This window comes from Mytilus galloprovincialis, chromosome 2 (assembly GCF_965363235.1).
Source record: "Mytilus galloprovincialis chromosome 2, xbMytGall1.hap1.1, whole genome shotgun sequence".
NCBI classification, from domain to species: Eukaryota; Metazoa; Mollusca; class Bivalvia; order Mytilida; family Mytilidae; genus Mytilus; species Mytilus galloprovincialis.
Window position 1 is genome coordinate 101,535,548 of NC_134839.1, and position 72,089 is coordinate 101,607,636.

General features: G+C 31.9%; 2 protein-coding genes across 3 annotated transcripts; both read right to left on the bottom strand.

The window, feature by feature from the left end:
* Positions 1-820: 820 nt before the first annotated feature.
* On the bottom strand, positions 821-8,047 carry LOC143062586 (sushi domain-containing protein 2-like). The gene is made up of 5 exons (XM_076234249.1): positions 8,041-8,047; positions 2,985-3,160; positions 2,209-2,372; positions 1,730-2,008; positions 821-1,106 (listed from the first exon to the last, which is right to left on the bottom strand). Exons 1-5 carry the CDS (start codon positions 8,045-8,047, stop codon positions 821-823), a joined length of 912 nt encoding a protein of 303 aa, XP_076090364.1.
* Positions 8,048-24,937: 16,890 nt separating this feature from the next.
* Positions 24,938-48,641, bottom strand: LOC143065154 (sushi domain-containing protein 2-like). 2 transcript variants are annotated; one of them, XM_076238544.1, is made up of 18 exons: positions 48,442-48,641; positions 43,208-43,326; positions 42,572-42,916; positions 41,560-41,670; positions 40,077-40,200; positions 39,346-39,603; positions 38,894-39,069; positions 37,876-38,039; positions 37,395-37,673; positions 35,613-35,884; positions 35,203-35,358; positions 34,773-34,952; positions 33,038-33,180; positions 31,556-31,667; positions 30,392-30,613; positions 29,713-29,901; positions 28,835-28,955; positions 24,938-27,556 (listed from the first exon to the last, which is right to left on the bottom strand). In XM_076238544.1, exons 1-18 carry the CDS (start codon positions 48,545-48,547, stop codon positions 27,499-27,501), a joined length of 3,135 nt encoding a protein of 1,044 aa, XP_076094659.1. In that variant the 5' UTR covers positions 48,548-48,641; the 3' UTR covers positions 24,938-27,498. The 2 variants fall into 2 exon arrangements, with proteins under 2 accessions (XP_076094659.1, XP_076094660.1); XM_076238545.1 differs by lacking the exon at positions 41,560-41,670.
* Positions 48,642-72,089: the final 23,448 nt, after the last annotated feature.

Genomic DNA, 72,089 nt, shown 5'->3' on the forward strand with positions numbered 1-72,089 from the left:
GTGACAAGAGCTTATCACTTAAAATGTTTTCGAAATTGAAGAGGTTAACATAGTTATATGTTTGACCAAATACCAAAAACATTCCATTGAAAAAAACACCAAAAAATCGATTTGAAATTCTTAAGTTTTGCATTGACTTTGTAAGTTTCAAAACTTCTATTTATATAGTTGATATTGCATCATTATTTGCACTTTGTCAAATGGGGTCATCTGATATATCAAATTGAAATTCTTAATATACTCAACTTAAAAATGAAAATTTTAAACCCCCTTTTCATCCCAAGGGGACGGGTTGGGTCATTTAGTGCAAACATTCAAATTTCTCAGATGGTAAGGTTGTCCATATCAAATGAAAGAACATAAAGCGTACATTTCAAAATTCAAATTGACGTCTCCCAAAAATTGGGATGGATGGGGTCATTGAGTGCAAAAAATAAATTTTCTTTTAAGATAGGGTTGTTGTATATCAAATGAAAGGTCATGATGTGTACATTTGAATTATCCAATTCCCCACCTCCAAAATTTAGTTGGATAGGGTAATTAAGTGCAAAAGCAAACTTTCTAGAACATGGCGTTTTCGCATATCAAATGAAAGCTCATCTACTACTACATTACGAAAACATCACTTTTACAGGAAAGACCTTTCAATTGTTACTAGTCTATGATTTTATTTTCTTATATATTAAAATGTTACTAAAACTTCCTAATTAAACCAGTCAATTGGAACCATTATGATTTGTTGTTGATAAAGATAAGACTTATATCAAAATACGATATTCAGAACAAAAAACAAAAGATGAGAATATATCAATATCACAGTTTAAAGGATAGTACCTAGAGTTGGTGGGATATACTTATTGCAATCTACTGTTGGTCTTAGTTCCGTATACAAATTACAGTATTCAGGACTGGACCATAGACAGCAATGGTAGTACGGAGAAACGTCTTGCAACATATGTGACACAGAGGGAACAGTTTTCGGTCGTTGGTATGGAAACAACCCTGCAGGATTAGAACGATCAGATGAACTGCCTTGATAAGAGTCTCCATTGAACATCAAATTACCATCTTCATCATAACAACACTGGTTACCTGCACCATCAACTCTAAGAATATGAAATTTAAAAAAAAATCATTAAACATGTGATCATTAACAAAAAACTTAAATAAGCTACATTTAAATACATACGAAAGAAAAGTCATTCATTATTCAAATTAATAGGTATACACATTCATTTAATTCAGTCAAAATTAAATGCCGTATATAAGTCAGAAATTTTTAACTCAATGGTTGTCGTTGTTTGCTATCTGTCGTATTTGTTTTTCGTAAATTGTCTGACCAAAAATCAGACCATTGTCTTTCTTATTTGAATTGTGTCAAATTGCGTCATGACATGCCTGTGTACACCTTACATTATATAAGGTTATGTTTTTATTCTATGTTTGATGTCGTTTTGTTCTGTGTTGGATATCGTATCGTGACCTATAGTTATAAATCTTGTAATAAAATTACAAAGCGTATGATAGCATATGAATTAGAAAGACATAATCGTACCACAAGGGATAGGGTCTACTGTCTTATTAAGTGGCTAATAATAAGATAACTTCAATCATATAATATTTCTCAATAAACCTGTGTTTAAAGTAATATAGCATTTATATTTTATCGTAAATACTGTTAGCACGCTTTTACAATCTTTTATTTGTGTGAGCAACTTTCAACACTTACGTTGGTTCTGTAGTTCTAACACAGTGCACAGCTCCTTTGTGATAAGGACAGCTACTGCCGCTATCAATATCACACCCGTCGTCAGCTTTCCAGCGCCCTATATCGCCAAAAGCTTGTGTGAGAGTGCAAGGACATGCCAATAATCCTTTAACCCATGCAACATTTATCTTTTCATTGTTGTACCATTGTTTGCATTTCATGTCTGGCCAATCTTTTTCAAACTGACTAACCATTGCCACATTGACGTAATATCCAAGCATTACGTCAGCTATCTGATACCTGAAGATAACATGGTATTATTGGGTTTGGAGGGATTTCCTCATTATCGTAATCAAATTTGAAGTCAATTTAGAGTTTCCACTTAAATGATATTATTGCTAATACAGCAATGAACTATTTATACCTATAAATGGTCGCTAGTGTTTGCCCTTTTATTTTCTCTTAAATGATATTTTAATAAAGCTATGAACTATTTATACCTATAAGTGTTCGTTTGTGTTTGGTCCTTCAGTTCAACTTTGACAAAGCCGATTTCATAGTCCGTACAAAACGTACTAACACATAACTTTTTGTCAGTATCAAAAGTTAGTGTATTGTCTGTTGCTTGTTTTTCACCTATTTCTAATAATGTTACTTGCTGTATCTGCAATAAAAAAAATAAAACAAGTACAATATGAACCTGAACAGTTGTTGCCGTCAGTTGTTGCATGTCTTTTTTTGTAAGAATAAAAATAGGGTCTTTTACTTTTATGTATAATTTTTTCACCTTTTAATGACAGGGTTTATATATCGTACCCTATAACGAACCAGTTCTAAAACAGGACAGTGTAGGCTTGCGAATTATCTTTGTTGCTGTCTATCATATCTATTTTCAGATTTTTGTAGAAACATACATTAGGTCGTAGATTTTCTTGTTTGAATTGTTTAATAACTTTTTCAAGGCCGGACTTTAAAAACAATATTGAATGGGTTTAAATGTCTGTTGAAATCAATACATTGCTTACATATGCATAACTTGGTTTCTAAATTATAGTTACCTCATTGGCAACCGTAGCGCATCTCCAAATTGTGTACTATACGATACTAGTTTAAGTCACACTATGACATAAATAGTCGTTTACACCCACACATCTTAGTAGTCTCTAGTGGATATGAGACTCATTGTCAATCATACAACATCCCCTCTTGATGTTTTCAGTTCGAACATAAATTCAAATCAAATGCATATATAGTTATAATTTATAAAATCGTGTACCTCGGTGTCAGTTTCCATATATCCAATCAGTTCAACCTTGACCTTTGCGTTTATGTCATACGTTAACTTGGTACTATCCCATGTGACTGTTAGCTTTTTCGTATCTGTTTCATTCCATCCAGAATGTTTCCCAAGATATGGAAGACCCAGTCTTTTATTCGCAGTATCCTCAAGTGCTGTGCAATATATGAATTTTCTTTTATTAAATACATAACATTGAAGTACTGATGAGGGCCGGAGTACTTATGTATTCTGAAATGTTGATAGGAAAATATTTCGATTAGAAGAACTTCACTCTACAAAACTAAAGCAAAGAACTTAAATATCTTATTAACAGGAATTATCATTGAATGGTGATAGTTATTTAATATCATTTTACAATATGAAACATTGATGTTTATGAAATAAAAACAAAATTAGCAGTTGAAAAAAAAAAACAAAACAAATCAACTTAAAGTATGATTAATCTTACCTACAAATATTTTCGTGGAATACATGTACGAATTAAAACCTAAAGCAAGTTCTATCGTGGTCCATCCTTTTAACGTTAAAAAAGGAACCGAGCATCTAACTCTCTCTGCATCAACTTTGAATCCATACGTCACAAAATGGTCATTTTTGCCAAATCTGCATTTGATTACTTGGATTTTAGGCGGTATACATGGTCCAAAGATTTCAACCATCTGACCACCAAACATGCTAACTATTTCGGGATGTATGCTGATTGTTCCTAATAATATATGTACCAGCTAACAATATGATGATATATTTTTCATTAATATATATGTATCATATCTATCTATTTATTGATATTTCATAATATATAATAAATGTGCAAGAGGTATACATTTAACTTCATATAACGCATGGCAAATTCGTAAAACAACAAGAAAGTCGAGTTGAAGATGTGTTTATGCACAACGTTCTAAACACTTTTTAATGTATTGAATTTTAATTGTCAAATTGAGCATTTAGTTCAGTAAGTTAGTATCGTTAAATCTATTAGGCTTCAGATTACTGGAATAGAACGGTCAACAGAGGTGGTATATATGTTTGAAACAGTATATTATTTTAAGAAAAGACGGATATAAATAGTTAAGGATGTTTGCTCCTCCATTTTTTTATGTTTTGCCAGATTTTCTGAATCCTCTGGTTTCATCCAAGTATTGTCATTAAAAAAATTTGCTTACTAACCCCTACTTTTTTTTCATAATTCTATTGCATAAAGTTTAAAAAGCCATATTTCAAAATTTTATAAAATTCTTGTTATTTTTTCATAGTATTTGAAACAAATGTTAAATATATGAAAAATCTGGAGAGAATTATTTCCCGCCAAATTTTCAATGGCTTATATCTCAAAAACGATCACACGGACCCTCCATTTTTGTCTACTTTTTTAGTTTCTTTATTTATACTATTAATTCTTAATAGTCTTTTGAAAAGCTTGTTATTTTTTAACAGAGTAGCGAACATCATTAACAGCTATAACATGTTTATTTTTTATACATTTGAAAAAAGATTACCTTTATTGAACTTTGTGAAGTAAGTCTCCAATATATGATTCCCCTACATGATCTTTTGAATGTAGCAAAATTATTACCTTTACCCTCGTCTGTGCAGCCGCCTTGAACGATGTCTCTTTTGTCTACCTTATAAAAAAATCTTTCAGACAAGTTTATTTTTGTGGGCGTAAACCCTCTCCCATCGCCTTCATTGAAACCAGTCTACAATGAACCAAATAGAATCATATTCAAAACAGTGTGGCTGTGGCCATTGATTGACGACCTAAATTATCCCATTGACTGGGACAGATTATGTAAACGTTTGTCTGTAACGACCACTGCTCACTATGTACTTGTTAAAGACACTTAAACTGTGGGGTCACCAAAGGTTCTCAACACCTAAATGAAGTTATTCGAATAATTAATCAGGAATAACACGATGTTATGATTTATATCAATAATATAAATCAAAACATAAAGGTTATTCCTGATAATTTTTCGAATTATTTTATTATTGAAGCGTTAAGAACCTTTGGTTACCCCACAGTTTAAATTCTATAATAAGTAAGTAGTGAGCAGTGGTCGTTACAGACAAACGTTCACCTAATCTGTCCCAATCAATGGGATAATTAAGGTCGTCAATCAATGGCCACAACTACACTGTTTTGAATATGATTCTATATAACAGTCTCAAAAGAACCTACATAAGCTTTATGCACAACATAACCTTAAAATATATCTCACATGTCAAACGACTAACACTCCTTTGAAGAATTGTTTTCTCAACATTAACGAAAGCTGTAAAATCAGATTTAGGTTAGAGATTCGCTCATATACTTTGAACGTTAAAGAACCCTTACAACAACCATTGATTGTGTCTTTAGATTTGCTTAAATTGACTTGTTAAAAAAAGATTTCCATTTTTATCCTAATGAAAATAATACTTTATAGATTTCGTGCTTCCTGAGAGCCTTTTTTTTTAATTTACACAGACAAAGATCCGAAATCCAAGGATAGTTAAGACCTTAACACAAACTATATAACCAGAAGTAACTCGCATGCCATTTTTTTCAGTTAAACTTTTTAATCCTTACTTTTAATCTCGATTGACTTGTGTTACAGAATTTACCGATTTTTTTCGTCCTGAATATATATGAACTATTTGACATTTGACGTAAAACAAAAACAAAACAAAAACAATAAATCTGTTGTAATTAAAGACTTTGAAACACATATAACACACAAACAGTTCATTGCGACATTTAACCAGCAGCACGAAGAAAGTTACAAAATGTACTCTTTAATAAAGGCAGCAGTAGTAACGTCAAACGACAAAAATCGATTGCGAAAAACAAATCCAGGTTACAAACCAAAAACTGAGGGAAAAACATCATCTATAAGTGTAAACAAAGGTACAACAGGAACACCAAAGTGCAACAAAAACAAACACCAACATATAAAAACGATATATTTGATAACAACTGCCATATTCCCTCCTTGGTACAGGATATTTTAAGAAAAATGATGTATTGGATATGGTTTAACGGCATGTCAAACCTACCGCGTTAGGACAATGATAAAAATATCCTAAAACACCACGTGACAGAAACACAGCAGCACTAACACACGCAAGAACATTCATAACAGAGACGCGCTCAAACAAATAATATAATAGTCGACACAACATACAAACCACAGAACAAAAACAAACAAAGTCCATCAATGACAACAGGATGCCATAAACAGTGACGCACTTACGAAACTAACATGCAAACATTTCTAATAAATATATGTTTTTAGTTTGGTGTCTTTAAAAATATCAGATAGTGCAGATGTTTGGCCAAATCATATGGAACCATTGGTAACATTTCTCACGATAATATTTCATGAAACTGTTATAAATAATATATAAAGACAAAAAAATTACAGATCTAACTTTGCTGGGTTGATTTTTAGACGAGTTGTATATACATAATGTACACAGCCATATATCACCATCCCTACTGGTGATCCGATGGATAAATCTGTTGTAGAGTTGTCACTGGATCAGACGTACTTATAAATATAATTATTTTTTGTGACTGTATCTTACATTTATTTGTAGGATCCTTTACTATAGACAATTTAGCTGATCTGTAAGAATAACATCTTCATGCCTTATATATCATGTACTGTAGCACGACGTTAGATTAAAACTGACGTGGAAATGTAACACCCGGCCACCGAAAGCTTAATTTTTTATAAGTCCAGGTGGTCGTGTGGTCTAGCGGGACGGCTACAGTGCAGGCGATTTGGTGTAACGATATCGCAGTAACATGGGTTCAAATCCCGTCAAGGGAAAAACAAAAAAAATGCGAAAGCAAATTTACAGATCTAACATTGTTTGGTAGATGTTTACACGAGTTATATATATATATATATATATATATATATGACATACTGTGGACTCGTTTATTTTCGTTGATACTAATTTTTGTGGTTTGAGGAAAACTTTCGTGGATATCTAATTTCGTGGTTTTGGCATTCATTCATTCCTTAAGAAATTTATAATTTTTGTTGAACATTTAAATTCGTGATTCTACTGTATCCACGAAATCCACGAAAAATGATATTCAACGAATATTAATGAATCCACAGTATGTGTTCCCCATTTCCACTCTCAATTTTATCTAAACATACCTGAAAAAAATTTGAAGATAAAGGACTCTCATCTACACTAACATTCGGGTAGTTAAACATAGCAAAACTTGTTTTTCCGTCTGTCAGTAATAGAAGTTGAAAGGTAAATGTCTGAAACATTAATACATTATAAGTTAATACAAAAAGCACAAGTTCAACCATTAAGTATAAATACCCAGTATTTCATGCGATATAATACCCTTGCTGATCTGGAGTTTCCGTTTGGCTGCATGGGGTATATAAATAAGACTGGCCGAAATGTGATCACGTAATTCAATCTATTGACACTCTCGTTATCTTATAAAACCCTTGCTACAATACTCTAGCTGTTTTTGAAGTGACAGTCCGAATTTCCCGACCTCCCTACTTAGTCGACATTCCTTCCATTTAGTACCTATGGAATTAATTGTTAATTTGTATTTTATTTGAATTTGTATGAAATATTTGAAACGGGCCATTGAACAAACAACAACCAATTAAGCAATTAATTATTAAGGTATTTGGTGAAACACAATAACCTGTCAAAGTCTAGAAGAAATAGTTTCTGTATATACCATAGGTACCAATAGACTGGATGTCATTCCCCTACCTATTTTGGGTAAATTTAATTATTGTATAAGTTCATTTTTACAGTGTGATCGGAATAGAATACTTTGAAATAACTGGTGCATCTTCATTCCCATTTTCATTCCCATTTTTTATTAGGATTCGTGTTGCTTAGTCTTGATGTTTCTATGTTGTGTTTAATTCACTATTGTTTGTCTGTTTGTCTTTATCTTTTTTAGACATGGCGTTATCAGTTTATTTATAATTTACGAGTTAGAATGTCCCTCTGGTATTTTTTCGCCCTCCTTTTGTTAACAGTTTTGACATACCATGCATCCTTACGTTTATTAAAATAAATAATAATATTATCTAGTGAACATAGCTTCTTCAAATAAATATAAACAAAGATACTTTACCATGGCCTGTGTCAATGAGACTCTTATTCATGCAATGAGGGAGAATTCTCATAGGATTTTAATATATCAACATTTCGTAAAGAATGTTATGATTGCAAGTCTAATCAGGAATGCTCCAATCCAAACATTTGAAAGCTAAATGAATAAGGCATAAACATGAGAAGAGCTATATAACCATCAGAAGTATCTCAACTACTCAATTCAATGACAATTCCCCGCCCTAATCTTTATTGACCTGCGAATCTACTAAATGAATTTATTGTTAATTGGTCATCGTCTTCAATATGTATGGAATAGTTGATATTGGACGTACAGCAACAACCAAAAAATGTTCTGATAATTAAAGTAAAAAGTAAAATAAACATTAGAACGCATGGCACACATGCAAAACACTTTTTATAAATTACAAAATACTATTAAAAAGTAAAATAACAAAAACATGTCATAAACAAATGGAAAACAACTGTTATATTTCTGACTAGGTACAGACATTTTCTTATGTAAATGGTGGATTAAAACTGGTTATATTTAAGTTCGTTAAATCTTAAGCAACGATTTTTTTTAATGTAAAAGTCAAATTATTTAAGATAAAAATCAAACGTATTTCCCAATTCTACTTAGTTTTAGCAGATATGACCTCAAAAATGTTTAACACTTAACATAGCGACAACAAGCTTTATATAGATCATTATGTCTTAAAATTGGTCCAGTGTGGCAGGTCATAAGATTGATCTCCGGCCTGGTAAGCCGCAAAAATTTAAAAATGTGTTTTACTGTTTCCTCAGTAAGTCTTAAGAGTAAATGCAAATATTTGGTATTTTGAGTTCAAAATACATGTTATGGTCGAATGGTATATCTTTCCTTCTAATTTTTGAACATTACATTATCAAATAGAACTTGTAACAAAAGATATTATCTGAAAAACAAGGAACGAATACACTAAATAAAATGAGTACTATATATATCAAGTACGTTAAAAAAGTATAACAAAGATCGATCACATTTCTGTTCACAAATATTTTTTTTGTCAAAGCACATTGAAGCATTGGTGGTCAATAAAGTTGATAAACACAAATAGTGACGAGTGTGGGAGTCAATCATGACACCATTTCTCTTATATTCATATTTCCAAAAAGGACTAATGCATGTCTTTCATTTTCAGGCATTACATTGAAAGTATCCAAAGAATTCGTGAACAAAAAAAGACTTGGCATAAAAAGTCTGTAAAATGAATGTCAAAGTATGATATTTGTTTTAATTGTTCTTCTGATATGACAAGAAAAACTTAATATGCAAATATAGTCTAAATTGAAATTATTTCAAATATGATTTATATATAATATATATCTGTAACATACTGTATAAAGTTAATTATGTTTATACCTGACAGTCAGACCAGTAACCAGAGTAAATGGCGTCTCTGTAAACGTTTTCCCATGTAACCATTAACGTCCATTTCGCTGTAAATTGTTTCATGCCAAACGAATGATTTTTGTACGAGGTTGTTGTATACCGTCGCCTCATCCATTGAAATTTGAGAAGCTGATTGACCTGTTCCACTCCTGTAAAGTATTTTTCCTGTGCCTGAACATCTTGGATGGGCAACACCCGGAGTATCATATCCATTATAATGGTAAGGGGCTATAAACGCTGGATCTTTCCTGTTTAAACTGGAGAAATAATATTTTGCACTGAAGGCAACATTTGGATGAAATCCAATCATACCATCTTTCAAAATCTGTCAAGACAAAACCTCAGATCAATAGTAATACACAAATATTTACAATACGATTGTTAGACTACAAATATTTAAATCGGGAAGGTGTGATTTTATTTCAAAACCATGTACACTGTTCAAATCATTACAGAGGAAATATATGTACCATGAATATGTACCATAACTATTAATGCTCAGAAAAATATTGTTTTAATGAGATCGAAGCTTTTAACAGGTTTTTGAAGAACAAAGAGTTTAAGTAAAAAAGAGAATATATTATTTTTCAAAGTACTCACATATAATTTGTCATACAATGTATCCATGAAAGGAAACGTCAGACTGGAAGGTAGTTTCACCTCAAATGATTTCTGTCGGATTTCGTCCCCGGTCAGTGGAAATAAATTTGCATATGAACCTGTAACGGGAGATGTGTAACATTGTTTTATTTAAAATATGTTGTCAAGAGTTAAAGATTGACAAACACATGTACAAAATGAGTTGATTTACTCGGTTTCCGTTCAATTTTAATTCATCTTATCTATGGAAGATCAGCGAAAACTGTGGTGATAAATCCGTCTTGTCATATATTTGATTGCACCATTAAAACAGTAACTTTCTCATGAGAACGTTATTTTGCTCGTTCTTCTCATGTCATACAAGCGCTTGATAAGATTGATGTAGTTAAGTGTATAAATTCTGAAAACCGCTCAGTTCGGTTAAGTTACTAAAGCTTCTTTACTGGTTATTTAATTGAACACAAAGAGACAACTATCCATTAAGACCATAGGTAAAAGACGAACATTTTTGTAGGTCACCATTGATAATGACCAAGAATCCATGCTTTATAGAGATATACAATGGCAACAGTACTATACCTCTGTTCAATAATCATCAATCGATTAATTAAAAACAAATCCGGGTCACAAACCAAATCCGAGGGAATTGCATCAATTATAAGACAAAAACAACATAACACTAAACTTCTACAAAAACAAATGCAAACATTGAATAGAAACGTACTATTTGATAATAATTGCTATATTATTTACTTTATAAATATGCGAAAGGAACATTTGAAACATATGGTAGGTTACAGCTGGTTCTATTGGTAGCCACATCTTTCGCTTATATAGCAATGTTAAACGATTTCCGCTAATATGACAACATTATGCGACAAGAATGGAGAAAAAATACACGAAAGAACACTTAGGACAATACAAAATGTCCGGGGTTAATGCATTTATGTTTTACATATTACTTGACATGTATTATTACGAACGATTGAATATTTATTTTCTATCAAAACCACACATTGTAACATGAATGATTTTTGTCGTTGATCGATACATCACAGGGTCGAAATCTCTGCGGATGGACTATCAGTCCCCTAGGATATCATCAGCTCAGTAGTAAGTATTTGACATGATTTATAACAATCCTTTCTAAAAGTCTCCGTTTTTAAACTTTGAAATCATAAAGAAACTAAAGTTTCAAGTCCTTCACGCACAGTTTCCTTCGACGGATTAAGCTATTTTATTTGGGTTAATGTTGGTCATATAGCTCTCAATTGTTTTGTTTTTCACTTAGAGCGTTCTTGATATGAAGGTAAATTAAAAAAGCACTTAGGATGCATGAAATTTACATAACGTGTTGTTTTCATTATTTAAGACCGTAAGCTTAGTTATTGAAGTGTATTGACTGAATGAGAAGTAATCAGTTTCACTATCCAGTCCCGCCGTAGAAAATTGTCAAACAAAAAGCAAATTATATGAAGGGCTAGGGCCAGTGGTGTAAGGCCCATCACAGAAGTTGTTAATTCACTGTTTAACCAAAACTTTTTAACCGTAAATAATGAGAAAATAGGACGGAATATTTCCGCAAATTTCCCCATTTTTAAGAGTCAAGTTATAGTGTGGAAATGGCGTGTTCAGCATTTTTGTTTAAAAAAATTAAGGGATAGTGACGCCACTAAAATCCGAACTCGACCTGTGTTTGGTATTAATAATTTGTGTAATGTTTATATTTTTTACTTGGCATATTTCTGTATGTTTGATTGTTTTTTTTTGCAATAAAATATAGGTAATTTAAAGGCTGTTTATTGTTGACCAGCGTTCGTCTAAACTATATAAAATTGTCTCAATACGACACAAAGACAAAAAGAAAATGCGGCGAAAAGCCAAGCTAGTCCACAAAACGATACATTGAAACCTAAAAACTTCGGAGCATGAACTCAATCAATAAAAAAAGGACATTAAAATTATTTTGTTATGTTTTAGTATGGATATCTGGTTGCTTTACGACATTACATCTGTTTGTATCCTAGCCAAGCAAGATACTAGATTGATAATTTGCAAAGCTTTCAAAATTAAAACTGCATATTACTAACATACGCCCACTAGGCAAAGACTGAGAAAAAGGCTGGTCGTCTCCGTAAGGGATCGTTGTATCGTTGTCACAATCGGCAACTTGGTGTTTAATCGAAATCATCTTTATGATAATAACAATAACTGAAATCTGTTTTATAATTGCAGATAGACAACCATGACAACTTAACTTCCATAAACATTAAACAACAAGAAATAAAATCACTGTCTAAGTTAGCTTCAGATTCTTCTGACAGTCTCGTTAGTGAAGGACCTGTTCTAGATATGCCACCAATCTGTAATTGGATCAGCAGTAATGTTCTTGGTCAGCATGGGGGAGAGTTATTAATCCATTTTGATAAGTTTGCAGGGATTTTAACACAGAAAAATTTTTTCTACCGCCCTGGCATGATTTTATTTGGAACAAAGGTAAATGATGTAGTAATAATTTCAGATAAATGGAAAGAATGTTCTTCTTCATGCAAATTAGGTGAAAATGAAAACAATACTCATGTATGTGATTTCTGTATCTGTAAATCTATGAAGGGATGCATATGTCCTCAATTGTAGTTTCAAAATGAAATTTCAAGTAATGCTTGACCTTATCTGTTGATGTCTATCATAGATCACAGGTTTAGTTCAATATTTGTACCACATCAGGATAACAAGCTGGCTGACATAGATGTATGGAGTAAACAATTTATAGAAAGGCTTTGGAGGTAGAAGACCTGGAAGTTTCAGTCTGTCATATGTCCATGGTTCAGTGATTCTTTTAAAAACTGTATATTGTCAAAAGGGTCAGTGTGAACTTTTTTCATAGGGTCATCAGTTAACAGGGACTAAACTTAACACTTGCCCAGTCGCCCAAGGCGACCAGATTTTCGGCTGGGCGAATATATTTAATCATCCTGATCGCCCAGATGGCGACTGTAAAATATTTTGGAGTGAAACCCATTTCTACCCTTTCCCCGCGATATCAACGGAAACTGTTCACTAAAGGAAACCTGCTAGTCTTATTAAAGCGTGATAGTAAAATAGAGAGGATTTCTAAAAACCAGTAGGTTCATTTTAATAACCCAAACCAAGTCGGACAACTATGTTATCAATACGAAGTCACGATATGGCATATATACCTCCTTCTCTCAACACATTATCTTAACTCTACGATTATTTCATTATTGTTTAGTGTTTTCTTCCAAACTGTTCAATAAGTATCGCAATAGGGATGCCTTCTTGTTAACCTGGGAGTTATTAGAAGCTTGTATTAGACGGCAACTTGTCCCTGAATCGCTATTTACAAAATATTTAATGAAAAATCGAAACACAAAATCTAGTAAATAGATATCCCGATATCTAGTTTGATATCCAATCTTTAATAAAAACTTATTCAATAATATAGTTTGATTAACACTATTAGAAGATGGCTTTGATTTGAAAGAGCATTTAATGATCAAAGAAACAGCCATATTGTCTAAAGGTCAACAGGAAGTTGAAATTAAACTTAATGAAGGGAGACAATTTTAGTAGGAAATAACCTAAAATACGTATTGTCAAATCTTAGGATATATTTCTGGTTTCAATAATTCAAATACTATAAAAGTACCACACACAACTTTTTCAAGATTCAAAACCTACAAGTAGGATTACACGATATGGCTTTATTAGTATATAGAATGTACACTTAAGTTTTATTTTATTAGTATAAGAATTGGTTGGGCTCCTAAAATTTCAACTGGGCCCTGAAAACAATATTTTAGGGGCCCAGGTGGCCCCCGGGGGAAAACAGCTATGTTTAGTCCCTGAGTTAACTTTTACAATATTTTTCTCTAAAACTAATGAGCCAAATTTAACCAGATTTGACCACAATCATTATTAGGATATATATATACGTTGTTTATTATAATATGTTAGATAAAGAACCAGACAACCAACATGGTTAAAATAGAACATAGGGTTAAAATGCAAGTGGTGTCCATTATCTAGATAAAAATTGTAGACAGACAAAATCTATTAGAGGCGAAGCCATGTGTTGAGAAATATGAAATATACCTTTTGTCTTATAAAATCAAAACTCTCAGACAACTTCTTAGTGAAGTTTTTTACTATTATTATACCCCTTGCTTTAAAAAAGGGTGGGTATACTGTTTTACCTCTGTCTGTCTGTCCGTCAGTCAGTTAATCCATCAGTACGTCAGTCTGTCTGTCCCATGACAATTTTTCGTCACATTTTTCTCAGGAACTACAATACACTGATTTCTTAAATTTGGTTTCAAGGTTTATATAAGTCAGCTATACCGTGTGATACGTTTTCAGATTCATCACTAGACAACTCTCTGTTTACCAAACACTTGTATGGTTTTACGTTTGATAGCCAAGTTGAAAATTTTCGTCACATTTTTCTCAGGAACTACAATACAAGGATTTCTGAAATTTAGTTTCAGAGTTTATATCAGTCAGCTTTACCCTGTGATGTGTTTTCAGATTCATCACTCGACAACTTCCTGTTTACCGAACACTTGCATATTTTTACACTATTGAAATTATCCACTTGCGGCGGGGGTATCATCAGTGAGCAGTGGCTCGCAGTTTCACTTGTTTTTTTTTGTTTTTTTTATTATCTAGAAAAGTATAAGTGATAGATAGAAAGTATAAAATTGCTGAAAATGTTGGTTAACACTTAATAATCCTTCATAGGAACTAGTTAGTGCCCATAATGACAATTTTTATGGCTCCCCAACAAAGTTTTTTGCGCCATATAGTTTTACCCTTGTCCGAAATTCCATAATACCGGAATTCCATAATTCCCTCATTCCGCAAAAAAACATTATATGAAGTTTTTTTCTAAATGCCTTCAGATATTGGGCTGATTTTTGGTATGTGAGTTAACCATGATGAGTTACAGATCAAGTTTTAAGTTTTGTTCCGCTCTGCTAATTTTTGCCAAAATCACAGGCTTTGGACTTTGATAAACTGATGAAAATCACAGTTGTACGAATTTATTTCTAAACTCTTTCAGATATGGGGCTGATGTTTGCTGTGTGAGTTAACCATGATGAGTTACAGATCAAGTTTCAGTTTCGTTCCGCTCCCGTAATTTTTGATGAAATTACGGGATTGGACTTTGATGAATTGTTGAAAATCACAGTTATACAGACTTTTTTTCTAAACTCTTTCAGATATGCGGCTGATTTTTGGTATGTGAGTTACTCATGATGAGTTATAGATCAAGTATAGGATTCGTTCCGCTCCATTAATTTTTGCCAAAATCAAGGGTTTACAACGTTGAAAATTGTTGAAAATCACAGTTATACAGACTTTTTTTATATACATCTCCAGATTTTGAGCTGATTTTTGATATGTGAGACTACCATCATGTTTGTGTCCATATGTGTTATTGAAATTGCAGATTGTTCAACTTTTTGAGACGGGGCCATTCGTGTTGCTTTGACAAATCTAGTTACTAATTATTTTACTATTTTGACTTTAATATATTAAACTGTAAAAGATAGATAGAAACTTAAAAAGCAAACTTAGTCAGCAAGACAGTTTCTACAAGTAAGTCTAAAGAGCTGGAATTATAGACTGTTCACTTACATGAGTCATTGCCCTTGAATTATCATTTTTACTAAAACAAGTATCAGTATTACAAGTTCAACATAAAAGATTTCAGTTGTTCTTGTCTGCAATTTTGGAAAGTGTCCATAGTTGAAGATGTATACAGATTTAGGCGAGCAACACACTGGTTTGTCATGTGAATTTCTCACTTATCATCATATAAATAATAAAAAAATATTTGGTATATGGGATCCTTGCAGAGTCTACATGTAAGACAGACAGGGTTCATTTGACTTTGATCTCATTTCATAGATCAGAGATAAAGGATAATCTTTTATTGTCAAGTCTGTATCTCAGATATTGTAAGCAGTAGGTCAACTACATTTGGAGTATCGAATGATATACATGATATACCCACCTAATGCATGAAAATTAGTACACCATGCATATTATAGTAATAAATAAATAAACAAATTTGCATGTAACTTGTTACATGATTATATGTGATTTTAAAAATTGTTTTGTATATTATGATTCTATGATGGATTGATTTTTCAGATTTTTACTACTGTTTTATAAATACTTTTTTACAGGTAATATTTAACTATTTTATGATAACCTTTTTTGGAGGTAATATCTAAATTATTACTATTTTATTATTAATTTTTTTAAAGTAATATTTACCTTATTTCTATTTTATCATTACTTTTTTGCAGGTAGTATTTACTTTACTAGTTTGCAGTAAAAAGCATTGGATGGAAATTACAGATACAGATTCTGTTAAAAAAGGGACAAGTTTCATTTCCTATTCAGAGCCAAAAGATTTATTAATTAAGGAAGACCGTGACGAATTGCTGGAATCTATTGCTAGATTGAACAATATTTGTTAATTTTTTTCATATTTATACATTATATAAAGAATTTATGCAAGTTTGTTAATTTTTATATCACTTGGTCATAGGTAATGCATTCTTTTGCAATACCTTACCATAAGTATTCCATTGGGTCAGAGATCAGCCAACCCTTTTGTTAGCCCACCTGGCCCAATGAGATTGTAGTCAGTCTTCAACTTTTACAAAAATCTTCTTCTCTGAAACAACTGCTCCACAATCATCATTTGGGTATCTAGTTTAAAAAATATGTATGATTACCCGGCCAACCAACCAAGATGGCTGCCAGGGCTAAAAATAGAACAGAGGGATAAAATGTAGATTTTGGCTTATATCTCTGACACTAAAGCATATAGAGCAAATTTAACAATGGGTAATTGTTCTGAGTTCTGCTGAAACAACTGAGACAAATTTAACCAATTTAGCCACAATAAGCATTAGGGTAAAATTGTTCATTAGGTCAAGATCTGTCTGCCCTGAAATTTTCAGACAAATAGGACAACCCGTTATTTGATTGCTGCCCCTGAATTGGTAATTTCAAGGAAATTTTGCAGTTTTTGTTTATTATCTTGAATATTTTATAGAGATAAACTGTAAACAGCAATAATGTTCAGCAAAGTAAGATATACAAATAAGTCAACATGAATAAAATGGTCAATTGACCCCTAAGGATTATCCTTTATAGTAAATTTTTAACAATTTTTTGTAATCTTACATACATCTTCTCCTCTGAAACTACTTAGATAAATTTAACCAAACTTGGTCACAATCATTATTAGGGTATCAATTTTAAAAAAATGTGTCCAATGACCCTGCCTGCCAACCAACATGGCCAACATAGCTAAAAATGGAACATAGGAGTAAAATGCAGTTTTTTTGGCTTATATCTTTGAATTTTTAAAAAGCATTTATAGCATTTTTATAATTGGGTAATTGTTCTTAATTCTGTTGAAACAACTGCGACAAATTAAACTAATTTAGCCACAATAAGCATTAGGTATCGATTTTTAAAATGTGTCTAATGACCCTGCCCGCCAACCATCATGGCAGACGGGTTAAAATAGAATGTAGGTGAAAAATGCAGTTTTTGATTAATATTTCTGTAACTAAAGCAAAATTAAAACGGTTGCATTATTTCATGCATCAATTATACTTTTTATACGACTGCAAAAAAAAATTTTGGGATCATATAATGGTATGATTCGTCTTCCTCTCTGAAATTGTACTACAAGGTTCCATTCAACAAAGATAAGGATGGTATTGAGTGTTCGGGTAATTGCTCCAAGGGGAGGGGGGTATCCATTTTTTTAAGGCATAACATTTGTAAAATCTTTGACCACATTTATTTTGTATCAGAAACCTATTTTATGTCAAAAATTTTATCACATTAAAAATTATGATAATATCAAGCTTAACTATTGTATCCAAATTTGCCCCATCTGTTTAGGGTTCAACCTCTGCTGTCGTATCAGGCTGCGTTCAGCGATGCATTTTATTTAGACAATAACTTATAGATACTCTAAGCAGTTTTCATGAAACTTTTGTTACTGGTTTCATTTATATCTATAAAATAAGCTCCCTTGTGTTTTGGTTTTTTTTATATATAAATTTCAGAAATGACATTGGGGAGTTGATTATGCACTAAGATCGAGGTGAGCGACACATGCTCTTTAGAGGCTTAAGTTATTTTGACCGGTTTTTATTATCGAAGAATAAAGGCAACAGTAGTCTACCGCTGTTCAAAAGTAATACATCGAATAAGCAAGAACAATTATCGGTCAGAAACCAAAACCAAGGGAAACATCAATTATCATAGGAAAACAATGGAATAACAGAAACACAACTGCTACAAAACAAACGCCAACATTCATAGAAACGGACTGTTTGAAAACAACTGCCGTATTTCTGAACAGAACACGTTAAGAAATAATGGGAAGGTGATCCTAGTGTTATGGCTAGCCAAACTTTCCGCTTATATGGCAATGTTTATGAATACCGCTAAGGCAACATTACGTGACAGAAATACTGTAAAAATAAACGAAAGAACACTCGTGACAGAAATACACGAATAATTGATATACCTTATAGTAAATTATAACATGTAAACCGGCACAGAATAACAACGGACACCTTCCACACACTGTACGTCGCAATAAAACGATGCATCATACGAATGTATGAATACCGAGACACGTCTGATTGCAATGTGAAGTCACACTCGCCAAAGCAGTCATAATCGGGAATAGGTCACGTTCGGTACTAAGCAGACTAGACGATGGAGATGAATGATGTTTAAATAAAAATCTTTTATATAGCAAACACAATTTTATTTACAATATAGTTCCCAATAAGGACAAATCATCGATCATACATCGTAGTTGTTTCGACGTCAGGATCTGATGTTGTAGATGACATCATTGTAGTAGTAGTTGTAGTGGTAGTCACTTCTACAAGAAAATATGTTATTAATTTTATGTTTTTTTTTAATTAATTATCTTTCTTATTGTAACGGTGATTATAATACATCTGTGCATTTTCCATTACGTTTTTTCTGTAGTGGAACGTTTGTATTTATAATTGCACTAAAACGTAAAGATCGAGTGCAATATGTTTCATTCCTGTAATTAGTAAACTCATCAAAGATACCTTGATTGAAAATTGAAAGGACAATAAATACCATTGGCTTTTAGGGTTTAACCATACTGGCAAATTTTTTAGGGTTTTTACAGGGGATGTTCGAATATCGTTATGAAGGTTGGTTCCCTGCAAACCTGGCCAAACCTACCACTTTTAATCCAAAATGGATATACCAAGTCATAACTATGGTAGTTGGTTAATAATTGGTTCTCAGGGATCATTGGAAAATGTTCTCTTCAGAATCAAGTCAAATCATAATAAAAGGCATTGAATGCAGTGACGTTAAATACATTTTTTTTTCTGCGACATATTTTGTGATTGTTCATCTTTGTTATTCTTAGCCTATGCCTGATTTCGTTGTTGTTTGAGTTACATTTTGAACACAGTGATTTTTTTCCATTGATAATAAAAAGCATATGAATCGAATTGATTCAAGATTTTCCTAGAAAACAATGTTCAATAGATACTTTCCTCCTTCAGGCTGTGAATAACATACTTAAAGAAAAGAAGTTTATAGCTCGTATGCAAAAAACTTGTATATTTTCAAATAAAGAACACTGCAGAAAATTTGATTTTGCTTTCTAGCCCTGCCAGAGTTGTGTCCATGCCGATTGAAATGCCAAAAGAGGTATTAACATTAAACTTTAGATAATTTTACTCTCCAATTATTGACTAAATCGCATCAAAAACATACATGAACTACATATTGCAATTGAACCGCTTCCAAATGTTTTTGTGTCGACAACTACTTAAATTTCATTTGCCGTGTTAGTTATATTCACTATAAAAGAAATATCAACACGGCCAAATCGTTATGAAAGTATCACAAATGTCTAGCAGATAATTTTTTCGACGATCTTCCACATGATTCCATAGGAAGTTCATGCCCAGCATCGACCGTGTGTGTATTCGACTGATAGCAAGAAGATTTAATGCGTATCCCTCATACACACTGGTATTAAAGGGGACCCGTAGTTCGCAAAGGATTCGTTAAAAAATTGTCAGCGATTGTGTACTTCCATGGTCATATAAAAAATGTAATTAGACATTTACAAACGTGTTACTAGTATTAGATTTCAATTACTTCTAATAATTATTAATCATTACTTGGACATCGAGAACACATGCATTTCCTCCCTTTACATCGTCCTCTTTTACAGCCTGTGGCCCAGCAACAGCCATTGCAACCACAATTCTTCTTCCTTCTTTTAGCACACATTGGTTTACTGCATGTTTTCATTTCTTTCTGATGTTGGTGAGTTGAAACTTGAATGCCTGTGTCATCGGTGAAATACACATTTATGGCAATTTGATGCAAAATGGTGATAATGATGTTAATTCCGGAAATTATTGAATCAATGAATGCATGTATATGAATATTGGATAAAAATCTGAACTTTTAATTGACTGACAACAATCAAGCAACATGTGATAATTCAGATTTTAAATTCCAATAAATGTTATATCTCAAAAAGTTGTGCTTCCATGACATTGCATTTTATTCATCAAATTTATAGATTGATTTGCACATGTGACAATAGTTCAATTAGATTTTTGAAGAATTATGTATTTTCATTCTTTTTATTCATTATTTGCAACACATTTACAAATATACTTACAAAGTAAAAGAACAAAAAACAAAACCAATAAAACACTTTTCCGCATGTCTGTCAATTCTTCTCAATATCTTCTTAGAATAACATCAGGAGATCTATCTAAAATGAACCATTCAAAATATTTTTTTAGTTAAAAGGTTTGTATTAATATGATGTATGGAACAGTTTTATTTATAAAATTCTGATTGCTTGATATTAGTGAATGTGGCCACAAATTCTTATTAGATTTTAGCAATGTACATGTTCCGTTCTAAATATCCAATATTTAAAATCCAGGAGATTTCGATATTTGTGTAACTTGAACATTATTAACCTCTAAATAATTTAATGAGAAATGAAAAATCGCAAAAAGTAAAATCACAAAAATACTGAACTCCGAGGAAAATTCAAAATGGAAAGTTCCTAATCAAATTGCAAAATCAAAAGATAAAACACATCAAACAAATGACTACAACTGTCATATTTCTGACTTGGTACAGGCATTTTCTTATGTAAAAGAATGGTGGATTGAACCTGGTTTTATAGCGCTAAACCTCTCACTTGTATGACATGTAGTCGCATCAAATTCCATTATATTGACAACGATGCGCGATCAAAACACCTAGGCTCCGTGTTGAAGACCGTACCTTGAACTATAATGGTTTCTTTTAATAAATTGTGACTTGGATGGAGAGTTGTCTCATTGGCACTCATACCATATTTTCTAATATCTATTAATAGGTAAAATTGTCAAAATAGGGGTACAGCAGTCACAATCTCAATCAGAACGAAAACAAACAAATATTTGACAAAAAGGCATATATCGAATTTAACAACTACGTTCAAGCTTACTTATTTTTGTATTTTATTTAAGTATGTTAAAATCAACCCATAAAGGAGTGAAATATTTTAAGTCCTGTTACCGAACGGCCAGATTAACATCAGCTCTTGTGTAGAATCGCGCGTTTGATGTCAGAATGTAAACGCCACATAGGTAAAGATATACAATAATTTGTCGGTCAAATTTGGTATGCAAAACTTGAAATAGAACAACAATATCATGGCGGGATTTTTAAAGTACAGAGTAACGTCATATGTACCAAAGAAACACAAAAAGTCACACGGACAAAACACACTAGCTAAAATGACATTCAATTTGACGGGATGCAAAAGTACCGATCCACGTCAAATGGATATCGACAAATACAGACCAAACAGTAAAAGTTATATTAAGAATAACAAATACAAGAACAATATGACACGTTATTAAGATTATAAACAACGTCCCTACGCAGAATCTATACACCAAGACCATCATGTACTATTTGTAGCAAACGGATGTTCAAAATGACAAGTAAAAGATAAATCGACCACACAAAGAAAAAAAAAAACCCCAAAAAACCAAAAGACCAAACAATAAACAACAGTATACAAAAAAAAAAAAAATAGAAAACTAAAGACCTAGACCCCCTAGAAACTATGGTTTGACCTCCAGTGCCCCAGAAGAACAAACAGATCCTTCTAAAAATTCGGGATCCGTCGTGTTGGTCATGTGTACATAAACACAATACCATTGGCAAGTCAAATTCGGTAGGTAACATTTGGGGGAAAAGAGGACCGGTTTGTGGTTACTACGTTGGAACATATCCGTCGTCATCTATGAAACAAATATTCAATAACGGTCAACCAACTCCTGATGGTAGCCGTAAAATTTAAAAAAGAATGATTTAAACTCTACAACTTGAAACTCTTGTTTTACTAGCTCCATTGCGAGCAACAATTCCCTATCAAGATAAAAAAAAAACACATTAGGAAATACCGGCCCTGGAATAAGGAAGCAACTGTGAGTTAAAAACCGCATATTCAGAAGAGCCTATTCACCAGCTACTGAAATGTTGCTAGAAATGAAAAGTTCACAATTTGGAAGCTTACATTATCTCTTTTGTTTTTGTTCTCAAACGAACCTTATTGTCAATTTCTACATGTTAATCAAGATATGAGGCAGACTTAAATGTATCTGATATGTCCTTTATTTCAAGTTCGTTGTGATAGATGAGATAAAGATTATCACCAATCTTGGAATTATTTAATGGAAAGGCATCATCTGTATAGCGGAACATGAAGTTGCGGTTCATCTAGGTTCAGCTATGCTCTAAAAAAATGTTGATGCCAACTTCTTTTCATTCTTCCTAAGATTAGCTCCTATATTGAATCAGCCTCATTCAAATAAAGTAACGAGTCGGCAAGGACAGTAGCACAACTGTTTACCATGGGAGTATCGATTGTTGGTTGAAAAAGAATTCTTGACAATCAAGAAACCAAACATTAGAGTTGTGTTGTTTTTTTTTTTAATCAGATTGATATTTTACGATGAACGATGTATTCCTTCTTTTGACAAGTTATTTGTATAAACATTTGTACGTTGACCATCTTATTGTATAAACTAAAGCAGAACCAACTCGTTTAATTTGATGTTAAGTTTGGAATGGGAAATACGTGTATAACGCGAAGACATGTCAATTTATTTAATACTATTGCAAGATGAAAGAGTATTAAACGGTTTGTAACAGATCTTAGAATTGTTCAGTACTAACCTCTGAAAAAGGTAGTTTCACAATTACTTTGAAGCCCGGATGTCTCGTGGAGCACGTGGAAGAATCCTCTTTATAACGTTGTTTGTAAGGTCACTTTCATATAAAATTATGTAATACATGTATTCAATACAGCAGAGAAAGACTAAGATCTTCATATTTGATTAAAATTCCAAACGAATAAAGAACAGACCTATGGTTATACAGGTTTTTTTTTCTTGGTAAGAGTCCTAGGTGTATATGCTAAGTTTCTAAGTTTAACATGAATAACACTTTAGATGGCATTTGCATACTTTAAGATTTTTTGGTGAGAAAAACTAGCCCGGTCCGAAGAAATAAATGTAACCTGTAATATATCATAATGGTGTAAATTGAACATTAAATTGTCTATCTCTCATTGTATGCAATGTTTAATTTAACGTTCTACAGTACACTTTATAGAAAAATTACTTTCGTGGCCTGAATTGAATGACCACTGATGTCAATATCCTATAACAATCGCGTTCCTAATTCTAGGTCTGTTTGATTTAATAATTTAGGTTTAAAAAAATAGTGAATCATCGTTTTATCTGTTTTTAGTGGATTCAATCGGTCAACGAAATGGTTCACCTTTGTTTCACTTTCATTGTTAACATTATTTTCCTTTTAATGGCTGAACACGAATAATAATGCATAACAAATTTCTAGCTTGAGTTTAATTGAATGTCACATATGAATATGGAATCAATGAGGTCAAGTTGTTCACTTGGAAGTTCAAAAATTATCAGCGATGATTCTTAGATTATTTTGAAAAAAATGAACTAAACTGGCTGTTTATGTTTTCCTACAGGGATGGAATATTTTATATATTAACGCAAATGATTCAGGTAAACCACATTCGAAAATGTGAATATGGAAATTTAATTGTGATTCGATATTTTCAAAGTATTACTCATGCTCATAGGGTTATAAGACGTCGTATAAATAAAATTGAATTATCATTCAATAGTGTGTGCAGGATCTAGGAATTGACTATTTTCAAATAAATTGTTTTGTGTTTCCTAATGTTTATGAATATTTATATGCAACTATTGTTTTTGCGAGACCAAATTTCAATGAAAGTTTGGCAAACATTGCTACTTCTTGAAGTAGATAGTAACTGCTCTTAAAAACGTGTATGCGTCATTAAATAATTTGCGGTTTGTCGAAGTAATTTTATGAATTGTTTACTATGATAGCATTCTCAGGGTTATTATCATTTTTTTCATTTGTAATGCTTTTCTGTTTTTTTTTTTTTTTTGTTTTTATTTTTTTCTTCGGTGTTTCCACAGATTTAACCCTGGCAGTCGTTGTTTAAAAAGTAGACGGTTAAACCATTTGTACTCATTTCAAAAATAAAATGTTTCGTGTGTTTTTTGTTAAATTATATTGGTCTTACCAGTTAAGAGATTCAAATCCACGCAATAAATTTGACAGAAACACATATTTTATACAGGTTTATTTAAAAAAAAAAGTGGAGTATTTCATTAAATATCCATTTGAAACAGATGCTGCTTCTAAAGATAACTGAAGCATGATTTAAAACATATTCTTTATTTTATTTTATTTAACACATAAACTTAAATCCTCATTATTTAAGCAAGTCCATGTTCTTTTTCTGTGCGAATAAATGCACAAGAATTGTCATTATGCAAAGTAAATTTAACATTAATCTTAAACAGGAAACCCTTCAAATTACTACTGGCTATTTATAATATTGTTAAAGTAAACATATAAAAAATTTTGATTCAATGATGACTTAAATGCCCTCTGGTATTTTACAACAAGGAAATCCTCGTTAAGTAAGCAGTTGTGGTGAAATCCGAATTTTAATAAGTTTAACATGTTAAATGATAGCTTGGTAAAGGATATATGATGATTTACGTCAGAAGTATTTTTCGTTTCTTCCCCAAGAGTATTTATATCTCAGGAGCTACACTCATATGTTTGCCTACAATGTTATTGAAACCGTCATTTTCTGTCAATTTACTGTTTGTCAAATGTTTAAACAAATCGAAAAAAAGGTTTCTACGTACCCCAAACATAATATATGTTCTTAAATTGTTAACATTCTATTTTTGTGAATTATACTCAAACCACATCTTTTAATTCATAAGCATGATTTGGCACATTTTTTAATGAGTAGTTTCCAACGCTTTCCAATTAAGTTATTTACCTGGCTGTTCAATCGTCATGATACATGTACGAGCATCACAGATGAGTCAGCAGTCGAAACATGGATTTTGCGTACTTGATTCACAGGATAAGAATCGTCAAACTCAATGTGATATTGGTTTCATTGGGTACAGTAGTCTATAAATTCAATTTCAGTACTTTTATACATTTTTAAAACCACACCATATCCCTATATTTGATGCATAATACTGATTTGTAAAGAGTAGGAGGAAATGAGGTTATTATATTAATAGTACCTGAGATTTTATAACGATTTCTCTAAAACTATTTTCTAGATAATGTGGTAAGGTTGGTCTGACTTCGGTTAATCTGACTTCGGTTGAGCAAATAAATTGAAATGTCATCAAAATCCCTTTAGAACATTCAGTAATATCCGCGTATGCGAGCTTCAGAAAAAGAAGAAAAACCGTTCAAGGATCATTTTAGTTTGTTTCGTAACGGCTACGAATACATCTTTTTTTTTGAAAAAAAGATCATATTATTATGTTGAATGTTTCACGCATCTGATAGAGATACTTAAAAATGCTTAGCGTTTAAATTCTGGATTGTTATCAAGTAAAGAAAATCAATCCTTGCGCACTGAAAATAGAGCATAAACATGAGCATTTTTCATTGTAACTTTGCGAAATAAAAATCGAACATAAGAGAGCGGTTCGTTTGATTTGAATTGAATTACTCGTGTGGTTTATATAGTAATTATATGTTATAAAGTAGTACAAGCTTTTTCTCCTAATTCATAATACTTTGATAGTACTATTTGCCAGCGTAATTTAACCTTACCTCTAGCAACAACATATAACGAGTACAACAATCATATTGTTTGTTACCTTATAATCTAAACATATTTTTAAAAATCGTAACAAATCTGCCTTCTTATATTTTAAAAATAACATTATATTTCTATTTCAACATAATCATCGTAAAATCAATCCTATGATAAAATATTCATTGCATAGATGTTAATCATTTCTTCATGCCTCTTTCTTTAAAAATATGCGTGTTTATATATTTTATATTCTAATGCATATTGTTTAGGATACATTATTATCATATAATAATATCAAATATTTCCAATTCAGCTCTCCTTTACAATTTACAATTTTGTTTCAAGTAAAAAATTAATAAATTTGTAAACTTGAACTACTAGTAGTTCTTGGGACAAGAGATTGTAAATGGAAGAATTAATTTCAGCTTCTGAAGGAAAAAAAAGATAATATCCTTTTCTGTTAAATTTTGTTCGTCTGTAGATCTTAGCAGATAATTCTCTGCTGGAATAAAAAATAAAATAGCATTACTACTGTTCAAAAGAAAATCAGAAAGACAGATAGATTTGAAACAGTTAGTATATCTGTATAGAGGTACATACTAATACATATCATTCCGTTAAATACTCACAATTTGACCCTGCTTACTAAACAGCTTTTTGTAAATACCTCCCTCCCCCCTTCCCCCCATTAAACACACACAATGAATTGCGTAATAAAATAATGTACTTTTGATATAATCATTTGATAGACAAGCTTGTACAAGACATACTGATCATTCCTGCAAATCTGGTTATAAATTAGCAAGCACGATTTAAAACAAAAGTCATAAACACCAGATTTCTAGCTTTAAACAAAGCTCAATCGATCCTTAAGTCGACTAACATGTCGAAACTTAACTTTTATAAACATTTGCACAAATGTTCTTAGTTTTGACTTTCTTGTTAACACTTTCACATCATTTTGTGTATTGCTTTAAATGTCCCACATAACCTTCACACTATCTTGAGTACGAGGAAGTCTATGAGTTATAGCATAAAAATGTTTATAATTTTGCGTCTGCTGCCTTCTCATTCTTTGATGCTGCAATATACTTGTCATGCCTGGAAAAAATACAGTAGATGGTAATACAGTACAACATTATATTTCGGATTACAAATGTGTCGAGTTTTGTCATTGGATAACAATACAAAGATGTCAGTATATATTCAGGAAATCGTTGGGGTATATACGACGTTTAATTTGATCCCTAATTTTAACCTAAAACAAAACGGCATCATAATACCGGTAACTATGCAACGTATTCAAAAGCTATAGAGAGCACACAGAGTGGAAATAATTACGTGAACCCGTCAATTATAAATCTTTAATTCAAATCACGCAATTTACACTTCAAATACATAAATTTCATGTTTAAAAGTGTTATTATAAAATGTTAACTACATGATATAATTATTTTCACAATAAAAATTACAAAATCCTTCACGTATACGGAGCATATCAGGTCGATTTTTCAATATAGGCCTATGTGTTGTAAAAAAAAAATCCATGCACATACGAATACAAAACATGAAATCTAAAATATTTATTGAAAGTATTTTCTTAACGGGAAAAAAATGTTAAGATAAAAAATGTGCATTCAAATGGATTACATGAAACATTAAGAAACCATTAACGTGTTATGAATTTATGCTGTATTGTGAATGTTTTGTTTTTTTTTTTTTTTGTTTTTTTTTTTTGATATTGTGAATGTTTAACAAATACCTGTACTGGAAAAACCAGACAGACAGGGATGATCCATAATATGTGTAATTCAGGTTTCAGACAGGGTTTATACTGTGACATTCCCAACTTAGGGCTTATATCACCTTCGAATTCGGCTCAGGGGATATAAACTCTAAGCCGGGAATGTAACAGTATATACCCTGTCTGAAACCTGAAAAACATCTAATATATATGCCTAAATATACATATTACTTACAATCTGGTGTTTCCTTCCTATATTACACCAGTTGATTTTCCTGGTGTCACTATATAGTGGAGCAGGAAGTAATTACTCAGCCAACATTCTAGTTTTTCATATTCTGTTTTAGGTTTCATGTTGAACAACGTTAAAGAGTTTTTTCTTTGATGTGATTTGTTTTTAATTGCTCTTTAATCAGTTTGCTTTGACAACTTTTATTACACTTTCTTAGCTGTAGATTTTTTTGTTATTTAAATTTCGACAAACATTAGTACTGCGGAAGATTATGATTTGATGTTTAATAATATGATAATATAAATTAGCAATACACGCCACAATTCAAAATAGAAATAAGTTGCTCAATTACAAAACACTCATTTAAGCATTATAAAGGATACAAAATGATAAATATACATACATTCGTTTTGTCGTCATAAATCTCCTCACAAAAACTATAGCTAGAATGACGAGTATAATGACTGTAACTATACCAATAACTATTCCTATTATTACATCTGAATTCACTACGGACTCAGTTTCTGCAGAAACAAAGAAAGAATTAAAACCACATACCTCATGGCAAACAAATGTAACATAGCCCAGACACTGATGACAGAAAATTGATATGTATACAGAAAAAGCAGTTGGATAAAAACAGATTTTTCACAAACATATAATCTATTGGACTTTTGTTTGTTTTAGAAAATCTTCCAGTTAACACTATGAGCAAATAATGGTAATAATATGCTAGTGCAAAATTATTTACAATTAAAGACTTGTAGACAAAAAGCAGAATCAATATATGGAAGCGGTTCGGAGTACAATTTTTGACATTGTTCCTTTTGCTCAATCAATGATTGTCATGCATATTTTTTTTCGTGGCCTGTTATTTCCCTGAGTGTCCTATTTTTTTGTTAATCGTTATGTTGTCCGTTTTTCATTTTACTGATTGACCTGTTAATTGTTTTCAACATCCTCAGTTTTGTTGTTGTGTTGTATTCGTGTATAGAAATCGTTGAAAATTTTAGCAATCATTAGAATAAAACATGCAGTTTTGTGATCTTAAGTGAAGCGAAAAATATCTAAAGAATATTTACCAATAAGTCAAACACAAATTGACAACTCTATGGCTAAGAAAAAGAAAACAAAGAAGTAAAAGCAAACCACGTCTTCCAGACGCAATATGTAATTTAAAGACAAAGCAATTGAAACAAAAAAAAAAAACGTCTAAAACATGTTTTTATTTTCTTTGTATAACATTTCTAATACATTCCAAGCATTTTTAAAATGACTTACCTGAACAAACTGGTGTTGGTTTTGGATTCCACAAGGAACTATTTCCCCCAGAGAAACTACATTTAAATGTAGTAGGTTCAGTTGGTTCTCTGTTTGTGTAACAACCTATTATGGTCACAGTGCTTCCAACATTAGTATTCCTACTACTTTTTTTAGCATCTGGGATGTCTAGAAAGCCACAGGATTGTACTATTGAAACAAATATTATATTAACATATATATAGAAAATATATGAAGACTGTTTTTTTTTTTTTTTTTTGGTTTTTAATATATATTGTTACTATCTACCGGACGTTTACTCTTGACAAATTTGTACTTGACAGTGTATTCAAACACACATTCAAGAGAACAAGTTCTAGTGTATGAAAGACAGGTAATACGATGACACTTGATTTCCCAGTGGATGGCGTTACGAAATTCATTTGTAAAAGAAAATAATTTTTGGTAACATGAATCTACAGTAATGAATATCTTTCTTCTTTCTAGCTGAATAATACAAAACTACAAAATTGTGAGTAAATAATACTTTTAAATGTAGTGTCCTAATGCTAAGTTAAAAGCATCCCTATCATTTATTTTTCTGCTTCTCATTTAGATGTAAGAAATTTATATCTTTAGATATCAAATTTAAAACAAAATACTACACACATCGAGGTGTTATTTCTATCATAACTCATACCAGGCTTCATAAAGCTACGTATTTGGTTCATTCTTTCAGACATATACAATGTAGATTTTGCAGCATCTTGATTTCTAGTCGTGGCAAAATCAAAATTACATGCTTCATTGCCTCCACAAAACATTGTCTCTGGTACCTTAACTTCACCTGAACAGGATGCAGCATTCATTGCCGGTTCTATGTTAACTTGCATAACCGAATGAAGTGAGTTGTTAACAGCCCCTGCAATATCGCACACATGATAATTCTTACAATGAACGTCTATGGTTTACTACTAAACAATCGTTACAAATATTATTACTTTTGAAAAAAAAAATGGAACATCGTACATGTAGAGCATCAGATACGCTTTTCTTGATTTGTATTATTACCGGGAACGCTCAACTTAACATTTCAAATCCAACTAATTTATGATGGAAATATCGAAAATACAATAAAAAATCAATCCATTATTGTTGTTTGCACCGATCTTATGAACTTAAAATAATACATTGGGAAGTTCAACATACCCGTTCTTATCTTCACAAATATGAAGAAGGGCAAACTTATATTATTGATATTCAAACCATCATTAGTTTTGTCGAAATGACAGTGCTGTTTAAAACAAATACTATTGGTGAATTGTCTTATGTTACAAATCAGTAACATCAAGCATTCTGAAACAATACATTATTTTCTACCGGATACAGAAAGTATGAAATGAGCAGTCATCTTCATGTTTGCAAGTGCATCATTATTCATTGTAAAATTAACAAATACAATCAAAACTTAAAATATAACAGGCCAATAAATGTATACAACTCGACAAAAGGCGTCTTACTATCAATTTCATGAATAAACTTTTAAGGCAAGTTTGATTTTTTTGTGAAAACTGATGACAGGGTCAATAATCTCACTCCTATAGCATTAATGTGCACACACAAAAATAAAGTCTATCTCGCAAGTAAGTCAAGCTCGCAATTCATCACTCATTTGATTTGAATTAAACTTTCAGATTACCTTTATCAATAAATATTGATATCTGTTCTGTTTATATTGTTCGAAATAGTCCCAAATGTTCTACAAGGCAAAACAGCAAGTTTGCAAAAGCTCATACAAATTATAGGGATGAATTTTAGAACAACTAAGTTTTTACCTTTGAAATACACTAAAGTTAGAACTTACATTTATACTGAAACCTCTGATAAGTGACTAAAGGACTGGCACCATTCGAAGCACCACCAAGATCGTCATCCGGATTTCCGTTGAAATTACCAAGTAAACCATCCACATAACCCTGCAAAGTACAAGCAATAGAAAATTACATCTAAGCATGCATGGCTTCTATTTTGTTAACCTACTACTAGTATTAAAATAATAAAAAAAAACATTTTTATTTTGGTCCTACGATCATGCAATTCTGTACCCTATATGAAAGCACAAAATCGTTTGAAGTTGAACAACACTTTCCTCTTTTATAATGCAAGATTGCCGCTATTCTGTGTATATCTTTGGGCCATTTAGAATGGTTTTATCTAAGCTTACATGTATAAATCAAAATCACAAAAATACTGAACTCTGAGCAAAATTCAGAAAGTCCTTAATCAAATGGCAAAATCAAATGATATAACACATTAAAACGAATGAACAACAACTGTCAGATTCCTGACTTTGTACAGGCATTTTCAAATGTAGAAATGGTGAATTGAACCTGGTTTGATAGCGCTAAACCTCTCACTTGTATGACAGTCTTATTTTTCTCTGGCTGTTTATGACGTCTTTACACTAAATCCATTGGATGTTTGATGTGTACGGATTGATTGTTTAGTCTTAGATGCATGATTTTTTATTAGTTGTTAGTGGCTTTGAACTAGCTGTCAGATAACTGCCAGTACTCTAAGATGTGTTCATTGTGTCTTTTTGTGTCGGGATGTATAAGTACCCGGCCTCATCCACTTGTATTTTTGTCCATCTGATGAGTTAAGCCTTTTTCAACTGATTTTTAATATTTCGTTCTTATGTTGTACTGTTATACCACTGTCCCAGGTTAGGGGGAGGGTTGGGATCCCGCTAACATGTTTAACCCCGCCACATTATTTATGTATGTGCCTGTTCCAAGTCAGGAGCCGGTAATTCAGTGGTTGTCGTTTGTTTATGTGTTACATATTTGTTTTTCGTTCATTTTTTTTACATAAATTAGGCCGTTAGTTTGAATTGTTTTACATGGTCTTATCGGGGCCTTTTATAGCTTACTATGCGGTATGGGCTTTGCTCATTGTTGAAGGCCGTACGGTGACCTATAGTTGTTAATGTTTGTGTCATTTTGGTCTTTTGTGGATTGTTGTCTCATTGGCAATCATACCACATCTTCTTTTTTATATTATCAAATTCCATTGTAACGATGCGTGAACAAAACGGACACAATAGGCAAAAATGTCAAATATAGGGATATATAACAGTAACACGAATCCCACGACAAACTGGAGCTGATATTGTTCATTCATTTCATAGCTTGTATCTGAATTTGTATTATATTACTTTTTTCACTTTTGATTATTAAATCAAGTGCAAAACTTAGCTCATCAAATTTCCAATATGCCTTCAAAGAAAAACTATGCTATAGCCTTGTTTTCATTGGCATCTGGTAATACTTCTTCTTTGTGGTACCTTAAGTGTCTCTGGAATCATCAACAGTGCTGTCATAATATGATCTTTTGCTGCAACTTGGATTCCCATTCCGTTTTTTAGTATAATAGTGAAATTACTATGTTCTTTAGGGTTAAGACGATTGGTATTCATAACAGAAAATTCTGTAAATAAATAATTAATATAAATTAACATAAGTCAGTTTTGAATTAAAAAAAACTTTGGATTTTACTTTCGAAAAAAGACTGAATCATTCTCTAAATCGCATAAATGTTTTTAAACCAGAATGTTGATATTTTGCGTTGTAGTTCTGATTTTTCTTTTAGCAAAAATGACCATTGTGTTTGAGATTTTGTAATTTTTACTAATCAATCAATTAATTTTAGTGGTAAAGGCCTTTTTAGTGTCTGTGATTTGCATGATTTCATATTGTTTAACTTTTCAAACTAAGGATCTTGTGGTCATCTGAGAAAAACAATTCTAGAAACCTTTGTTGAGCAAACGTGAGTTATATCATATGTTTCTCCAGAAACATAATCTTAATTTTTACTAAACAAAGAAATTTATTATTTTTTTTTTTTTGAATTTATCTAAAATCGTTTTTTATTATACATAAACCTTATAAATTAGAATATATAGGCAACAAGTGAATAAAACTTCAGAGCAAAAACGTTACTGACGGTATATACTGGGTAGTGTAGGAAATATATGTTCAATACGATTATTATTGGAACAATTGTTTTGTTGATTGTCCTTATTATACTAAACACAAGAACTTTAAACGAAACCCGAGATTTGAACATATTTTGACGGCTCGTAAAATTAACGATCTGTGAAAAAGTGTTTCCGAATTCTTTTGTATTTATACAATTTGAACGTGAAGTCTCACATAAGACCAGACATTACTGTATGGTACGTCTTGCAAGGTCATATGAACATACCTGAGTAAAAACATGCAAAGAACAGGACTATTAACTATCCATATATTATTGTTAACGTCTACCATCGGTCGATATCCGAAAGACAAAGCCTACTCACCTCAGAACAAAAGTTCTTTACATGTACATAGTATGCACACTTCTTCCAAATGATCAATTTAAACTTATTTAAACAGTCCAAACGAGACTGTTTATCATTGTGTCTAGCACAGCATATAGACTCAAAACAGTTGAAAGAACAAATCAAACACGACATTTAAGAGAATGAAAAACAAACAGTTGACATCGCTTCCATTTGTTAAATCGTATAAGGGAATAACATGTTTGCTCCAAAACATTGAAGGACCATAACTTTACCGTATAAAACGTATCTCTGTACGATTCGAAACATAATACTAAATTAAAATTATAAATGTCATGTTGTTCCAATATTTCGTTAGACAACCAAATATTAGAAGCAGTAAATAAAATCGATCATTTATTGAATTTGTTGGTTCTCTTTAAAATCTTCAGAAGATAATAACAAAAGTTTTCAAGAACACGTCAACTAAAATATTTTGTATTAATTCAACATTTGTAAACCTAAATATCCCTATAATTGAATGTTATGTTACAACAAGATTAGTTGTTATCCGAGTGATGTAATACGATTCTGTTGAATATTGTAGTTGTCACACCATATAAATCAGATTATGAACCAGGAAATATCAAGTTGCATTATAGTGCATGTGACAATAACTAAAATAAAAAAATAGGTTTATCCTCTTACATGCTGAATACTTAAAACTTTTATAAGGTGTAATGTATTGAAAACTAACTATCAAAATCCTGCCATCTGGTTGACCTAGTATTGAAGTAGATGTATTTATTGTTTACAACAACTTCTAGATGACTTTTCTGTCGTCCCAGTAGTGGTGGCCTCAGTCTTATTTCCACAGTATCTAATACACCGACTTCAACCGCAAGATTGGTTAGGGTAAAACTGTTATTCAACATACCTACAACATTACAACACATATTGTTTTAGAAATATTTTTGGATAACTATTTGGTATAACCATGGACAATTTAAAAGAAGCAAGTATCTAAGGATGTAGTTCTGGGAAAATACTTTTTGTCCTTTAAAATATAATGATTATTCTATATACGTAATGTATTCATTTCACTTATAATACAGTCATCTCTCTATCTTGGTTACAAATTCAAATATCAATTGACCAAATTTACAATTCATAAGCTTAGTACTTACCATCTATATGTACAACATTGTCTGAAAATCTTCCTTGAACAATAACCTTTTCTAATTCTGGAGCTTGAATTGTCATCAAAATAAAGTCACCTTCTGCACAGATTCGATGAGAAGAACCATCGAATGTTCTTATATGTCCTTGACCGAAAATTATTCCTGAATAAAAAATATTCATGCATTTGTTAATATAGCAAAAAATAAATAAAAATTGTTGATATGGTTTCTATGATTTATAGTTTTATGTATTGAAACGGTACACAAATTTACTAATAAAGCCAGTCAAACGTAACCATTCATGATTATTTTGTTGTTAAAAGATAAGACTTATACAAAAATCTAATTCCAGAAACAAGATATTCAGCAAAACATAAAATGAGAACATATCAAAATCACAATTAATAGGTAGGTACCTGGAGTTGGTGGGATATACTTAGTGCAATCTACTGTTGGTCTTAGTTCTGTATACAAATTACAGTACTCGTTACTGGACCATAGACAACAATAATAGTACGGAGAAACATCGTGCAGCATATGTGACACTGAGGGAACAGTTTTCGGTCGTTGGTATGGGAACAACCCTGCAGGGTTAGAACGATCAGATGAACTGCCTTGATAAGAGTCTCCATTAAACATCAAATTACCATCTTCATCATAACAACACTGGTTACCTGCACCATCAATTCTAAGAATATAAAAGTTAAAAACAATCATTAAACATGTGATCACTACAAAAAAACTTAATTTAGCTACATTTAAATACATATAAAAAAGTATGTTATTCATTATGCAAATTGATAGGTTTACACTTTCATACAATTATGACCAAATTATGTGTCGTATATGTCAGAAATTTGTAATTCAATGGTTGCCGTTGTTTGATATATGCCGTATTTCGTTAATTATCTGAGTATAAATCTGATCATTGGCTTTTTTATTTGAAATATTTCAAATTCTGTCATGCCATTATATACAGTTATAGTTTTTGATCTATATTGGATGTCGTTGTGTTCTGTGTTGGATAGCATATAATGACTTATAGTTATACATCTCGTTCTTTGGTATAAAATATATGGTTTCTTATCAGCAATCAGACCACACCTCCTTATTTGTTATAAATTCAAAGGCGTATGATAGCATATGAATTAGATATACATAATCGTACCAAAAGGATAGTGTCTACTATCTTATTAAGGTAGCACAATACAAAGATTTTATACCTCCAATTCCTCAGTTTTAACATGCTGTAACTTTCTTTATAATGCTTGAAATTTTGTAAAAGTGGTATATATGGATAGCTAACAGAATACTCTTTCAAATAATGCCAAGTTAGTATTATACAACAACTATGTAATCAATTATAATATTAACTGTGATTTTTACAAAATTTTAAAAGAAATTTCCACTTTCATTTGAAATTATCTTCTTTATGGATACCCCAAGAAAGCTCATTTTATTATGTATTGTTCCTAGAGCCATTATCTACAAAAGGGGGTGTCAGATTTCTGATAGAATATATAGATAAACTTTTTCACCTAATCAAACATTATCTACTTTTATGTGGTAAGGATGTTTACACTTATTACAGATTTATGAGAGAATGGAATACGATAGCGTTAAATTTGAGACACCCTTTTGTAGCTAATGCTGTGTTGATTAAGATTTCGTTAAAATTTCCTGTATAGAAGAGGGACGAAAAATACCAGAGAGACAGTCAAACTCATAAATCGAAAATAAACTGACAACGCCATGGCTAAAAATGAAAAAGACAAACAGACAAACAATAGTACACATAATGGGGATAACTGTATAGTTATAGAGATGATAGAGCTAAATCCATTCAAGTGAACTGACCAAGATTTTGCCATTAATTGCATAATAATTGTTTACATAATGATTGCATAACAAAAATATTTCATTCATTTAAAAGCTTAATCTTTTCTTTATCATTATATACCTTTTTATCAATTTATATGCAGTTTTAAGAAAGTTACAGCATTTTAAAGGTTGGAGATTGGAAGTAAGAAAATCTTTGTATTGTGCTACCTTAAGTGACTAACCATAAGATTGCTTATATCATATCATATTTTTCAATTAACCTGTGCTAAAAGTAATATAGCATTTATATAGCATATTCAATACCATTAGCACGCATTTACAATCTTTCATTTATGTGAACAGCTTTCAACACTTACGTTGGTTCTGTAGTTCTAACACAGTGGACAGCCCCTTTGTGATAAGTACAGCTACTGTCGCTATCAATATCACACCCGTCGTCAGCTTTCCACCGCCCTATATCACAAAAAGCTTGTGTGAGAGTGCAAGGACATGACAATAATCCTTTAACCCATGCAACATTTATCTTTTCATTGTTGTACCATTGTTTGCATTTCATGTTTGGCCAATCTTTTCCAAACTGACTAGCCATTGCTACATTGACGTAATATCCCAGCATTACGTCAGCTATCTGATACCTGTAAATATTACATGGTATTATTGGTTCCGGAGGGATTTCCTCATTATCGTAAACAAATTTGAAGGCAATTTAGAGTTAATTTTCCTTTTAAATTATATTTTAATACAGCAATGAACTATTTATACCTATAAGTGGTCGCTTGTGTTTGTCTGTTATTTTCTCTTAAATGATATTTTAATAAAGCTATGAACTATTTATACCTATAAGTGTTCGTTTGTGTTTGGTCCATCAGTTCAACTTTCACAAAGCCGATTTCATAGTCCGTACAAAACGTACTAACACATAACTTTTTGTCAGTATCAAAAGTTAGTGTATTGTCTGTTGCTTGTTTTTCACCGATTTCTAATAATGTTACTTGCTGTATCTGCAATTAAAAATAAAAGTACAATATGAACATGAACAGTTGTTGCCGTCAGTTGTTGCATGTCTTTTTTTTAAGAATAAAAACAAGAATGTGTCCCAAGTACACGGATGACCCATCCGCACTATCATTTTCTATGTTCAATGGACCGTGAAATTGGGATGAAATATCTAATTTGGCATTCAAATTAGAAAGATCATATCATAGGGAACAAGTTTACTAAGTTGCAAGTTGATTGGACTTCAACTTCATCAAAAACTACCTCGACCAAAAACTTTTACCTGAAGCGGGACAGACGAACGAACGAACGGACGGACGAACGAACGAACAGACGAACGGACGCACAGACCAAAAACCATAATGCCCATAAATGGGGCATATAAGGTCTTTTACATTTACGTAAGAATTTTTCCACCTTTTTTCCTATAACGAACCAGTTCTAAAACAGGACATTGTAAGCTAACGAATTCTGTATGTTACTGTCTATCATATTGTATTTTTCGATTTGTGAAGATACATACGTTAGGTCGTAGATTTTCTTGTTTGAATTGTTAATAATTTTTTCAAGGCCAGACTTTAAAAACAATATGGAATGGGTGTAAATGTTTGTTGAAATCAAAACATTGCTTACATATGCATAACTTGATTTCTAAATTATATTTGCCTCATTGGCAACCGGAGCGCATCTCCAAATTGTGTACTGTACGATACTAGTTTAACTCACTGTTAAAGGCCGAACTAGTGAATGTGAGTCTCATTGTCAATTATACAAAATCCCCTCATGTGTGTTGATGTTTGCAGTTGAACAGAAATTCAAATCAAACGCATATATAGTTATAATTTATAAAATCGTGTACCTCGGTGTCAGTTTCTATATATCCAATCAATTCAACCTTGACCTTTGCGTTTATGTCATACGTTAACTTGGTACTATCCCACGTGACTGTTAACTTTTTCGTATCTGTTTCATTCCAGCCAGAATGTTTCCCAAGATATGGAAGACCCAGTCTTTTATTCGCAGTATCCTCAAGTGCTGTGCAATATATCAATTTACTTTTATTAAATACTTTTAAAAATAACATTAAAGAACTGATGAGGGAGTACTTGTGTATTCTGAAATCTTGATAGGCAAATATTTCGATTGGAAGAATTTCACTCTACCAAACTAAAGCAAAGAATTTAAAAACTTATTAACAGGAATTATTATTGAATGGTGATAGTAATTTAATATCCTTTTACAATATGAAACATTGATGTTTATGAAATAAAAACAAAATTAGCAGTTGAAAAAAATGATGATTAATCTTACCAACAAGTATTTTCGTCGAATACATGTACTGATTAAAACCTAAAGCAAGTTCTATCGTGGTCCATCCTTTAAACGTTAAAAAAGGAACCGAGCATCTAACTCTCTCTGCATCAACTTTGAATCCATATGTCACAAAATGGTCATTTTTTCCAAATCTGCATTTGATTACTTGGATTTCAGGCGGTATACATGGTCCAAAAATTTCAACCATCTGACCACCAAACATGCTAACTACTTCGGGATGGATGCTGATTGTTCCTAATAAAATATGTACCAGCTCACACTATGATATATTTTTCATTAGTCTATAAGATTTTATCTATTTATTTATTTTATAATATATATTAAATTTGCAAGTGGTATAAATTAAACTTCGAGTAACGCATGGCAAATTCGAAAAATAACCAGAATGTGGAGTGTCCGATCCGTTGTAGATGTGTTTATGCACAACGTTCTGAACACTTTTTAATTTAATCAATATTACTTGTCAAAATGAGCATTTAGTTCAGTAAATAAGTATCGTTAAATTTATTAGGCTCAAGATTACTGGAACAATACGGTCATCAGAGGTGGTTTACATGTTTTAAACAGGATATTATTAATTATATTAAAGACGGAGATAATTGGTAAACAGCAATAACGTGTTTAGTTTATTACATTTATGGAACTTTGTGAAATAAGTCTTCAGTAATTCCCCCTTAACGATAAATTGAATACAACAAAATAAGTACCTTTGCCCTCGTCTGTACAGCCGCCTTGAACGATGTCTCTTTTGTCTACCTTATAAAAAAATCTCTTTAACAAGTTTATTTTTGTGGGCGTAAACCCTCTCCCATCGCCTGCATTGAAACCAGCCTACAAATGAAACAAATGTATTTCAGTATGGAAAAAAACTTACATAAGCTATATAAACAATATAATTTAACAAATATATTTGACATGTTAAACTATAACACTCCTCTGAAGTATTATTATTGCAACGTTAACGAAAGCTGTAAAATCAGCATTAGGTGACAGATTCACTCATATACTTTGAACGTTAAAGAACCCTTACAACAACCATTGATTGTGTCTGTAGATTGCTGAGATTTCCATTCCTATCCTAATGAAAATAACACGTAATAAATTTCGTGCTTCCTAAAACCTTTTCTTAATTTATATTCGCTCAAACACAAGCATCTGAAATCCAAGGATGATTAAGACCTTAACACAATAAATCTATATAACCAGAAGTTTCTTGCATGCCATTTTTTCAGTAGCAGTTTCTAATTCCTCACTGTCCATCTCGATTGACCTGCGTTTCAGAATTTACCGATTTGATTTATTGTTAATGTGTTCTGGTCTTGAATATATATGATTTTGTTTTAACACTCTAATTGAAATGCTGTACACCAAGTTTAATTGTTAAACAGCAATATGTGCAATAAAGAATATATATGAATTATTTGACATTTGACATAAAACAATAACAAAACACAAAAATTACAATAACCGGTTGTAAGTATAAACTTTGAAACAGTTATAACACATTAAAAATTCATTGCAACATTTTACCAGCTGCATAGAGTAAATTGCAAAATTTTCTCTTAGATAAAGACAACAGTAGTAAACCGGTGTTCAAATGTCATAAATCGATTGAGTAAAAACAAATTCAGGTTATAACACGAAACCGAGGGAAACACAACAAATATAAAAGGAAAATAAAAGAACAACATGAACACCGAAGTGCAAAAACACGTAGAAACGAACTATTTGATAACAACTGATGTATTCCTGACTTGGTACATGACATTTTAAGAACAAATGATAGGTTGGACCTGGTTTAATAGCATGCCAAGCCTGTTAACATATATCGCTAAAACACTACATAACAGAAATACAGCACAAAAAACATTCATAACAGAGAATGCTCAAACAAATAATATAATAGTCGATACAACATGCTAACTTTAAAACAACACCGAATATTTTCCATCAACGAAAAACACTACATGATATCAAAAACAGTGACACGCTCACGTAACTAACATGCAAACACAAATAGCTTATATATACGTTTTGTGTTTGTCGTCTTAAAAAATTCAGTTAATATACTTGTTTGGACAAATCAGATGGATTCATAGTTAAATTTCCCCATGAGAATTACTAAATTAAACTGTTGTTTTGGAAGAAAAAAACTATGATAAGTATATGAAATATGTGTTTTAAACATACCTGAATAAAATTTGAAGATAAATGACTTTCATCCACACGTACACTCGGATAGTTAAACATAGTAAAACTTGTTTTGCCGTCTGTCAGTAAAAGAAGTTGAAATGTATATGTCTGAAAAATTAAATGCATTATAAGTTGATACAAAAACCACAAGTTCAACCATTAGGTATAAATACCCAGTATCTCATGCGACATAAAGACCCTTGCTGATTAGGAGTTTCAGTTTGGCTGCATGGGGTAAATTAACAAGTCTGGTCGTAATGTGGTCTCGTAATTTAAAGTATTGACGCTCTCAGCACGTTAAATAAACCTCGCTACAATATTATGTGGGTTCCATTAGCGATGTGATGCAGGGAATAAATGGTCCTTACCTAAATTACGTTTTTTTAAAGTGACACCTCGAATTTCACGCCAGGCGTACTTAGTCGACCGTCTTCTAATTTTGGAACCTATTTTGGGTAAATTGAATTTCGGATATGACAAGAAAAACTTAATATGAAAATATATTCTAAATTGAAATTATTTTAAATATGTTTTAGATATATATATATAACTCGTCTAAACATCAACCCAACAATGTTAGATCTGTAAATTTGCTATCGCAAATTTTTGGTTCTTCCCTCGCCGGGATTCGAACCCATGCTACTGTGATATCGTGACACCAAATCGCCTGCACTGCAGCCGTCCCGCTAGACCACACGACCACCTGGGCTCTCAAAAAAAGAGCTTTCGCTGGCCGTCTGTTACCTTTCCTCGTCAGTTTTAATCTAGCGGCGTACTACAGTACATGATATATAAGGCATGAAGATGTTATTCTTACAGATCAGCTAAATTGTCTATAGTAAAGGATCCTACAAATAAATGTAAGATACAGTCACAAAAAAATAATTATATATATATGAGTCTAAAAGATTGTGTAAAAGATTCTTATAGACTCTATATATATATATATATATATGTATGTTTGAAAAAAATCTGAAACATACTGTATAATGTAAATTGTGTTTTATACCTGACAGTCAGACCAGTAACTGTCGTCTCTGTAAACGTTTTCCCATGTAACCATTAACGTCCATTTCGCTGTAAATTGTTTCATGCCAACAAATGATTTTTGTACGAGGTTGTTGTATACCGTCGCCTCATCCACTGGAATTTGAGAAGCTGATTGACCTGTTCCACTCCTGTAAAGTATTTTTCCTGGACCTGAACAACTTGGACGGGCATCACCCGGAGTGTCATATCCATTATAATGGTAAGGGGCTATAAACGCTGGATCTTGCCTGCTTAAGTTGGAGGAATAAAACTTTGCACTGAAAGCAATATTTGGATGAAATCCAATCATACCATCTTTCAAAATCTGTCAAGACAAAACCTGAGATCAATAGTAATACACAAATGATTACAATACGATTGTTAGACTACAAATATTTAAATCGGGAAGGAGTGATTTTATTTCAAAACCATGTACACTGTTCAAATCATTACAGATGAAATATATGTACCATGACTATGTACCATAACTATTAATGCTCAGAAAAATATTGTTTTAATGAGATCGAAGCTTTTAACAGGTTTTTCAAGAACAAAGAGTGTAAGTAAAAATTGAAGAGAAAAGATTATTTTTCAAAAGTTTTTTCAATGTACTCACATATAATGTGTCATACAATGTATCCATGAAAGGAAACGTCAGACTGGAAGGTAATTTCACCTCAAATGATTTCTGTCGAATTTCTTCCCCTGTCAGTGGAAATAAATTTGCATATGAACCTGAAACGGAAGAAGTGAAACATTGTTTTAATTAAAAGATTATGTTGTTAAGAGTTGTAGATTGACAATCAAATGTATAAAATGAGTTGACTAACTTGGTTTCCCATTCATTTTGAATTCATCATATCGATGGAAGAGCAGCGAAAACTGTGGTGATAAATACGTCTTGTCATATATTTGATTACTTGTGAGCGAAATTGCCAACCAAGGGAGCTAAAACAACTTCTACATAAGGAAAAGGTTGATAAAACGCAAATTTTTGGCATCGTTCAAACGTCACGTCATACAAGCGCATGATAAAATTGGTGTTATTGAGTGTATAAATTCTGAAAACCGCTCAGTTCGGTTTATTAACTAAAATTTGTAAGGATAAAAACTGCTAATATGGCTATATAGTTGAATACAACGTAGCAACTATCCATTATAACCATAGGTAAATGACGTACACTTGTGTAGATCACCATTTAGAATGACCAAGAACCATGCTGTATAGAGATATATAAACAATAATATACCGCTGTTCAATATTCATCAATCGATTGATTAAAAACAAATCCGGGTCACAAACTAAATCCGAGGGAATTGCATCGATCATAAGAGGAAAACAACGGAACAACAGAAACACTAAACTGCTACAAAAGCAAATGCAAACAATACATAGAAACGGACTATTTGTTAACAACAGCCATGTTTTGGCTTGATACACATGCGAAAGGACATTTGAAAACAAATGGTGGGTTGAACCATGTTCTATTGCTAGCCAAACCTTTCGCTTATATGGCAATGTTAAAAAGATAGAAGTTAAAAACTATGACAACATTATGTGACAGGAATGCAGACCAAATAAACGGAAGAACACTTAGGACAATAGGATAATATAAAAGGCCCCGGGGTTGATGTATTTATTTTTTACATAATGCTTACCCTTCCGGAGTACCTGATTTCACTCCCGGTTTTTAGTGGAGTTCGTGTTGTTTCTTATTTATTATTTATAACTGTTGATGTAAATGTCCTTTGGTTTTTTTGGCGTCTTTGTTTACTCCTTGGTTTTGATTGTTATTGTCTTCTTGAAATATACTATTACGAACGATTGAATATTTATTTTCTGTCAAAAGCACACAATATAACATGATTTTTTGTCGTTAATCGCTACATCACTGGGTCGAAATCTCTGCTAATGAACTATCAGTCCCCGTGGGAATCACCAACTCAGTAGTAAGTGTTTAATACTGACATGATTTATAACAATCCTTTCTATATGTCTCCGTTTGTAAATTTTGAATTATAAAGAAACTAAAGTTTTAACTCCCTCATGCAAAGTTTTCCTTTGACGAATTTGGCTAGTCTATTAGGTTAATGTTGGTCATAGAGCTCCTCAATTGTTTCGTTTTTATCAAATATTTGACTTAGAGCGTTCTTGATGAAGGTAAATCCAAAAAAGCGCTTCGGATGCATGACATTTACATAAAGTGTTGTTTTAATATGTTACGAAAGTTAACTTAGCTTAGTTATTGAAGTGCATTTACTGAATGATAAGTAAGTAATTTCACTATCCAATTACACCGTAGAACAATTATCATACAAAAGAGCAAATAATGTGAAGGGCTAGGACCAGTGATGTAAGGCCCATCTCAGAAGTTGTTAATTCACTGTCTTACCCAGCCTTTTTAACCCGTAAATAATGGAAGAATAAGTCCAAATAATACCACAAAATTTACCCATTATCTTTTTTAATGCAGATAGTAGTGTTGGATAATCGGTTGAAAATACCAACCGATTATCTATTACAATCGGTTGACAGTAACCAACCGACTATCGGTTATAATCGCATCATAATACCTTGCCCTTTTTTTTTTAAATGAAATCATGCATTTAGTCTCATTGTACATGTCTAATGTGTATATTCCATATCATTGCAGAGTTTATATATTCATATTTAATCTTTTGTTTTCTTTTCATATTCTGGCGTACTAAATTATAATCAAGGTACCTTTGATAACTATTAAGTGGGCAGTTAAAACAATGAATTAATAAAAATAAAGATTCATTTTGAACATATTTATCTCATAATTACAACATTAATTACCAACACTGACAATAACATTCTAAATTTCAACAGTGTAACTCACAATACAATTTCAATAACATAGCTGTATAAACATTTGAATGCTTCTAATGAAGAAAAGATATATAAAGTTTTGAACTCTAAGAAATTTAAAATTAACAGAAAAAAATAAAACTATGCATTTGCATTAAAATATATACAGTAAACAAAGGGGATTAGCCCAATGTCTGTTAATTCGTGTAGAATGCTTTTTTCACTTTTGTGATCATTATTTTTCTGTCAATTGTGTCATTCGTGCGTCTGAACTTATAGTTGCAAGACTGCGGAATTATTACATAGTTGAACCGTATCCGATTCGTGATTCTTATATTTTTAATGGCGGACAAATTTCTGAAAATTTACAAAAATAAACGATGTTTGGCAAGCAATTTGGAAAGGAATATGACGTTTTTGATACAACAAATAGATAAACATTAATAAAAGGCAATTTGCAACATGTTCCAATAAAGCAAAGAATTTATTTTGTCTAAAATCAGAAATATTTTATGTACGCTCTCAAGTAACAAGTATCGGTATTGAAAGAAAGTATTTCATACCAAGTTATTAATTTTAAATAACATTCCATCAATCTGCAAATATTTATAGTCAATGCTTTTGTGACGTTTATAAAGAAGGAAATTGGTTATGTCTTTAATTATAGGATGTTTGACATTATCATTGTTATAGACTGCTATTATTTGTTTGACTTCGCATATAATATGCAAACCGCAAACGGACCGGAAGTTGATAAACTAAAAGTCCGGAAACTTTAACGACAATCGATTGAACAAAATCCCAATCGATTATCGACATCGCCAGGCCCAACCAACTGATTTCCGATTTATTCCGATCATCGGAACAATACTAGCAGATAGAGTAAAGTAAGAGTGTGCAAATTCCGTGTTCAGCATTTGTTTTTCAATTTTTTAAGTGATAATGACGCCACTAAAATCCGAATCTGATCTGTGTTAGGTATTAATAATTTGTGTAATGTTTATATTTTTTATTTGGAATACATTTGTATGTTTCAGTGTATTTTGCAATAAAATATAGCTCAAAAAAGACATTTCAATGCTGTTCATTGTTGATCAACGTTCGTCTAAACTATACAAAATCGTCTTAAGAGGACACAAAGACAAAAAGAAAATTCGACGAAAAGCCAAGCTAGTCCACAATACGATACATTGAAACCAAAAACTTCGAAGCATGAACTCAATCCATAATAAAGGACATTCAAGTTAATTGTAATGTTTTAGTTTGAATATCAGGTTGAATTACGACAATACTATGGCACGCCGTTATTATATTTATTCAATTTCGAGGATATCTTATTTAGTTAAATAAGATATCTTTTAAACTAATTGAGATATCTTAATAACAAAATGAGATATCTTATATATTAATTGAGATATCTGATTTATTAAATAAGATATCTTATATATTAAATAAGATATCTTATTAAAATGTTTATAAAGATATCTTATTAAATATATAAGATGTCTTATTTAAAATATAAGATATCTCTATTAATTTATAAGATATCTTATTAACTATATAAGATATCTTTTATATAGTTAATAATAGAGATATCTTATTTACTTAATAAGATATCTCCATAAGTTAATAAGATATCTCTATTAGTTTATAAGATATCTCTATTAATTAATAAGATATCTCTATTAGTTTATAAGATATCTCTATTAATTAATAAGATATATCTTAATGTATTTAAAAGATATCTTTATAAAGAAGTAAGATATCTTATATACTTTATAAGATATCTTATTAATTAATAGAGATATCTTATTAACTTATAGAGATATCTTATAAACTAATAGAGATATCTTATATACTTTTAGAGATATCTTATTAACTTATAGAGATATCTTATTTAATTGGTTATAAAGATATCTTATTTAATATATAAGATATCTCCATAAGTTAATAAGATATCTCTATTAGATTATAAGATATCTCTATTAATTAATAAGATATCTTATAAAGTATGTATTTAAAAGATATCTTTATAAAGAAGTAAGATATCTTATATACCTTATAAGATATCTTATTAATTAATAGAGATATTTTATTAATTAATAGAGATATTTTATTAACTTATAGAGATATCTTATAAACTAATAAAGATATCTTATAAACTAATAGAGATATCTTATTTACTTTCAAATTAAATAAGATATTTTATAAAAATTAAAGATATCTTAATACTTAATAAGATATCTTGTTAAATAAATAAGATATCTTCAAATTTGAATAAATATAAAAATGGCGTGCCATACAATACATATGTTTGCATCAAGTTACTAGATTGATAATTGCAAAGCTTTCAAAATTAAAACTGCATATTACTAACATACGCCCACGTACGCTAGCGCTTCTTAGGTTAACAATGCCGGATGTCTTAATTTGTTCATTTTGAAAGGGAATTGTCTTTGGGTCCGTTTACCCGTTCGAAATAACCGTCGTTTTACAATTTATGCTTCTTTCTTTCTGTACAATAGTACATTTAGCTATTTTTCGCTGAGAAATCCCTATCTATAAAGTAATACATATTTAAAACATAAAATGATCAATAAAAGATCATAAAATTTTATTACTTAAACGTCCATTGACAGGAAGCATATTATATAAAAAAATATATATATGTATCTAAATTAATGGAACGAGAGAAAAAACAAATCAAAAGTCGTTATATAATGACACAACAGAAGCAAAACACCCTAGCTTTACAACCCAAGCAGGTACCAATTTGACGTAATCGTCCACGTTTAGAAATCAATGTTTAATATTCAAAGGGAATTAACTCAAATTCAAAACTAATTAATGTATGATATATTATTTATTTAGTTGGCATATCTAAATATAAATATAAATTCCGCAAAAAAATAAATAGTGCATTTCAAATTGCTGAATCATTATGCAAAAGTGTATTTTTGTGTTTTCCCCCGTAGTATCAAACATAAAGAGTTGCATTTGTGTGAATATTGACTTACCGATAGCAATACTATTTACTATAAAGATAGTAAGCATCATTGTTGTTGTTATCACTAATTGCTCACTAAATGTGCCTAAATTAATGCATTGAAGGTGAAAGTTCATAGTATATTATACGGTATAAATGCATATATCTTTTACGAAAGTCTCATAAGTCACAACTATCTGAATCAGGAAATACTATTATAACTTGTTTACGTTCATAAATAGCACGCATATTAAATACAGGTAAAGGTGAATCATTGTGATCATGGTTCGATGACCAAACAGGTTAAGACATTGAAAGTTCTTGATTATTGAAGGACTCCCTCCAATAGCAATAGATAATGGGTTTACTCCTGATATGCATCCGATATATCTATATATAAATGTTATATGTAGATCTATGAATATTTTTAAAACATATAAATTATTTGATATAGTACATATACCTTTAAGGCACATTGAACACTCATATTATATATTATTGTACAAATGTATGATGTATACAAATCAAGTAAATAATGTATGATTGTGCTATTTCTATATGATTGTATATATATTTGGATATATGTGATTTTTTTTAGCTACCTGCACCACGCTATAAAACTATGTATGTGTTGCTATGCCAATTTCTATGTTAATTTATATATATATATGGAAACCCCAACTAGCTTTATTTTACTATATTATATGATAGCTAATTTCTTACAATCAAAGCGCTGTAAGCGCTGAAGGCAGTTAACCAAAAACCAAGGCAACCGTAATTATGAAAACTGTGTCAACATTAAACATTCATATATAGTATACATTCATGTTTATCTAATGATTTATTTATTAAGGCAAATAATTTATATGTTATCAAGGTTTCAAAAGCAATGCATATATCAATGTATATTTTTTTATGGTGAGTCGGAAGTGGTACAAGTTCCTAATGATTGCAGTTGTTCTACTTGGTAGTTAACCTTGGTTTTTATTTGACTGCTAGAAGTTCAAGTTGACTTAGTATGAACATGTAATAGTATAAAATTGAGAATGGAAATGGGGAATGTGCCAAAGAGACAACAACCCGACCATAGAAAAAAACAACAGCAGAAGGTCACCAACAGGTCTTCAATGTAGCGAGAAATTCCCGCAGCCGGAGGCGTCCTTCAACTGGCCCCTAAACAAATATATACTAGTTCAGTGATAATGAACGCCATACTAATGAATGGACTGGTTTCCCTGGAAAGAAAACTGAGTTTGTGTTCTATAGTACAAAAGTTATGAGACACGAATCAGACAAATGTTCAATACAACAGGGATCAAAGGTGAGGTCTGACTGACCTGCCCATAGTAAATGTAAATGATTTGTTATTTTGTCCCATACATATGAATATATATAATTTAGGGGTGGGAATCTCAACGGTTTTCAAGTTCTCAAAAAGGTAGGGGTAGGCAGAGGATTTAGGGGGGGGGCAGGGGGCCGCCCACCCCCTTTTTTGGGAAAAAAATGGTTGCTTATATAGGGAATCACTGAAGCGTGACTGGAGCGGGCCCCCACTTATGAAAATTTCTGGATCCGCCACTGGGGGTAGGGTGACCCTAGGGACTTCCCCTACATTTCATTTTATTTGTTATATTGTCCCATACATGAATATATATGGTTTAGGGGTGGGGATCTCATTAGTTTCCAAGTTCTCTAACAGGAGGGGTAGGGTGACCCCAGGGACCTTTCATTTAATTAGTTATATTGGCCCATACATGAATATATATTGTTTTGGTGTGGGGATCTCAACCGTTTCCAAGTTCTCAAACAGGAGGGTTGGGGTGACCACAGGGACTCCCCCTATATTTTATTTGATTTGTTATATTGTCCCATACATGAGTATATATGGTTTAGGGGTAAGGATCTTGACCATTTCCAAGTTCTCAAACAGAAGGGTGTACAGTGACCTCAGGGACTCCCCCTATCTTTCATTTGAATTGTTATATTGTCCTGTACATGAATATATGGTTAAAGCGTGGCGATCTCAACGGGTTTCAAATTTCAAATTCTCAAACAGGAGGGGGTGGGTGACCCAAGGGACTCCCCCTATATTTCATCTTATTTGTTATATTGTCCCATACATGAATATATATGGTTTAGGGGTGGGGATCTGGACCATTTTTAAATTCTAAAACAGGAAGGGTGGGGTGACCCCCAGCGACTCTTCCTATATTTCATTTGATTTTTCATATGGTCACAAACATGAATATATATGGTTAAGGAGTGTGGATCTCGACCGTTTCCAAGTTCTCAAACAGGAGGGGGTGGGGTAACTCCAGGGACTTCCCTTATATTTCATTTTATTTATTATATTGTCCTATACTTGAATATATGCAGGGGCGGATTCAGGGGGGGGTGTTGCGGGCTGGCACCCCCCTTAAATTTTCAAAGCATGGGTTGTTCTCAGCTTAATAAAGAATATTCCGATAATTTACCTCAAATTTATTTTAGGCTCGCTCTGCTCGGCGAAAATTTAAGTTTGTGCCCCTCCTAACCTAAAATCCTGGATCTGCCTCTCATATGGTTTAGGGGTGGGGAGCTCGACCGTTTCCAAGTTATCAAACAGGAGGGGTAGAGTGGCCCAAAGAATGCCACCTATATATCATATGATTTACTTACATTTAGGTATATATAATATAGTTGCATTATTTGTGAAAATAAAGAAACTTTCAGCTACTTTAATTGACCCTTCAAAATTGAGAAAAAACTAATAACCCTTCGAAATTGCAGTAATATGTTTACACTTTAAAAGCATCTCACATGTATTATCATCATTTATCACTGATAAAGAAAATTTAGACTGTGACCATGATCATGTATATTGTTAGATATACTGTTGCCAGCTGTCACGTTGTATTGGATTTTTAAATTAAAATTTGTCAAAAAGTAATTTTGAGTTTCTGTATAAAATATTTTTCGGCTTTTTTTTTCTTTTACATATATCTTTTGGTTTACAATTCTCGTGTTTATATTCATTTACCATGCATAGATTTTTATCTGTGTAGATAAGATTGAAACAACAACAGGGGTCCAGTTTAGCCATTGTTATGTGTTTACAATGTTGTTTTTGTCAATCAGATACGATTTTACTCGAATTTATACAATATTTGTCGGCGATTTTCTGTATAAAGCTAGCGGTTGAACAAAATGAACATCGCTGTCATGAATAATAATGATAAAAATAAGTTTTTAGCTCGTTTAATTGGAGACTTTGGTGACTTGCATGGAAGGTTTGCAAAGTAATTTCTTATTTTCTTTCAAGTGGAAGGTGACTACGTCGGGCGAAGCTAGAAACCAACTATCCTAGTCGAAATTCCGCTAGCAAAAGTGGAAGGTCGCGGACCTCGGACCACCGCTAATTTGCACACCTGCCTCCAAATTGAAAAGCTACGAAAATTTCATTATCTAATTTGAAATTGCCGCCAACAGCATGAACAGTTGAACTTATTATATAATAGACTATTGACGTAATTGTACTACGTATTGATGACAAACAATATCCCTACGACTTTTGCCATTTGGGAAATCTAAACTACTTGCCTTAAGAGATTTTCGGCGAGTAAATATTTCATACAATTGTTCTTTGACATCTTATCTAAAAGCACAAGTCATAATGAACTACACAAGGATTCTTAATAAGCACTACTTCCTATGTGTAACTTCAAAACTTTTGGATAAATCGACGATCATTTAAGGTTTTTCTGGTCATATTTTTTGTAATCCAGAATAAAAAGTATTAAAAAAGTGTTCAATTAGTTATATATAACATAGTAGCGAGGTAGATAATAACAATGGCAAGTATTTCAGCATTTATTGGGTAGAACACAAATCGAGGGCGCTCGCATAATGCAGCTTAACTGCATAAAAATCACGTAATTATGTCAGAACTAGATCTTTACAGATAGTCAATATACTTAGTATCCCAACAAGCTGAAATTATACATTATATATATATAAACTGTGCAAATTACATTGCATCGCTGTCATCTTCTGTTAAATACCAAAACTATAATGCATGTACAGTTTTTTATTACGAATTATTTTTTTAAGACTTTTCATGATATTTATACACTACCTCGTTTACGAGTGCATTTCTTCCTCACATAAATGGTGTAAAAGGCTGAACGCGCACATGTTTTTATAATTTGCTTCTAACATACGTTTGCAAAGTTTACGTAAACTTTGACAAACTATGCACTCCCTAAAAATGTGTCTACAGTTTGTCGTTCGTCGTTCGTTAGTACAAGCGCTACATTTCTTTCTAACTTCAATCTTGAATCAATTATTTGCACGTGCTTTTTCCGCTTAAAACAAACATTGGAACAATCTGCAAAAAGACAAACAATGCAGTGAAAAATCGAAAACAATACGAATTATTCACCCCAAGTGCCTGTCATAGCATATAAACGGAAGACAAATATAAATGAATCAAGGCAAAAGTTGGGAGACTTTTGAAAGGGACCCATGGTGTAAAGTCGTGAGATTTATTACGTATGTTGATTGAAGAAACCGCATTTGATAAAAAACATTATTAGAAGTTCAAACAGGGTCAGTGAACTGATTAAAAGATGTATTTGTTCCTACTTTTCTTGTTTTGTTGTGTTTGGCAAACGATTACAAACGCCACACAACGTTTACGAAGTTTTGGTCGGAAAGAAATGCACTCTTATGATCAGTTTGTTTGTCGAATCGATCATACGCAGGTCTTCTGAATTATCTTTCATATCATCACGTGGTACAGCTATTTACAAATGTTACATTGCAGGGTAATACCCATAGAATTACTTTATAATTTGTTTTTTAACAAAACATTAGGGCCCGCATCGAAGAAATTATATAAAGGACAAATCAAACGAATGTTCACATTTTTTTTATAATAACTATTTATATGTGCATACTCTTTTTAAGACAAAGTATATTTATTTGTTAAAATTGAACAAAAAACATTTCATAAACGCAAAATCTTCAAATGTATGAATATGACGGCGATGAAATTTTGCAAACTGTTTTGCAAATATGTTGACGTTCAAATTTGCTAGTTGGTTTTGATTGAAATAAGACTATATATTTTGTTAAAAATTTAGTAAATTTGAGAAATGTCTTGTAGTGTTAGTATTTCTATGTAAAACGTACACTCTTAGACCCTGTTCACACTAGCATTTTTTTTATCGATCTAATTTGAATCGATCTAAATAAAACCAGTTAGCGTTCACATTATCTTTAATCACATCTATCTCTATCGGTCTAATATGAACCACTGCGTTCACACTACAATTAAAAACGCAATCGATCTAACCTTTTTGCCCGTAAAACTGTAAACACTGTGTATAAATAGAACTGATTTATCAAATTCATGTGCTGATACTCTGATACACACACTTGGAAAAAAAAATGGATAAAGTTATTGTTTCTCTTGAATCACAATTTAAAATTTTGATACTGGTGTTATTGCAGTTTTCTTTAATTTTGAAAAAAATAACTAGCAACGAAGTTACAACACGACGCCGGAAATACTGCGGTTCCTGCAAAGAAAAAAAAAATCAACATAAGAAAAGAAGACACAGATTTCGCAAATCTATGCTATGGCGAAGACAACATGTTTACAGTTTGTTTAAAAGGTCTTTTAGCAGAGAAATATGGGTAAAACAACGAACCTCTGAGATAGTTTTGCCGCTCTACATGCGCATACGTTATTTTCGATTCAATCGTACTAGTTTAAACCGATCTCTGCGTTCATATCTAAAGTAAGATCGGTTTACTTTAGATCGATTCAAACTAAACTACCTCTTTTGGTGTTTTAGTTTAGACCGATTGAAGATCGATTCAATGCGTTCACATTAGCCCTTAAACCGATCTAAAGTGAACCGGTCTAGTTTAAATCGATAAAAATGTCCTAGTGTGAACGGGGTCTTAGGTATATAAAACTGATTTTTGGCTTCAAGATAAACATCCCTGGTTATATGTGACACATATGTTTCATAAAGACCATCTTCATACTGACATCTATAAAACTTTTGAAGGGATAACTTAATTTTTACGACTTAAATCCCTTGCTTAAATAAGTTTGTGGTTAGCAGAAACCTTATATTAAAGATAGTATGACGCGAAATATAAGCTTCGAAATATATCAATTGGGAAATATTTACTTTTATCAAGGTGGTGCTGAAATGTGGCTTCAAAGCAATGGAAATTTTACAATTGGAAGTGGGGACTTAACTGTTAGTTTTTGTCCGTAATTTTTGTTTAACCAACCCTTACTCTCAATGTCTAGATACAAGATAAGAAATGAGGACGACTTTATCAATGGTATCTATTACCTCGATTTCGATTAAACAGATCCGTTCAACATTATCACCAAACTTAGAATTATTTAGTAAGAGGACATCATTTATACAGCAGACAGTAAAATGAAAGGAAAATGCCATTCATTTCTCCGTAAAAGCTCCTGTAATGATTTTGCCTCAAATAAATAAACGAAAAAATCGACACGACGAGGACCACAGGTTATCCAAAGAAATGCACCCAGTCCTATGTAGAAATAGATACTTACGAGCTGAATATTTTGATAAATTTCATATACCATCTCGTATTAAAGTCATTGATACACTCATGCTTTTCGCCTGTCCTTTCTACAATCGAAATCATGATTGATTGCTTTAATTTATCTTTTTTCGGATATAGATTGTCTAGTTTATTAAATTTTTTGACTGCACCATTCATTTAATCTACTCGGTAAGCAGACGACGATAAAAAGTAAAATTACAAAAATACCGAACTCCGAGTCAAATTCAAAACGGAAAGTTCGTAATCAAATGGCAAATTCAAACACGTCAAACGAATGGATAACAACTGTCATATTCCTGACTTGGTATAATCATTCTCTTATGTATACTAGATTGTAAGAATGCATGACTTCTATATCAACAGATTATGTCGTCGTTTCTATGACAGTTCGCATTTTCGAAAAAATAAAACACAGGACTAACAATCCTCATCCTGCAACGCCTCCCCGTAGACAAAAAGAGAACTATTAGATTCGGGAATTGGGAACTGCGACACCATATGGTTGCAATGACAAAGTTGATGGTAAAGGTATTCTATCTAGTCCCTCGTGTAGCTCGGTGAATGTGATGAATATTTTCAACTCTACTCTTCGACGGAGACGCAGTCTTGGTAATCGGCATTATATATCACCTACTCTGGATGATGTTTCTATTAATGACTTGATGCCATTTATACAAAAGCCGTTAGGTATTCATCACATTCGCACGAAACTTTATTCATTTCATCTTTCAAAATATCATTCTCTGTTAAATTTATGTTTGGAAACCACTTATACAAACCCCCATTCTAACCAATACAAACTTACAGCTATCATTTTGAATATTGCAAGGAACAGACTTTTCAAACCAGTTAGCATCGAAAATGATGGAAAAGAGATAAGATCTTTTCTTAAACTTTCCTCTGCCAACAAAGGTCTCGATGGCGTCAAAACCTCTAATCGCACTTGTGCTAGTTTCAAATTCACATAAAATCCGGCTGGCCACGTTATTACCGGTGACCTCAACATTGTCAATAACACTTCCCTGTGAAATGTGTTATCCAAAGGTCCGAAATATCATGACCTTAAATCCATCAATTGGAAATACAACTTCAAAATACTGATGGATTCAGTCGAGGATTATGCCAGGCAATAGACTAAGCGCGAGAGAGAAGACGTAGATACACCTTCCGAATGGATTAAGGCTTGTGAGGTCATTGATACAAATCAAAATTAATGAACTGAATGGGTCTATCAATACCCATGCTATGTCAATCTTTAAGGACCTAAATGTTGCAAAAAACTTGTCCTACCTCCATGCCAAATATGGTGTTGTCCCCGCAGATTTGTGTGTGAAACTCATTACATAAATTGCTTGATAAATGAATAAGGTATTGACAATTCGCTTAGAAACTCAACATATACCCTCACGAAACTTATCAAAGTAAAAATTCTGGATAATCATAGGTCTGTTCTATGTTCTTTTGGAATTTCAACCAAAGATGAAGAACTGGATCTTCCAGCACCGTATTGGATACCTAAACTACATAAGTGTCCTACAAACAACGGTATATTGTTGGGTCTTCCAAGTGCTCCACGAATAACTCTTTCTAAATTATAAACATCTATGTTATCAGCAAGCAAAGCGGGGCTCTACAGTTATTGTGAAACTGTCTATTCTAGAATCAGATATAGATACTAAATAAAATCCAAAAATCTTTAAGAGTACATGCAATCTAAGACTCTTTAATCTTGCAATAGTATACAAACATTTGACTTTTCTACACTTTACACAAGTATTTCCAATTCCAAACTAATTGAAAGGGTTGGTATTGCTTTGTTTCATAAAAAAGAATGGCCAACATAGATACAAGTATTCTGTCTTAGGGAGGGATAAATCTTACTTTGTAAAGGATCACACTGATTCAAACAAAATAAATCTCTGAAAGTAACACTATCAAGATGATTCACAACATATTTGTCATGTTTGGAGGACGTGTTTTACAACCGACTTTCGGCATTGCAATGGAAACCAATTGTACCCCTGTTCTTGCGGACTTGTTTCTTTATTATTATGAGACTGACTTCATACAGGAACTACTTAGGATGAAAAATAAGAAATAAGCTCTAGCCTTTCACTTTAACTTACCTTCCGCTATTAGATGATGTTCTCTCATTAAATAATTCAAAATTTAATGACTATGTTGAACGCATCTATCCCATCGAACTAGTGATAAAGGATACAATAGATGCAGTTAAGTCTGTCTCATATGTTGACTTAAATCTAGAAATTGACAATGAGGTTCGATTGAAAACAAAACTTTATGACAAACGAGATGATTTCAGCTCCCCAATTGTAAACTTACCATTTCTATGAACCAACATTTCAGAAGCACCTGCATACGGAGTATATATCTCCCAATTGATTAAGATATTCCTGCGCTTGTATTTTCTATCATGATTTCCTTCAAAGAGGGTTGCTGTCCATAAGGAAGCCACTAAACCAAGAGTTGCAAATGGTGAAGTTGAAATAATTCCTTCGTAAAATCTACGGACGCTATCACGAGTTTGTTGGTTTCTCCCGGCATTGAAGACCCATCGGGGCCTTCGACTGTTATTTGCTCTTTGGTTCGGTTTTCGTCTCTTTGACAAATTCCCCATTTCCGTTCTCAATTATATCATATACTGATTCTTGTTAGTTTGTTCGTATGATGTTTGTTTAGTACTCGTTAATACCAACAATATAGCATTATGAAATTTTACTCTTAAGAATTAAACTTGTAAGAGAGTGTCCAACTGGAAGCAGGTAGAATTATGATATGACTTGTTCGAGTTAATTCTTTAAATATCATATATATATATATATATATTGTTTAAATATACTTTTTCACTTTTTTGGTCTTTTGGAAAATGTTGTTTGTGCTGTTATTAGACCCTTCTACAACGAAATTTGTTTTACATGCACACGTATAAAAATTGCGGTTTTTATCCAACGCAATCATAGGTTTGAACGTAGTTTTCAATTTAGACTCGTTTTTATTTTTTCGTTTGGGCTTGTATCATATTTTCCCTCCGGTTTATGTGATCCGTTCATCCTATATTGACTCTTAAAATTCAAGAGTCTATCTAAAAATGAGGGTAATTTTTCTAAAAATGAGGGTACTTTTCATATGGCCTTCCAAATACCGTTTCGATCCCTAACATCACTGAAGAAACATTTATTGTCGAAATCCGGATCTTGTGTACTAAAAAAACATTGACACCGTATGTTTGTAACATAACATCGTGGCCACAAGTTATTTTTTTTTCTGTTTAGTATTAAATTTATATTAAGATTCATTTTATTACATCTTGTGATCAATTTTATTTGGCAATCGCCAATGGCAGACAGCAGGGTTAAAGAACATCAGTTGTTCGACCTGTTAGTCAAATGCGTTTTGTTTAAATATACTTTTTCACTTTTTTGGTCTTTTGGAAAATGTTGTTTGTGCTGTTTTTAGACCCTTCTACAACGAAATTTGTTTTACATTCACACGTATAAAAATTGCGGTTTTTATCCAACGCAATCATAGCTTTGAACGTAGTTTTCAATTTAAACTCGTTTTTATTTTTTCGTTTGGGCTTGTATCATATTTTCCCTCCGGTTTATATGATCCGTTCATCCTATATTGACTCTTAACATTCAAGAGTCTATCTAAAAATGAGGGTACTTTTTCTAAAAATGAGGGTACTTTTCATATGGCATTCCAAATACTGTTTCGATCCCTAACATCACTAAAGAGACATTTATTTTTTTTTATAATGAATTTTCTTTATTGTAACAAATAGATTAGCACAACATGTATGAACAAAGGTATACAGAATGACATTTTCACACAAAGGAAGTATTAAATAATAAAACAACAATTGAATAAATATGATGGTGCAATAATAGGTTGAAAATAAATAAATATCTTATAACATTGAAATCTTATGTGTTCCTGCAATATACATAAGTGGTGTTTCAATCAAATTTTAACATTTATTATTTATTCTATGATAGGGGCCCAGGGACTCCAGTATTTGTTATATTCCTCTACAGAGAGGTTTTTAAATGAAATGTATTTTTCTAAGTTCAAGTGTTCCTTTAAATAGTTTTTTAAAGCATTTAGGTTTGGCAAAACTTCTTGTAGTTTTGTTCTGTAAATGTAGTATTTTGAAAGTAGAATAATCTTATTTTTAACAAAATTCAATTTAACATTTTCGTAGATACCAAATAAAATAATCATAATATTCAAAGGCAGTTCAATACTTGTCATTTCAAAAATCCAGATGTTAAGTGCATGCCAGAGACTGGCAACCATCGGACAGCTCCAAAATAAATGTTCTATGGTCTCTGGTCCTTCTTTACAAAATGTACATATGTTACTGCTATTTATTTTCATCTTGTAAAGTAATGAATTAGTTCCCAAAATTCTATGGATAGTTCTATATTGGAACCAGCAAAGCTTAGTGCTTTTACTATATTTTGTACACGAAGTGTGTATTTTTTTCCAGTTAATACCAGTCATATTAAGATGGTTCTCCCATTTTTCCTTTGCAGCAAATGTAACATATTTTTCATTCAATACTTTGTACATTTCCCTTGAACCTTTTTTTGATTCAAAAAAGATACTTATGTTAAAAGGTAGTATTGCATGAATTTTTTTCTCATTTATTTCAATATTAATCGTGTTTAACCACTCATTAAGCGAGTGCGCTATTCCATAATAATGTAAAATATTTGGCCTAAATTGATATAATTGTTGGAAATTTTGAAATGACATAACTTTGCCCTGGTCATCTAACAAATCTTGTACTGTCCAAATTCCCGCATTTGCCCAGTTTTTATAGTAGACTCTTGAACCACCAATTTTCAAATTTTCTACCTCCCATAAAGAATACGATAGAATTTCATCAATACATCTTGGTTTTCTAATTTGATTAAGGGTTTTCCAAGCATCAAAAACCTCTTGCCAAAATTTATTTGTTGACCTTTTAATAGGCCCAATATAACTTATTTCAATAAAATTTATTTGTTCCACAATAGAGACTAATCTCACCCACTTTGAGTTCGAATTATACAGACGTCTTACCCATGTAAGTTTTAGTCCCTGTATAAAAGCTTTTAAATTTAGCATTTTTAAACCACCCTTATAATAATCTTGACATAAAAGATCTCGCTTGACCTTATCTGGTTTATTATCCCAGATAAAAGCATACATTTTATTTGTTAAATTACGTAACATATTCTCATCTGGACTAGGGATAGATAGAAACAGATGATTTAATTTAGCTATGACCAAAGTTTTTAAAATGGTAATCTTTCCAAAGGGGGTGAGATACTGTTTTGACCATTTTTTCAAAGTGTTGTCTATATTATCTAAAACTGGCCTATAATTTAAATTAATCATTCTATCTAGGTCGACTGAAAACGTAATTCCAAGCAACTTAAATGTACTGGAGCCCCATTTCAATCCCCACTAGACACAAATTTGATCCTGGCTATGTTTTTTGCTACCTATCCAAATAACACTTGTTTTTTCTATATTAATCTTAAGTCCCGAGATTTCAGCATACAATTGGAGAACACGAAGAGATGCATCGAGCGATTCTGGCGAGCCATCTAATATCAATGATGTATCATCCGCATATTGAGAAAGTACAAATTCTGTATCATCTATAGTAATACCCTTTATCTCCCTACTATTTCTTACCAAAATGTCTAATATTTCTGCACATAGCAAGAAAATATAAGGGGATAAAGGATCTCCCTGTCTACAGCCTCTCTCTATAGTGAAGAATTCTGACAGACAACAGTTTTGCGTCACCGCAGCTGTTATATTGTTATAGAAGGTTTTAACCCAGGATATAACGGATTCACCAAAATTAAAATATCTTAATGTATCATAAAGAAATGACCACGATATGGAATCGAATGCCTTCTCAAAATCAATCAGCAAGAGAATTCCTGGAATATTATTTTCTTCAGTAAAATGTAAAATATCATATATTAAACGACAATTTTCGCCTATATATCTACCTGGAACAAAACCAGTTTGATCCGAACTTATTAATTTTGATAAAACAGATTTTATTCTCTCTGCTATACAGCTTGATGCCAATTTATATGTAGAATTTAGTAGAGTAATTGGTCTCCAATTTTTAAGAAATTGTTTTGGTTTACCATCTTTTGGAATACATGTAATCACTCCCTGCCTCTGGGTGACTGACATTTGGCCCTTCCCATATCCAAAATTTATAGATCTAAGGACAAATTTACCAATATCAATCCAAAAAAATTTGAAAAATTCTGCAGTGAAACCATCAGACCCCGGACTTTTGTTATTTTTCATCCTCTTTAATGCTGCAGTTAATTCAGAAAAAATAATATTTCCCTCCAATAACTGCTTTTCATCCTCGCTAAGCTTCGTTATCTCGTCATAACAAAAGTCCCGTGTTAAATCAACCTTTTTCAAACAATCTTGTTTTCTATAAAGTTTTTCATAAAACATCTTTGTCTGATTTAAGATTTCTTTTTGTTCTTCCACTATAACACCATTTTCTAAAGTAAGTTTTTGAATAGTCTTATTTATATAATTTCTAGTCTCTAAATTTAAAAAAAAATTGGTAGGTTTTTCTCCTTCTTCAATCCACTGACTTCTTGACCTAACATATTGCCCCTGAACCTTCTTTTGTCTATAAATTTTAAGTTCTGCTTTTTTCTGATCAATCTCTTCCAGATTTTCTACTGTTAGAGCATTTTCTTCTAATTGTTTTAATTTTGAAATAATTTCATTTTCAATTTTTATACTCGCCTTTTTTTTATAAGAGGCATATGAAATAGTTTTACCGCGTATTTCTGTGAGTAAAGTTTCTAAAAATAACTGGTCATCCACAGTAAATTCAATTTCAGAGTTGTCAATATTTTGTAAATTTTCATCTCTATATATCTTGACAGCATATTGTTCTTTTACTATACTTATGAGGTTTTTTTTATCTCTTTAACATAGTCAGTATCATGAAGAAGGGAATTATTAAACTTCCAAAGGCCTCTGCCTTTTATAAATTCATTAATCTTGAAAGAAAAGACCACAGGTGAATGATCAGACCTGTAACTATTATCAATTTTAACATCGCTAACAAAGTGAAAAATATTATCAGAAATCAGAAAAAAATCTAAACGAGATTGTTTAAAGGGTTTTTTTTCCTCCAAGTAAATCTTTTCAAATTGGGGTATAATTCTCTAAATGGATCAACTAGATTAAAGTCTTCCATTAGCTGTAATACTTTTTCTCTAGACTTTGGGTTGTTGATATTAACATAATTATGGGTGTCAAGATTAAAACTTTGAATGAGGTTAAAATCACCACAAAGAATACAAGATTGGTTATCAAATTCCTCAATAATGTCTGCCACCTTTTGATAAAAGCAAGGAGTGTCTACATTTGGCCCATAAATATTTACTAAGGTAATTCTTTGTTCTTCAATTGTAATGTCCAATCCAAGAAGATTTCCACCCTCATCTTTTTTAACTTTGTGAATTTGAAGATCAAAGTTTTCATTAAAAAAGATGGCCACACCTCTCTGATTGGATGTAAATGAATTGAAAAGGCATTCTCCCTTCCACTGATTTTTAATGTTTAATTCATCTTGTTCTGTAAAATGTGTGTCCTGAAGACAGTATATATTAAAATTCTTTGACTTTAAATAGTTCAAAACATCTCTCCGTTTCTCCTTTGTATAAAGACCTTGACAATTATAAGAAATTATTTTAAGAATATCACCCTTCATGCATAAAGAGACATTTATTGTCGAAATCCGGATCTGGTGTACTAAAAAAACATCGACACCGTATGTTTGTGGCATAACATCGTGGCCACAAGTTAATTTTTTTTCTGTTTAGTATTAAATTTATATTAAGATCCATTTTGTTACATCTTGTGATCAATTTTATTTGGCAATCGCCAAAAGCAGTCTGAAGGATTAAAGATCATCAGTTGTTCGACCTGTTAGTCAAATGCGTTTTGTTTAAATATACTTTTTTCACTTTTTTGGTCTTTTGGAAAATGTTGTTCGTGCTGTTTTTAGACCCTTCTACAACGAAGTTTGTTTTACATGCACACGTATAAAAATAGCAGTTTTTATCCAACGCAATCATAGGTTTGAACGTAGTTTTCAATTTAGACTCGTTTTTATTTTTTCGTTTGGGCTTGTATCATATTTTCCCTCCGGTTTATATGATCCGTTCATCCTATATTGACTCTTAAAATTCAAGAGTCTATCTAAAAATGAGGGTACATTTTCTAAAAATGAGGGTACTTTTCATATGGCCTTCCAAATACCGTTTCGATCCCTAACATCACTGAAGAGACATTTATTGTCAAAATCCGGATCTGGTGTACTAAAAAAACATTGACACCGTATATTTGTGGCATAAAATTGTGGCCACAAGTTAATTTTTTTTCTGTTTAGTATTAAATTTATATTAAGATGCATTTTGTTACATCTCGTGATCAATTTTATTTGGCAATCGCCAATGGCAGTCTGAAGGGTTAAAGATCATCAGTTGTTCGACCTGTTAGTCAAATGCGTTTTGTTTAAATATACTTTTTCACTTTTTTGGTCTTTTGGAAAATGTTGTTTGTGCTGTTTTTAGACCCTTCTACAACGAAGTTTGTTTTACATGCACACGTATAAAAATTGCGGTTTTTATCCAACGCAATCATAGGTTTGAACGTGGTTTTCAATTTAGACTCGTTTATCCGATGGATAAATCTGTTGTAGAGTTGTCACTGACTCAGACGTACTTATATATATATATATATATATATATATATATATAACTCGTCTAAACATCAACCCAACAATGTTAGATCTGTAAATTCGCAAATTTATTGTTCTTCCCTCGCGGGATTTGAACCCATGCTACTGTGATATCGTGACACCAAATCGCTTGCACTGCAGCCGTTCCGCTAGACCACACGACCTCTACTAAAATAAAGCTTTCAGTGGCCGTGTGTTACCTTTCCTCGTCAGTTTTAATCTAGCGGCGTACTTCAGTACATGATATAAGGCATGGAGATGTTATTGTTACAGATCAGCTCAATTATCTATAGTAAAGGATCCTACAAATTAACGTAAGATACAGTCACAGAAAATAATTATATTTATAAGTACGTCTGAGTCGGTGACAACTCTACAACAGATTTATCCATCGGATCGCCATCAATGATGGTGATACATGGCTGTGTACATAATGTATATACAACTCGTCTAAACATCAACCCAACAATGTTAGATCTGTAAATTTGCTTTCGCAAATTTTTTGTTCTTCCCTTGCGGGATTCGAACCCATGCTACTGTGATATCGTGACACCAAATCGCTTGCACTGCATCCGTCCCGCTAGACCACACGACCACCTGGGCTCTTCTAAATAACATCTCCATGCCTTATATATCATGTACTGTAGTACGCCGCTAGATTAAAACTGACGAGGAAAGGTAACACACGGCCACTGAAAGCTTTATTTTAGTAGAGCCCAGGTGGTCGTGTGGTCTAGCGGGACGGCTGCAGTGCAGGCGATTTGGTGTCACGATATCACAGTAGCATGGGTTCGAATCCCGCGAGGGAAGAACAAAAAACCCTCTTCAATAATAGCACGATGTCAAATGAATCATGTCAAAATAACTATTTTCATTTGGCATATCTTTGTAATCTTTGCGCCGTGTTTGGAAATTTTTAAATTGTATCAGCGTCTGTAGTGTTCGCTTAAATTGTATAAATTTCGAGATTTAGAAAAAGTTTCTCAGTTTGAATATTTTGACATGATTCATTTGACATCGTGCTTTTATTGAAGAAAGATATCTGTTATCCGAAATATCTAATATTTGTTCATTTTATAGTTATTTAATGGTGATGTTGTACCCTTTTTGACTTGTTATATATTATATTTTGTAGTGTACAGAATCATATTACATGATCCATCGATCATTGACTATTTATTCAGTCATTTTATATAAATATTATATATACAACTCGTCTAAACATCAACCCATCAAATATATATATATATATAGAGTCTATAAGAATCTACCAACCAGTAAACTTAATAGGTATTGGATCATCAAAGTTGACAATACTACACAAACAGGAAAATTATACGAGACTAAAAGATTGTGTAACAATACCGATAAAAAGTTCTTTTTAAATAAATAAAAAGACATGCATACATGTATAAAAACCTGTACATGTAATGAATCTGTTTATGATTTGGAAAATCCATGTAAAATTACCCTTTTAAAAAATCCCTTTAAACTTATTTCTGTCCTTAACATTTTAAATGACAGGAACACAAAGAATATCGTGATCTGAAATATATTTGTTGTTTTTTCACAACATAGGAAAAACACATTGATAGTGGTAATATTGAATGTATGATATAATTCTCCAATTTCGGACAAAAGAATACAAGTTTTATTGTAAAACTATAGAAATAAAAATAACAAATTAAAATATTGAAAATAATACTAGAATACAAGTCTGCCTAGCTACAAAATTGGTGGATCACAGTATTGACAATGCTTTAATTTATTAAACTGTTTACAACCACTATCAAAATATGTGTACTAGATGTCCAATAATGACTTTTGCTGTCTTGTACATGTAAGTTATATATTCTACGTTTTATTAAGTTGTATCATTGTTGATTAAATGGATTGAATACCCATCTTTGTATGATATTTATTATGATTTATTGTTAATACTGTAAGTTCCTTTAGCCTAATTATAATTCAAAAGTTGTTGTTTTTTTAATTGTTTTTTATATATTTTCAGAGTAGATATGTCATTTCGAGTCCTTTTTGTAGCTTTCTATGCCATATGGGCGTTGTTCATTAATGAAGGTCATACGATGATCTATAGTTGTTAATTTCCATGCTATTTGATCTGTGGTGGAGGGTTGTAATATTAGCAATCTTACCACATCTTCTTATTTGAATAATGACTTTGTTAGTTTCTTTATCGTCAGCGACTTAGAATAAATTGCACAGTCGGCCAGTGATGGGTGTTTTGTAGGAACCGAAACAACTTAAAGGCTATATGAACAAAAAATAATCTCAAAAAATAGCCAATTCCATTTAAGGCAAACTTTTTCTGAGGGAGTAGAAACCTTAGCATTTCTACATTGATCATCATCTACATTTTTCATCTATATCATTTACAAATATCATTTACAACCATTATCTACAACTATGATCTAAAACACGTTTGACTAGAGGATTCATTTCTCTGACTCATTTATTCAAATCAGAAAGTTGAAAGGTCCTAGAATGGATTGAACCAGTAATAACAACTATATGAGATAAAATAAAATACCCCCCGCACCCCCCTTTGATAAGTAATTCAACATGTACGTTAAATTCTAAAAAAAAAAACCTATGGGTCAACTATTTCAGGATTTTGCATAAAATGCTATTCGTGCATAAACTAATTAAAAAAAATAATTGTAAAACTATAAACTCCCTGTAATTTAATTGTGTTTCAAATAATCGTATACACTCACATATATTCAGATGTAAATATACATATATATACATATATATATACCATGGTGTTGAATGATAAGATTGACCTTAACTTGAGTCTTAGTGCAAACGAATTCATTGCAATAACAACAGCATTGTATAAGAAAAGGTGGCAAGCAAGATGGGATAATACATGCTCCCTAATGAGTCGTTTTATAATTAATACAGTAAATAAAAAACCAAATTTTTATCAAGATGATCGATATCATGCAAAAACAATAACTAGACTTAGGCTGGGCACTAGTTTATTACCTGGCCAACTAGGCCAGAACATCCGCAATGTCTCTCCTATATGCAATACATGTGGCATTAAAGAGGATATAGAACATGTACTAGTAAACTGTTTTAAACATTCACAAGCGAGACAAAATTTGCAATCAAACTTGGATAAGGTTCAAATTCAAAATATTAATACTAAAATATTAATAGATCCTCCTAAAGATAAACAACAATATGTTGTCTGGTCGTGTTTGGTACAATATTTAACAGAAATTGATTATCATAAATTTATATAAGTATATATAAAAATAAAACAATAATAGAAATAAAATAATTAAAATACGATCGTTAAGAAGACCAACTACACTGCAAGAGTCATCCGGGGTCAGAGACTCAAAATGGAGTCAGGCCATAACCGGCAGTACAGAAGGCTCTTCAAGACGGTCCAAACAAACAACGTTAAGAAGACCAACTACACTGCAAGAGTTATCCGGGGTCAGTGACTCAGAAATGGAGTCATGCCATAACCGGCTGTTCAGCTAGATCTTTAAGACGAATTAAAACCAAAATAAATTATAAAATAAAAAAAAAAAAAATTCTAATCATTTGAAAAAATTTAACATATCTAAAATTATTTAAAATATATGTAGGGATAAGCTAATTAAACTATCGAAATTATGCTAACTAAACAAGAACTCACGATAACCTTTGGCTTTTTATTTTTCCAAATTCGCGGCACCCAAATTATTTTTTTATCTACTTTTGGTCCTTATCTTAATTTTTCTTGTCATTAAGCCGCAAGTCAAATCTAAGACTTAAAAAATGGTACTTCGCAAGATCTGGTTTGCGCTAACCCAGTTTTAATTAGCGTTGGGCGCTGTCTTCCTGCGGATAGCGTTCCAGTGTACTAGCACTATAAAGTCCTGCAACTACGGTATAGGCTAGCACAAAGCAGTCAAAATTTACATACACCCTTTGGTTATTTATTTATTTTATTTTATTTTATTTTACTTCTCCTTTTTCAGTACATACAAAACATCTCACTAATTATTTTTGCAAAACTCACATACACAAATTTAGGCATATTTCGGTTTATACAAAATATTCGGCATATAAATCACATACACAATTTGGCATATCAAAATGATCCGCTCTTTACTTGGCTGCTGGTGTACCAGGACAACGTTGTTGCCGTTCACTGCTGTTTGCTTGGCCTAGCTTTCCTCCTGTTTCTACTTCTGGTGGCACCCTGTTTATTAATTATTATTTATTATTTTTTTCATTTTTATTTTTTTATTTTAAAACAAAATTATTTTTATATCATATTATTATATTTATCTTTATATCCTTTATTTTATTTATTTATTTACTTATTCATAAATTTGTTTATTCATTTAATTATTTAAATTTTTGTTCTTTTAAATTTTTATTAAACTTTATTTATCATTCTAAATTATGTCAATTACCACATGGTAAAAATTAAATTATTTAATGCCCAAAAAGGTGCAAGCCAGGGCCGACCGTGCAAGGGCTGTATAGCCAGTCAAGGTTGTTAAAAACTTCCATTTGTTGTTTGAAACTGTTACAGTGCGACATAAGGACTTACTACACATAAACACCTCAACCACCCCACCCTCCAATGAAAAGACACACATAGGCAGACTTAAGCAAATATTTATTTACAGTGATTGTTTGCTTCTAAAAATTATTAGCATCCTGTAATTATATTGAAGATATGAGTAGATGACTATTTCTGGTCAATTAAAAGAATACTTCGTGTATTGTATCAGAGATCCTTGTTTGATTCCTACGAGAAGGAAATACCTCCCGAAACGAAAGCTTATTTTTATAAGCTAGAGTTAGAGGAGGGGATAAGGTCTCTGCCATATGCTAGGCGGTGTTGTCGTAGAAGTTAGAAAAAAAAGTTCCAGCCCCGATCGGGCAGGAAGTTACGAATCAAATCTACTCTAACATCGTTAGGTTGATTTTCTAGGCACTTTATATATATTTTGTTTGTGCTGTATTTAGACCCTTCTACAACGAAATTTGTTTTTCATGTATACGTATAAAAATTGCGGTTTTTATCCAACTCAATCATAGGTTTGAACGTAGTTTTCAATTTAGACTTGTTTATATTCTTTCGTTTGAGTCTATCCTAAATTCAGGTAAATTATATGTCCTTCCAAATAATGTTTCGATCCCTGACAGCACTGAATAGACCTTTATTGTCGAAATCCGGATCTGGTGTACAAGTTTATGCACCTCATGTTTGTGGAATAACATCTTTGCCGCAAGTTTATTGTATTATGTTTAGTATTAAATTAATATTAAGATACATTTTGTTACATCTTGTGATTAATTTTTTGGACAATCGCCAATGGCAGTCAGCAGGGTTTAAGAACATCAGTTGTTCGTCCTGTTAGTCAAAAGCGTTTTGTTTAAACATACTTTTCCACTCTTTTGGTCTTTTGGAAGATGTTGTTTGTGCTGTATTTAGACCCTTCTACAACGAAATTTGTTTTACATGCACCCGTATAAAAATTGAGGTTTTTATCCAACGCAATCATATGTTTGAACGTAGTTTTCAATTTAGACTTGTTTATATATATAGATGTATATAAATGATATGGTTACTTTAATAATAGTTTCCATTTTCATCTCATTTGGTGAAATGGGTCAGGTTAGCTTATTTTCCATCACTTAATGTTCATCATCGTCGTCCCTGCACGCTTTGACTGATACAGACGGTCACCGTTCGACTTTTATAAAACCCATACAGCATAATTAACCAGAAAAAGCTCCGAAATGACAATTGTAAAAACGATTCAAATGAGAAAACTAATGGCGTTATTCATGCACAAAACAATAAACAGAAATAACTTGAATATACAGAAACAAACGACAACCACTGAATTACAGACTCTTGACTTGTGATATGCATATATATAATGTGTTGGGGTTAAACATGTTTGCTGGTACCAAACCCCTCCCCTTACTATGGACAGTGTTGTTTGAAACTGTAATAGTTCGACATAAGGACTAACTGCTCATAAACGCCTTAATCCCCCCCCCCCCCTTTTCCGCAATAAAAAGACACACAAAATATGTAAGATAGTTACTGAAAGGGAGTTAAAAAAAACACCTAATAAAATCATGTGTCTAAGACTACAACAAAAAATTGACTTAATAAGTCATCAGAGGCCAGTTTTAAGAATTGAAACAATCACTGTAATAGCAGATGGAACAAAATAAGATGACGATGATGGAACATCAAGAAAAGAGGAACAAGAAGGGAATGAACCAGAGGATTTTGTATTTGAACAAACAAAATTGTTTTTCATTATTACTAAATTTGCAGCTGAGGAATAAACATCAGGCTTAGTCTTTTATTTCTATCATTTTAATGCACTTTTCACTAGAGATGATTGTAGTATAATGCATGAGATAAAAAACAAACATGAAATCAAACATGTAATCAAACTGACAAAGTATACAAATCATTGAAAACAACCAAATAAATAACATAGAAACTATGATGGAGTTAATATAGTATAGAGCAATAATTTACATGTAACTAATAGGTGTTTGATAAATCTAAGTCAAATTACAGGACCATCCGATGTTTAGTCTTGATAGTCCCAATGAGCCAATGCCCACCAGGAAAATTTTTTTTCAAGAACTCTGAATGACCCTAGGTTGTGAAGGTTGCGTCTATTCGTGCAAATAAGGGTAAATACAAGTTATATCTATTTAAAATCTTGGAAATTTTAGTCCTACACAAAGTCCTTAAATTTAAAGAACTACACACTATTCTTTACAATACAAAATTAAATATGAGGTGTATTTACCCATATTGACAAAATCAAGTTTTAAACTATCCAAAAACTATAATAAAGAGAAAGAAATAATTATGTTAAGCAGTAACAGATAAGATAATCAAATATTCCAAAATGACTGAAATCATCAATTGACTCCTTAATTAACTAAGTTTAGCTATTTTGCTTAAAAGGTGTAGTGGTTTGAATGATAGAGACCAAAACTATCGAGAAGACATATGAAAGGTCAATACATATTCTAATTTAATTAATTACACAGACAAATTTACGACAAAATAAAACTGCCTGTCAAAATGGTTCAACATTATGATCAGTATGTGAGAATATCCATTTTTAAAAGTATATTATTACAAAACAACAAAAGGCAGATTGCTTCTCGACATTTCAATGACATAAAAAATGTAAACAAACATGATTTTTTCACAAATTCGACTAGAAAAACTACTTTAATACGAATAAGGGCATTCTATTTGAATTAATCAAATGGTTCTTATAGTTATTTTGTATAAACATAATCTGAAACTTGGTAAATAAAGAACGATTTACCCAAAAAATTGATTTTTCGATCATGAAAGATCACGTACCGCATTTTTGAAGATTGTGAAAAGAATCGTGAAAGATCTGATGCTACGAAGACGTTCAAATTATTCTTCAATTATATCATAATTAATATTTATTATTGGTATTGAGAAAAGCTATATAGGTCAACATCTTCAATAGGTTAAAGGGAGCTACCATTTGATTTTAATGGGGGAGGGGGGGGGGGGGGGGGGGCTAGGATGAAATTTGAAAAAAATAGGCAGGACAGGAGTTTTGAGTAAAAAAAAAGGCAGGATGAGACACTTGCAAAAAAAAAAAGTCAGGACGACAATTAAGGTAAAAAAAAGTCAGGATAAACTAAAAAAAAAAAGGGCAGGACCGAACAGAGTGAAAAATAAAAAGGCAGGACAGAGATTACTGCTAAAAAAAAATGCAGGACAAAATTTTTCATCCTAGCCCCCCCCCCATAAAAATCAAATGGTAGCTCCCTAAACTTTTCAAAGTACTAATATTTTCAGAAAATGAAATGTAAAATAGTTGGATGATTGTAGGATGAAGCTTTTTCTTGTTATGTGAAGTACTCACTTATCACGAGTTTATAGGATACCCACATTTTCTATATTGGATCCTAAAAAACTACATGTCCGTCAGACAGGATTCACCTGACCCCGAATTTGCCTTATTTCATGGATAAAGATTCATTTTTGTTGTCAAGTCCGTATCGCGGATTCGTTAAGCTTTAGGATAACAGTCTGTTGTTATGATTGTGAGGTGTACATTTTCGACTTCTGCAAGGTTTCAGATAACATCGAACTCATTATCCATCATTCGGCAATGCTCGTTTTGTTATGTTGTCTAGCCTTTTGGATATATACCTGTATGCTATAGCGCTATGGTATT

What these genes read in the sequence shown, in the direction of transcription:
- LOC143062586 (XM_076234249.1), bottom strand. An exon ending in ATATGGAAACTGACACCGAG is followed by an intron (nt 2,373 to 2,984) that starts GTACACGATTTT and finishes TTTTTATTGCAG; the next exon opens with ATACAGCAAGTAACATTATT. An exon ending in GTTAGAACTACAGAACCAAC is followed by an intron (nt 1,107 to 1,729) that starts GTAAGTGTTGAA and finishes TCATATTCTTAG; the next exon opens with AGTTGATGGTGCAGGTAACC.
- LOC143065154 (XM_076238544.1), bottom strand. Translation starts at nt 48,547, where the DNA reads ATGAACTTTCACCTTCAATGCATTAATTTAGGCACATTTAGTGAGCAA. An exon ending in AGTAAATAGTATTGCTATCG is followed by an intron (nt 43,327 to 48,441) that starts GTAAGTCAATAT and finishes CTTCCGTTTCAG; the next exon opens with GTTCATATGCAAATTTATTT. An exon ending in CAATGTTGTACATATAGATG is followed by an intron (nt 34,953 to 35,202) that starts GTAAGTACTAAG and finishes GTAATGTTGTAG; the next exon opens with GTATGTTGAATAACAGTTTT.